The sequence below is a fragment of the Myotis nattereri genome, assembly GCF_964212035.1.
Source record: "Myotis nattereri genome assembly, chromosome: 3".
NCBI lineage: Eukaryota > Metazoa > Chordata > Mammalia > Chiroptera > Vespertilionidae > Myotis > Myotis nattereri.
The window spans coordinates 110,644,509-110,716,597 of record NC_138077.1 but is presented as its reverse complement, the minus strand read 5'-3'; the positions used below and the strand labels follow the sequence as shown (position 1 = coordinate 110,716,597).

The following is a 72,089-nucleotide window of genomic DNA, read 5'->3' as shown; positions in this document are numbered from 1 at the left end:
AGCCGTCTGGTCCTGGGCTTTTGTTTGCTGGAAGCTTTTTGATGACTGCCTTAATTTCTTCCATAGTTATTGGACTATTGAGATTTGTGGATTCTTCCTGACTGAGTTTTGGAAGGTTGTATTTATCTAGGAATATATCCATTTCCTCCAGATTGTCTAGTTTGTTGGAGTAGAGTTGTTCATAGTATTTTTTAACAATCCGTTGCATTTCTGTGGGGTCTGTTGTTTTTTCACCTTTATCATTTCTGATTTTGTTTATTTGGGTCCTCTCTCTTTGTTTCTTGGTGAGCCTGGAGAGATTTTCATCAATCTTGTTTATCCTTTCAAAGAACCAGATCTTGGTTTCATTGATTTTATGTATTTTTTTTTTTTTGGTCTCTATGTCATTTATTTTTGCTCTAATCTTTATTATCTCCTTCCTTCTGCTAACTCTGGGCTTTTCTTGTTGCTCTCTTTCTAATTCTTTGAAATGTAAAGTTTGATGATTTCCTACCATTTTTTCTTGTTTTTTTTTTTTTTTTTTTTTTTTTTTTGTTGTTGTTTTTTTTTTTGAGGTAGGCCTGTAGAGCTATAAACTTCCCTCTCAGGACTGCTTTCATTGTGTCCCATAGGTTTTGGATTGTTGTGTTTTCATTGTCATTAGTTTCCAGGATGTCTTTAACTTCTTCTTTGATCTCATTGGTAACCAATCAATATTTAGTATCATGCTATTCAGCTTCCAAGTGTTTGAGTGTTTTGGGTTGTTTTTATTGTAGTTTAATTCTAATATTATGCCATTGTGGTCTGAAAAGATGCTTGGTATGATTTCAATCTTCTTGAATTTGGGGAGACTTTGCTTGTGACCCAATATGTGGCCTCTTTGTGAAAATGTCCCATGAGCACTTGAGAAGAACATATATTCCGTGGTTTTGGGGTGAAATGTTCTGAAGATGTCAATTAAGTCCATCTGATCTAATGAGTCATTTAGGACTGCTGTTTATTTGCTGATTTTTTGAATAGAGGATTTGTCCAGTGATGTCAGTGATGTATTAAAGTCCCCTACTATGATTGTATTGTTGTCGATCTCTCCCTTGATATCTTCCAGAAGTTTTTTTTTATGTATTTGGGTACTCCTTCATTGGGTGCATATATGTTTATCAGGGTTATATCCTCTTGTTGTATCGATCCCTTTAGTATTATGAAGTGGCCTTCCTTATCTCTTGTTATGGCCTTCACTTTGAGGTCTATTTTGTCCGATATAAGTATTGCTACTCCAGCTTTTTTTCATTTCCATTTGCCTGAAGGATATTTTTCCATCCCTTCACTTTCAGTCTGTGTGAGTCCCTTACTCTGAGGTGGGTTTCTTATAGACAGCAAATATATGGGTCATGTGTGTTTTTTTAGTATATTTTTTATTGATTGTTGACAGAGAGGAAGGGAGAGGGATAGAGTTAGAAACAGCGAGGAGAGTGAAACATTGATCAGCTGCCTCCTGCACACCCCCTACTGGAGATATGCCTGCAACCAAGGTACATACCCATGACTGGAATCGAACCTGGGACCCTTCAGCCCTCAGGCTGATGCTCTATCCACCGAGCCAAACCAGTTAGGGCTGGGTCAAGTTTTTCTATCCATTCAGCCACTCGATGTCTTTTGATTGGAGCATTTAGTCCATTTACGTTTACAGTTATTATTGAAAGGCACTTGTTTGTAGCCATTTTTATTTTTTTGTGCCTGTTTTCTTTCTTAGCTTTTTATTTCTTCTTTTTACACCAGTCCCTTTAGCATTTCTTGCATTGCTGGCTTGGTGGTGATAAACTCCCTTAGCCTTTTTTTGTCTGTGGAGCTTCTTATTTCCCCTTTAATTTTGAATGATAGCCTTGCTGGATAGAGTATTCTTGGATTCAGTCCCTTGCTTTGCGTCACTTTGTAAATTTCTATCCATTCTTTTCTGGCCTGATGTGTTTCTTTCGCCCGGAGTCCTCTGCCTTTCCTGGCTGCAAACTGTCTCCCAGTTGAATCTCCTCTGCCAATTCAGGCTGGATGTTACTCGTTTCAGCTGCTCACCCTACCTGCTCCAGGATAAGGCACGGGACACATCTGTCTATATCACTGCCATTTTTCCTCCCCTGAGAGAAAATCTTTGATCAGTTGCCTCCTGCATGCCCCTTACTCAAGCCCACAACCAGGGCATGTGCCCTGACCAAGAGTCGAGCTGTGACCTTCTGGTTCATGGGTCGATACTCAACCACTAGGCCACAATAGCTTGGCTAAAGTTGAATCTTGATTGCTGTTGGCTCATTCATGCATGAGGTTGACCCTCAGTCCGGCTGGCTATGTGGATCAAACCTGACTAGATAGTATAAGCTGCTGTGCAGAAGTTGATCATGTGAAGCCAAATTTGCCTCTGCCTGGTCTGGTTCCTTCTGAGGCCTACCTTTAGGTGTGCCACTTATGGAGCTAATTGGATCCTGCTCTGATGTTTTCTGAAGCTAGTCACTTGGTGTGTTGGTTCTGGGCCCTCTGAGGACTCTGCTGCAGGTCAATGTTTGACACTGCCTGTGACTGGCCCTGAACAACTTGTTTGGAGTAAATAGAGATCCACAGTTTGTGGCTGCCTCTGCTGGACCCAGCAAAAGTTCCAGGGTATACCAAATTTAGCTTCCACCCACTGGGTGCCCACAGACCTTTGTGGTGGGACAGGGTTTCAGGGAGTCATCAGGCAGAGGTCAGCAGAGATTATTAGGCCAAAACAGATTTGGTCAAGTGAAATGAGTGCTTTGCACCTGCACTAGTTCGGATTATGAGGGAAAAGTTTCCCCCATCCTAGAGCCACAGAACTCAGTCTGTTCTGGATTCTGCCTGGATGTCCCAGAAAGTTTGAGCTCAATAGGTAGGACTACAGGGAGTTGAAATAGTGGAGCTAGTGGATTTCTCATGAGGGGGTTGCACTAATCAGACTCATGGGAAGGTGGGGGGAATGGTCCTCATTCAGAGCCATACAACTCAGTCTCTGACACCTCCTGACTCTACCCAGACCTCTACATCTGGGCCCAGGCATCTGACTCCTCAGCAGGGCACAAGCTTCATAGGGTGGGGCTACAGGAGTCCAGTGGGTAGAGTTATTGCATTCTCCCAGGCTAATGGAGATGGCATCTGTCCTGTGGGAAAGAGATTCAACACATGGACCCTTGTGGCTGTCCCTTCAGCTCTCACCCTGGACCCACACTATCCAGGCTCTCCTCACAGGACTCTAGTCTGCTCTGAGCCACCCTCTTCCCTCCACTGAAGCCTAGGGTGAGTGGCTGTCAAGTAGATTTTGTGTGCTGGCCCTTTAGGAGGGTGCCTAGCAGACTCCCATCTCTCCCTGGAGGACCGAGTCCCTGCTGATTTTCACAGCCAGATATTATGTGGGCTCCTCTTTATAGCTCTGATGCTCTGGGCTGGTGATCTTGGCATGGGGCTGAGACTTTCATGTTCCTCAGGAGGGACCTCTTCAACCAAGATATCCATCTGGATTCTTAGCTGCCACCCTGTGGGTATGGGGCCAGCCCTTTTCAGGTCTCCATCTTTCCTACCAGTCTCAATGTGGCTTCTCTAAATCCTTTATAAGACCTCTGTTCAGCTAGTCTTCAATCAAGGTAATTGTTCTATATTTAAGTTATAATTTTAGTTTGGTCCTGGGAGGAAATGAGTGTAACTTCTACTTACTTTGCTGCCATCTTGAATCTCTGTAGATAGTTATTTTGCAGTATAATCCTGTTTCAAGCAAATTCCTTTTTTGATAAACTGAGACAGCTGAGTTACTGGGGTTGAATTTCTAGTTTTCAATTATGCCTGATGAGTGTTCACTTCTATACTTCAATTTTTTTCGTATTAGAAAAAAAAATTTTTAAACCACAAATAGACTGTGAAGAAAGAGATAAATGTAATTAGTTGGATATGTGGATGGTAATGGGAGAATTATAGATGATTTTTAAGATATCTATAATCATTTTTATAAATTATATTTAAATATTTGAATTAATGCATATATATCTGTATTAAATATCATTTTCTTGCTTACTCTGGAACTACCCTAATAAAGTTGACCAAAGTAAATATTTGACTGATTTTGATCTATAAAAATCATAACTATGCCTTAAATAATCCCAATATATGTACAAATGGTTCAACATCCCACTTTTTCATATTTGTGTTTCTCTAATTATTCTAATTACCAGAGGCCTGATGCACGAAATTCATGCAAGGGGCTCGGCCCTCGCAGCTCCAGCTGACTTGGCTGGCCCTCCCAGCCCTGGCTTCTTCTGGAAGGTCATCCAGATGGTTGTTCTGCTATTCGGTCTAACTAGCATATTAGCTCTTTATTATATAGGATTCATCCCAGCCTGACAATAAGTATTTACTGAGCATCTTCTGTCTCACCCCTGAGTTAGGCTCTAAGGCTACACTGGCTCTGTCTTCATGGAACATAAAGTCTAGTAGACTCTCCACTTTTATTATGTCCTCCTCTCTTTCCTATGACTTACTAACTGTATATTCAAAATTTCTTTTTGAATCATGGGGACATGGCATCAATGCAGAAGAAAATTTTGGCTTAGCTTTCAATCTGACACCTCCCCTGTATGCTTCTCTTTCATGAGCCTTTTAAGATCACTCAATACGTGGTTTCAGCAGGAAGGCCGGACTGTGGGCCCACTCTCTCCTCCATTCAATTGCTTCATAATAAGTTCAGTAGAATGGAGTCCATGGAGACTGCAAATTCAGGCAACAGAGCTACTTCCATCAGGGCTTTTCCCTGGATAGACACACCAAATTGTCACAGATTTCTGAAATATTGCAAGCTATTTCCTCCCTTCCATTCCTTTCTGTTCCTCAGTGTCACATGAGTGGCCTAGCTCCTAGTTCTTTGGCTCTCAAGGTTCAGCCCAGAGCCACCACTCTCAGCCTGAGATGGAGACGACAGGATCAGACTCAACAGATCTCAAGACAACACACTACAAATTTGACTTAAAGACCTACCTTTAAATGATATGTCACACTTCAGGACTCTTAAAAAAGACTATTGTTTCAACAACTATAAACACACACACATTTGGAACTGAAAGATTCAAAATATTAGAAACTCTTAATCTCTAGTTTTGGTACTAGAGTAATGATCCTGGTTTTAGTACGTTTGGGGAAAATTCATACAAAGAGAAAATATGTGAATGGACATATGAATTATGAATGGATTTCTGCATTTGTGATATGCAAGTTAAAATAAATTACAAAAATGATAGGACCATCACATTGTTTTAAAAGTATTTTACTTTTACATATATTTACATATATACATAGATTTTATTTCTATTTTTACACACATATACATACAGGTACAATTGTTTCAATGAACCTGGAGAGTTAAAAAGTGATTATGACCATGGCTTAATATATCATTGTTAAGTGATTTGAAGCATCCTAATGTTTGTAGCAAATAAAACATATTTGCTTAATATTGCATAAATTTACATTTAAAAAAATTTGAGTTTTGTAAACAAAATTAAGCCAATATGGCAGTCATTAAAAGATAATGATGAAACTTCATAAGCGATAGTTGAGAGATTTTTAGTCCTGAGAGTATCTTAAAAAAATAGTGAGCTGTTGTTGTAGTGAGAAATAAACATCATCTTGAATATATTAATGAAGATAAAAGGGAGAAGAAAGGTCATTTCAGAAAAACATTTTGTGTGTGTGTGTGTGTGGTAAGAACTTTTTTTATAGAAGTTAGGTTTACAACAAAATTAAGAGGGAGAATACAAAGCTTTCCCAAATGTCCCATTTCTACATCACTCAAAGGAATGGTACATTTTTCCCAATGATGTACCTACATTGATACAACATCATAATCAACCAAAGTTCCTTGTTTACCTTAAGGATTACTATTGGTGTTGAACATTGTATCGGTATGGACAAATGTATCATGACATATAATCATTATTATAATATTATAAAGAGTATTTTAACGATCCTAAAAATCCTCTGTGCTCTGCCAAGTCATTCTTCTTGCAAGATCCACCTTTGGTATACACTGATCTTTTTTACTGCCCAGAACGGCAGATAGTTGGAATCATACAGTATACAGCCTTTTCAGATGGGCTTCTTTCAGTTACTAATATGCATTTAAAATTTATCCATGTAATGTCATGGAGAAATTTTTGATGGCATGATAACTCATTTCCTTTATAACACTAAAGAATATTCCATTGTCTGGATGTACAGAGTGTATTTATCCATCCACCTATTGAAGAAGATCATGTTTGCTTTTAAATAAGATAAAGCAACTATAAACACTGAGGAACAGGTTTTTATGTGGACTAATTTTCAACTCCTTTGGGTAAATATTTTATAGTAAGAATATGTTTAGCTTTGTAAGAAACTGCTGAATTCTTTTTCCATAGTGGCTTCACTACTTTGCATTAACTCCAGTAATATATGAGAGTTCCTGGTGCTCCTCATCCTCACCAGCATTTGGCATTGTCAGTGTTCTGAATTTTGGCCATCCTAATAAATATGTAGTGGTATCTCATTTTTTGGTTTTTTATTTTTATTTTTTATTTTCCTGGTGACATGGAATGTGGAGTATCTTTACATGTTTATTTCCCATCTGTATATCTTCTTTGGTGAGGTGTCAAGTTCTTTGTACCATTTTTAATGGGCATTTTGTTTTCTTGTAGAGTTTAAGAGTTCTTTGTATATTCTGGATTACAATTCTTTATCAGATATGTCTTTTTCAAGTACTTCCTCCAAGTCTGTGGCTTGTATTCTAATTCACTTGATAATGTCTTTTGTAGAGCAGAAGTTTTTAATTTTAATGAAGTCCAGCTTATCAATCATTTTCTTCATGGGTTGTGTTTTTGTGTGTGTTCTATCTAAAAAGGCATCACCATACCCACAATCATCTAGACCAGTGATTTTCAACCAGTGTGCTCTAGCAGGCACATTGGTGTGCTGCAAGAATTTTGAAAACATGAAATACATGACTATTTAGTCAGGGCACTGACCTCTTTCCCTTAGATTGTTAAATAAAAAATGACAACCAACACCACAATAGCTGTCCAGTGTGAATGAATCAATATTATATCTATTTTTTGTCAGATCAGTAAAAAGTATACTTTTTGGTGTGCAGTAGAATTTTAGTAATTAGTTTATGTGTGCCGTGAGATGAAAATGTTGAAAATTGCTGATCTAGACTTTCTTCTATGTCATCTCTAAGGGTTTTAGTTTCACATTTTACATTTAGGTCTGTAATTAATTTTGACTTGATTATTGTGATGGGTGTAAGGTTTGTATCTAGGTTCTTTTTTTTTTTTTTTTTGAATGTGGATGTCTAGTTGTTCCAGCACATTTGTTGAAGGATTATCTTTGCTCCATTGTATTGCCTTTGCCCTTTTGCCAAAGATCAGTTGACAATATTTATGGTGTCTAATTATGGGCTCTCTATTTTGTTCCATTGATTTATTCATCTATTCTTTCACCAATACCACACTGTTCTGATCATTGTAGGTGTATAAGTACATCTTATTGTTAGGTAAGCAGCAGTTCTTTAACACTGTTTTTCTCAGGCTTATGTCCTTGATAATTTTTCCTAATATGTATTGTTTTTCTCTTTAGAACATTAATATTTTTAAAAGAGGCCTTATATTTAATGCTGATAAATATTTATTTAACTTAGAATTTTCTTGATAGAAAAAAATCCAGAGCATAATGATTGGTATTTATTGAAACCTATACACTTATGTATGTTTTGAAATATGTATCAGGAGATTTGAGACTTTTATTACAATGAACTGACACATCAAATTTATTATCTGTTAATTAGTGTGACTTGAATAATCTTTATGTATATAAAATGCACTAGAAAAGGAAAAAAACAATCTGGATGAAATATGGTATATATTATATATTTTCCAATAAGTCTGACATTTATTAGGTTTCTCTAAGATTTTTATTGTTTATTTTTTAAAGGGAAAAGTAACTGTAGTGGATATTTGTGTATATCTTCTAAAATACTGAACTAGGCATTGGATTCTGGAGCACAAACAACACAAAGCAAATTATATCTTTTCAAAAACTAAATAAAGCATATGACAACCTGTTAACAGAATTAACAAATAGGGAGGAAAATAAACAAAGCAAATGACTTACTTTGGTCATCCATGAGTTAGAGTTCTGAAAAAGAAGATCTACTATTAATACATTATCTACAAATTTATAGGTCAAATGGAAAGTTGAAACAAGATACTCTGAAACTACAAAGTCACACACATCAACTACAAAGTCATATACATATCTGGACATTTAAATCCTTTTGGCTTAACCCATTCTCATTGCTAAGTTTTGAGTAGGATTTTAGAACTGTTGGTCAGCCCAGGATGGTGAAAAATTTCTAAAAACCTGGCAGGAGAGGGCCCAATGAGGCAAAAAGCAATGAAGAAACACTTTGAGTGTTAAGACCCACATGGTGGAGAAACTAAGATGGCGGCATAGATAAACACTGGGAAATTGCTGCTTCCCACAACAACTTCAAAGAAAACAAAATAAAGACAAAACGGACATCATCCAGAACTACAGGAAGGCTGGCTGAGTGGAAATTCTACAACTAGAAGGAAAGAAAAGCACACTGAGAGCCAGAGGAGCTGCGGAAGTAAAGTACAGAGGTACGGAGGCTCATGCGCGCGCGGAAAGGGGCTGGCACCTGAGGATGTGGCTGTCTTTTTGAATCAGGAGGGAGTCACAAGCTCCTGACTGCTCTGAACTCCGGTTCTGGGAAGTCTCTGGGGACCCAGGACTCATACGGGGAGAAACTGGACTGTCTGGCAGTGGGCAGAACTCGGAACTTGAGGTCGGCTTTCCCTCAGAGGTGCAGCAATTACCCGGACACTGAGACATGGGGCCCCTTAGGGCAGGGCTGAGCATCCACCATAGCGGCTTGCTCCGCCCTTTGATTCCCTGAGACCCCGCCCCACCCAGGCTGCAGCAGAGGCTATTGCATATGAATGCCCCGGTCCTTTGCAACCTGAAAATTACCTAACTGCAGCTGGGCCAGACAGACCCAGAACTTCCAAGAAAAGGCCAAAGGCCCCACAGCAGCTTGCATTGCTTCAGAGCTGGGCCTCATAAGGGTACCTCCAAACTCCAAAAAAGGAAGGGGAATCTGAAGTTCTCTTTGTAGCTACTGCTGTGTAACCTCAGGCAGAGGCTAAATTAGCACCTCCTTAGATCCAAGAGCCAGTGTACCCAGTGGTCAGAGGGGGACCATCCGGATTACAAATCCTCAGATCCATAAGGGACACACTCAGGGTGCAGACTCAGTGAGCACCAAAACCCCACTGAAGCAAGTCTAGCCCCAGAAGGGTGTTTTCAACACAGAAGTTCTCCCACTGCAGACACAGCTGATTCTCACTGCCAATTGGCCTGGAGGTCAATTCCCCCCAGTGATCCTACAACAATCAAGACATAACTACAATAAGACTGTGCAAAAAGCCCACAAGGGGGTACACCAAGAGTGTCCACCTCAGGTAACTGGGGAGGCTGAGCCACTGGGCCCTACAGGACACCTAGCACACAAAACCACTCTACCAGCACAGGGAAGCATAAAAAATGCAGAGACAGCCGAAACTGGTTTGGCTCAGTGGATAGAGTGTCGGCCTGCGGACTGAAAGGTCCCAGGTTCGATTCCGGTCAAGGGCATGTACCTGGGTTGCGGGCACATCCCCAGTGGGAGATGTGCAGGAGGCAGCTGATCGATGTTTCTCTCTCATCAATGTTTCTAACTCTCTATCTCTCTCCCTTCCTCTCTGTAAAAAATCAATAAAATATATATAAAAAAAGTGTGGAGACAAAGAAAGAGGTCACAAATGACAGAAATGGAGGAAAGCAAATGACTGAACATAGAGTTCAAGGCCACATTTATAAGGTTTTTCAAGAATTTTATGGAAACTGCCGATAAATTTAGTGAGATCCTCGATAAATCTAGTGAGATGCTCGAGGATATGAAAAAGGACCAACTAGAAATTAAGCATACACTGACTGAAATAAAAAATAATATACAGAGATCCAACAGCAGAAAAGAGGATCCCAAGAATCAAGTCAAAGATTTGAAATACAAAGAAACAAAAAATACCCAACCAAAAAGGAAAAAAGAAAAAAGATTCCAAAAATGTGAAGATAGTGTAAGGAGCCTCTGGGACAACTTCAAGCGTACCAACATCAGAATTATAGGGGTACCAGAAGAAGAGAGAGAGCAAGATATTGAAAACCTATTTGAAGAAATAATGACAGAAAACTTCCCCTACCTGGTCAAAGAAATAGACTTACAAGTCCAGGAAGCGCAGAGAACCCCAAACAAAAGGAACCCAAAGAGGACCACATCAAGACACATCATAATTAAAATGCCAAGAGCAAAAGACAAAGAGAGAATCTTAAAAGCAGCAAGAGAAAGACAGTCAGTTACCTACAAGGGAGTACCCATACGACTGTCAGCTGATTTCTCAACAGAAACCATGCAGGCCAGAAGGGAGTGGCAAGAAATATTCAAAGTGATGAATGCCAAGAACTTGCAACCAAGATTACTTTATCCAGCAAAGCTATCATTCAGAATAGAAGGTCAGATAAAGAACTTCACAGATAAGAAAACGCTAAAGGAGTTCATCACCACCAAACCAGCATTATATGAAATGCTGAAAGGTATTCTTTAAGAAGAGGAAGAAGAAAAAAGGAACTCTTACCATTTGCCACAGCATGTATGGAACTGGAGAGCGGATAAATACCACAGGATCTCACTCATTTGTGGAATATAATGAACAACATAAACTGATGAACAAGGACTGATCCAGAGACGGAGAAGCATTGATTGGACTGTCGGGCCTTAGAGGGAAGGTAGGGGAGGTTGGGGGTAAGGGGGAAAGACCAACCAAAGGACTTATATGCAAGCATATAGGCCTAACCAATGGACACGGACAACAGGGGAGGTGAGGGCATGAGCGGGGGATGGGGGGGTAGAGGGTAACGTGGGGATAAGGACACATATGTAATATCTTAATCAATAAAAAATATTAAAAAAAAGACCCACATGGTAACTAAGTTAAAAATTAGTGTCTTCACAACTTACACAACCTAAGGAGAGCATATGATTCTAGCCCCTAGCCTCCAGATCCAGGCGTAGTCCACCATGAGAGGGAGAAAGGTTAGCTATCAGATCACTACTGCAAACACCTCTGGAAATTCTAGGTCATGTGTTTGGTAAATTTGTGTAGACCTGATCCCCTGTTCTGCACATCCACCATGCTTTTAGGTAGGAAACCTACTCTCAGTTGTTATAGGAGTTATAGCACCATGGCCATCCAATGGAAACTTTATGTTGCCTATTTCTACAGAAAACAAACAAATAACCAAACAGAACATTGTACTCAGTATTTCTGCCTTCCAGTGCCTTGATCCTGTCCCAGCCTTTCAGTAGTGGGAAAGACTACTTTTCCTATCTCTCCACTTTAAAACCAACCTCTGTTTGCCTAATTACAATGAACACAGATGACAGTGTCTGTTCCTAGTGTGATTTATCTTGGACCAATTCACTAATGTTAAATAGTCCTACCCCTTTTCAGATCCTGTCCTGCCCTGACTGCCCTTTACTCACTCTTTCTATTGGCTCATCATAAGTGGTAAATAAAAGTCAATGATTCTCTTCATGTGCTTTAGTGAATTCTGTCGTTCCCAGGAAGAAACCAATTCCCTCATCTCCATTTCAAAATTATTAACATGCAAGGCCCTATACTTAAGCATGGAACAAAGTGGTGGAGATGGAAAATGAACAAAATTAAATATATTATGAACACTCTAAGTGCTATGAATAAGTACAATGCTGCTATAATAGAGTTATGGGGGCACTGGGTTAGGTAGTGGGGATGTGTGTGTCAAGGAAGAGAGATCCCAGAGCTGAAGGAAGTGTGTGTGAAGAGTGGGTACGCTGTGGCATTACAGACAGAGGTAACTGCATAGGTAGAAGTCCTGAGGCTGAGGGAGCTTGTCTCATTCAAGAAAAGGAAATTTCTGTGAGTTACGGACTAGGAGGGAGAGGTCATTAGACTTGAGGATGGAGTTCTCACTCACACATTCACTGTCTCCAGCTGCACTTTACACTCTGAAAGGCCAGAGCATAGCCAGTCCAAGGCAAAGCACTTAATTTGTGCTTGTTGATCCAACAGGGTGTATACTGTATTAGTTCATTCCTTTCAGTCAGAAAGAACAGCTGCCTTACAGATTTGAAGGCTGCTTAATCTCCTATGACCTAGCTATTTCAAATGCCACTTTTCTACATAAGTGCAAAAGTCCACTCATTTTACAAGCAGCCTTGTGTTAGTTCAGCCTTCAAACTCCTCCAATCGTCAGGTTAGTATTAAGAGGAACTTATGCTGTTACAAAAATTCAAGGGAGAAAAAGTGATCCCAAATCGTCTGACACTTGACACTAAGTAAGTGACACTTTGCACAGTACTAATCATGTTCCGGATCTTTCTAAACTAGGAGAAACAATAGTTTCCTGCCTGTTCCTGGAACTGGGAAGTTACCATGCCAGAATTCCAGGGATAAGTAAATGTATAAATAAAACCCCAGGGAACCAGATAGTAAGCATGGAGAAGCTGAACTTGGTCAAATATTCAAACAATAAGAACTGATTTTCACTGAGTACTTTCTGCAGTGCCAGATCCTGCCCTAACAAAATTCACTAATTCACGTCATACTCTAACTCTTGTAAATCTTAATAGTAGTACAACTTCCAGAATGAGGTAAGGAAGGACGGTCTTTGAAGAAACTGGCTGGAAGTCCCCATATTAAGTAGTACAGGCAGGATTCAGTCAGGCAGGGGGACTCCTGAGATAATGGTCTTGGCCTCTACAAACCGCCTCTCCCTTTCCAATGCTGATTTTCCAGGGTGTCTGGCATAGTTCCACCCACACTCCTATTTAGTGTTTACTGTTAAACGACAGCTAGCAGGCTCTATTACTGGTCCCTTCCAACTTCCCCAATGGGCTGGCAGATCCCCTGGGCCCAGGTTCGTGCCTTGATTCAAGGTGCTCTCGCAGCTGTGAAGAAGCCTGGCCAGCAGATTCAGGCGGAGATCCTAGAGCACCACGTGGGCAGCAGGGACCCTTGCTGAGCCCTGGCTCCACTTCTTGGCGGCTTTCTGCTTCCCGCGGCCGTTGAGACCCCACCCCACCCTGGGATGCTGACACTGTGCCCCTCCTCCGCCCGCCCCGCCCCCGCCGCTGGGCCCTGCCTGCGGCGTTCTTGGGCTGCCCTGTTGGGTCGCGGGGTGGAAGTTGGGCCTCCAGGGGCCTGGTGCCAGCTGTCCTCCTATGGTTCCGTGGCTGCTGGAGGGGGAGCTGCAGGGAGACCATCGCTCGCCCTCCTCTTGCTCTCTGGACCGACTCCATGGACATGCTCTGCGGCTCAGCTCAGCGAGGGCACTGGGACATCCACACCCGCTGGAACTGGGGTCATTACCCAGAGGTGGCTGCCTGGGGTGGTGGGCCTCGGCCCTAGAGGACCTTCCTTGGCTCTGGCTTATCCTCTGTCCCTTGGATGCGTGCTGCTTTCAAAGCGGAAGCTGGCGGTGCTCTGAGTATGAGTGAGGACTGGTCAAGCTTGTTTTTCTTTAAGGTCTTTTATCATTGCTCTTGCCTTGTTCCTCTTTCTGTCAAATGACGTTTTATCTTGTTTTAGACACAAAGCGACTAGGTGGTGCATAGAATATTTACCTTTCTATACATACTTGATACATTGAACTGTTCATTGATTGTTCTTTAATTTTTTTTTTTTTTTATTTACAAAAGTAACACAGGACCTTCCAGATAATAAGGCTTAATATGGAGAAAAAAGTAAAATTATCCTCTTCTTTCTCACTATTCTCGCCATTACACTGTAAACCATGATTAACAGAGATTTGAAGATTTAATTGAGAGAGAGGTAGGTGGGACGGGAGAAGAGAGTTAGCAGGAAGAAGAGGAATACAGAGAGAAACAGAAAATCAGATGAAAAAAGGAGGGAAGAAAACCAAGCCACGTTGGTTGTAATGCTCTCATCACTTTCATCCTTCTCACCCACTCATCTCTGTGACATTGTGAAAGTTACCTGACAGTATCTATGTAGGTAAGGTGAGGGTAATAATAGCATCCACATCATAGGATTTTTATGAGAATTAAGGAGATAAAATATATAAAGGTTATAGAATGGGTCCCTGCCACAGAATAAGCACTCAGTAAATGTTATTATACTGTCCAAAAGTTTAGAAGTAACAGAAGTAAAATCAATGATTCACTGAAGTAGTAATTAGTGAAAGTTTATTGTGCAGACACCAAAAAGATGATTTCCAAACTGGGAGCAATAAAACCAAAACATGGAGTGAAGCTCAGGGGTATGTTAATAAGTAGCTTATATAGTGAAAAAGCAGTGACTTTATTTTTTACAGTGATTAGTTATATTAGAATTTCTAAAGGTTATCATTATTGGGAAACAGTTCAAGGTGTGCTCATGATTTCTAGAGGCATAAACATGAAATGAACCAGGTTTGTCTTGCAAAATAAATTAAGTTTTATTTATATGACTAAACTGTTTTTGTCTGCTCAAAATTTTCAAGGCTAGTCTCCATTTAAATTTTTTTTTAACAGTACAAATATGTATATACACATCTATATAGTGCTTTTTTATTAATGTAAGTAGGATTATTTTATACAAACTGTTTTCTGATGTAAATCTCTAGGCCTTTAGTACAGAACTGTATCACTGATCTAATAATCTAGGTTTACTTTATTTTCAGTTTTTTGCTATTATAAATTTTGCTGTAGTCATCATCCTTGCACATATCTTTTTTGTACAAACTACAGAAAAATATTCTATTCTTCTGCAAATAAAGTATGAGAATGCTTGTTTTCCAATTCCATATTATCAGTTCTAAATGTTTGCTACTCTGCTTAGCAAGGATTATCTTATTTTTATTTGTAATTAACAATTATTAATAAGGTTGAGTACTTTTTAATATGTTTACCATCATTTACCATTTTATTCTGTGATTTATCTGTATTTAATACCCATTTTTCTGTGGGATGTTCATTTCTTTGCCCTGCTGATTTGTTGGTGCACTTTATCATGTTGTGTAGTTGAAGTCCTCTTCTCTTAAATAAGGTACAGTTCTTTTGCCCAGTGGGTCTCTGGATTGTAAATTATTTAAAGTTGTTTTCATGATACATACATTTTCATTTTTAATTACCTTTTACTGCATTTTTCACTTTTTAACTTTTGGGCTTTCCACATTATTTTTAAAAGCCTAATACCTCAAGAAATTCATTATGATTCATTCCTTGACACTTGTTTATTTCCTAATTGCCAAGGGGATGAAAAATTTTAATTATATTTTTATTATTTATAATTTTATTGTGCTCTAAGAACATGCTGTGAATGGTTTTAATAGTTTGAGATATTTTGAGACTTACATTATGGCCCTTTGGTGCACAATTTTTGTATATATTTTACAATTACTAGAAATATAGGTGTAGTTTTCAACTGTGGATACAGTGTTTTTTTCTATTGGCTGAATTTATTGCTTGCACAGTTATTTTATTTTGTTTGTTTGTTATATCATTTATTCAGAGGAATATTAAAACTTCAGCTGTAATTATTAATTATGAATTTATTTATTTATTTCTGCTTAGATTCCCCTCCCCCCAGATATTTTGAGGTTATATGATTAGGCAAAACTTAAAAGTTGTATCTTTTGGTGAATTGAACCTTTGTTTTTATGAAGTGTTTTTCTTCTAGTAATGCTTTTTGTACATTGTATTGTCTGAAATTAATGCTTAATTAATTTATATATACAAATATACATATATATGTCATATATACATATTTGTCATTTACACATATCTACACTAATAAAAGAGAAAAATGGTAATTGGCGTACGGCGATACCTTTTTCATTGGCTAATCAGGGCTATATGCAAATTAACTGCCAACTAAGATTGGCAGTTAACTGCCAACTAAGATTGGCAGTTAGCTGCCAACAAGATGGCGGCTAATTTGCATATGTAGGCACAATGCAGGGAGGCGAAAGGGAAAGCAGGAAGAAGCCCCCTGCCACTGACAGTGATCAGAAACCCAGGGGGGAGCTAAGAGCTGGGGGGGCAGGGCAAAGGCAGCCCTGGGGCTGCCTTTGCCCTGCCCCCCCAGCCATGATCGGAGAATCAGGCGCCTTTGCCGCCCTGGCCAGTGATAGCAGGAAGTAGGGGTGGAGCCAGCGATGGGAGCTGGGCACGGTCGAAGCGGGCAGTCCCAGGAGCTAGGGGTCCCTTGCCTGGGCCTAAAGCGAAGCCCACAATCGCGGTGCCCCCCGCTGCCATTGCAGGTCCCCGCTGCCTGGGCCGGAAGCCTAGGCCAGAGGCGTTAGGACTGGGCAGGGGCGGAGCCTGCAACCGCAGGGAGCTGGGGGTCCCCTGCCCAGGCCTGACACCTCTGCCGGAGGCCTCAGGCCTGGTCAAGGGGCCGATCTGGTGATTGGTGATCGGAGGGTGATGAGGGTCAACTCCTCTGGCTGAGGCATCAGGCCTGGGTGGGGGGCGGAGCCGGGGATTGGGGGGATATGATGGTCCCCTTGCCCAGGCCTGAAGCCTGGGTCAGAGGTGTCAGGCTTGGGCGGGGGGTGGAGCAAGCGATCAGAGGGAGATGGGGGTCCCCTGCCCAGGCATGATTCCTGGGCCAGAGGCCTCAGGCCTGGGTGGGGGCCAGAGCCAGTGATCGGGGGGAGATGAGAGTCCCCTGTCCAAGCCTGACACCTCTGGCGGAGGCGTCAGGCCTGGGCAAGGGGCCGATCAGGTGATCGGAGAGTGATGGGGGTCAACGCCTGAGGGCTCCGAGTATGTGAGAGGGGGCAGGCTGGGCTGAGGGACACTCTCCCCCCCACACACACACCCAGTGCACAAATTTCGTGCACCGGGCCCCTAGTATGTCATAAACACATATAGGGGTATCCCTGCCCTTTTTTTTTTTTTTTTTTTTTGAGGTATAGTGGTAAGATTGGCTTTTTTAAGTTTTCTTTCACCATTTCACTTTTATGAAAGACCTACATTAGTACCTATTTTCCCTAATGAAAAGAAATCCTAAGAAGATATTTGTTTTAAATATAGAAAAGGCAAAAAGTTAGCATTTAGCATTTGTTTTGCAGCCAACTGTTATAGAGGCATCATGCAACTAAAGCAGCAAGAGTGACACAAAATGTTTTTTTTTAATTCTTTATTGTTTAAAGTATTACATAAAGTATTACATAAGTCTCCTTTTCCCCCACATTGACCTCTCCCCAGCTGCTCTCACCCCAAGCACATGCCCTCACCCCGCTACTGTCTGTGTTCATTGGTTATGCTCATCTGCATGCATATAAGTCCTTTGGTTGATCTTTTACCAACCCTCCACCCCCCTTCTATCTTAGGTTGGACGGTCTGTTCCATGCTTCTATGACTATGGCTCTATTTTTGGTATCATTTTATGTTGTTCATTATATTCCACAAATGAGTTAGATTATGTGATATTTATCTTCTTCCAACTGGATTATTTCGCTTAGCATAATTATCTCCAGGTCCATCCATGCTGTTGCAAATGGTAAGAATTCCTTCTTTTTTACATCAGGTAGTATTCCATTATGTAATGTACCACAGTTTTTTAATCCACTAATCTGCTGATGGGCACTTAGGCTGTTTCCAAATCTTAGCTATTGTAAATTGTGCTGCTATGAACGTAGTGGTGCATATATCCTTTCTGATTGGTGTTTCAGTTTTCTTGGGATATATTTCTAGAAGTGGCATTACTGGGTCAATTGGGAGTTCCATGTTTAATTTTTGAGGAAACTCCATACTGTCTTCCACAATGGCTGCACCAGTCTGCATTCCCACTAGCAGTGCAAGAGGGTCCCCTTTTCTCCACATCCTGGCCAGCACTTGTTGTTTGTTGATTTGTTGATGATAGTCATTCTGACAGGTGTGAGATAGTACCTCATGGTTGTTTTGATTTGCATCTCTTGAATGATTAGTGACTTTGAGCATGTTTTCATTTGTCTCTTGGCCTTCTGTATGTCCTTTTTAAAAAAGTGTCTGTTTAGGTCCTTTGCCCATTTTTGATTGGATTGTTGATCTTCCTTTTGTTAAGTTGTATGAGTTCCCTATAAATGTTGGAGATTAAACCCTTATTGGATGTAACATTGGCAAATATGTTCTCCCATGTGGTGGGCTTTCTTGTTGTTTTGTTGATGGTTTCTTTTGCTGTGCAGAAGTTTTTTATTTTGATGTAGTCCCATTTGTTTATTTTCTCCTTTGTTTCCATTGTCCTAGGAGTTGTATCAGTAAAGATATTGCTATGACATATGTCTGTTATTTTGTTGCCTATGGAGTCTTCTAAGATTTTACCGTTTCTGCCCTAACCGGTTTGGCTCAGTAGATAGAGCATTGGCCTGCGGACTGAAGGGTTCCAGGTTCAATTCTGGTCAAGGGCATGTACCTTAGCAGCTGATCGATGTTTCTCTCATCGATGTTTCTAACTCTCTATCCCTCTCCCTTCCTCTCTGTAAAAAATCAATAAAACATATATTTTTTTTAAAAAATAAGATTTTATGGTTTCCCATCTTATGTCTAAGTCCTTTATTCATTTTGAGTTTGTTTTTGTGTATGGTATCACTTGGTGGATTAGTTTCATTTTTTTGCATGTATCTGTCCAATTTTCCCAACACCATTTATTGAAGAGACTGTCTTGACTCCACTGTATGCTCTTGCCTCCTTTGTCAAATATTAATTGAGCATAATGGCTTGGGTCTATCTTGGGTCCTCTGTTTGGTTCTATTGGTCTATATGTCGGTTCTTGTGCCAGTACCAGACAATTTTGAGAACAGTGGCTTTTTAATATAGCTTGATACCTGGTATTGTGATCCCTCCAACTTTGTTGTTCTTTCTCAGGATTGTTGCGGTTATTCAGGGTCTTTTTTTTAATTCCATATGAATTTTTGGAGGGTTTGTTCAAGGTCTGTGAAATATGCCATTGGTATTTCAATGGAAAGTGCATTGAATTTATAGATTGCTTTGGGTAGTATGGACATTTTAATGATGTTGACTCTACCAATCCATGAACACAGTATATTCTTTTACTTGTCTATATATTTATCTATCTCTTTTTTTAACATCTTGTAGTTTTCTGACTATAAATCTTTTATCTCCTTAGCTAAGATTAATCCTAGGTATCTTAATTGTTGCAATGTTACATGGGATTGTTTTTTTAGCTTCTCTTTCTGTGTGTTATTATTGGTACATAAAAAAAGCCATGGATTTCTGGGTGTTAATTTTATATCCTGCTGGATTGTCAAATTCATTTATTAAGTCTAGTAGTTTTTTGGCAGAGTCTTCAGGCTTTTCTATATAAAATATCATGTCATCTGTGAATAATAACAGTTTCAAGTCTTCTTTTCCAATTTGGTTGCTTTTTATTTCTTCTTCTTGTCTGATCACTATGACTAGCAATTCCAGTACTATGTCAAACAGGAGTGGTGAAAGTGCACATCCCTGTATTGTTCCTGTTCTTAGGGGAAATAGTTTTAGTTTTTGCCCATTAAGTATGATGTTGGCTGTAGGTTTGTCATATAAGACTTTTATTATGTTGAGTTATGATGCCTATATTCCCACTTTGCTGAGGGTTTTTATCAAGAAAGGCTGTTGGATTTTGTCAAATGCCTTTTCGCATCAATTGATATGATTATGTGATTTTTGTCTCTCAAATTGTTTATGTGATTAATAACATTTATTGATTTGCAGGTATTGTACCAGACTTGCATCCCTGGGATAAATCCCACTTGGTCATTTTGTATGATCTTTCTAATGTCATGCTGGATCTGATTTGCTAGAATTTTGTTGAGGATTTTAGCATCTATGCTCATCAGGGATATTGTCCTGTAAATCTCTTTCTTTGTAGTGTCTTTATCTGGTTTTGAAATTTGGGTAATGCTGGCTTCATAGAAAGAGCTTGGACGTATGCCTTCCTCTTGAATTTTTGGGATAGTCTGAGAAGGATAGGTTTTAGGTCATCTTTGAGTGTTCAATAAAACTTCCCTGTGAAGCTGTCTAGTCCAGGGCTTTTGTTTGCTGAAAATTTTTTGATTACTGTTTCAATTTCATCAGTAGTTATCAGCCTACTCAGTTTTTTTTTATTATTCTTCCTGATTGAATTTTGGAAGCTTGTCTTATTTTGGAATATGTCCATTTTATCTAGGTTGATCAGTTTGTTGGAGTAGAGTTGTTCATAGTATTTTTTTTATAATCCTTTGTATGTCTGTGGGGTCAGTTGTTACTTCACCTCTTTCATACCTGATTTTGTTTTTTTGGGTCCTCTTTCTTTGTTTCTTGGTGAGCCTGACTAGAGGTTTTTCAATCTTCTTTATCTTTTCAAAGAACCAGCTCTTGGCTTTATTGATTTTTTGTATTTTTTTTTTCATCTCTCTGTCATTTGCTTCCACTGTGATCTTTATTATTTCCTTCCTTCTGCTCACTCTGGGCTTTTCTTATTGCTCTCTTTTCTAATTCTTCAAGTTGCACAGTTGGATGGTTTATTACCAGTTTTTTTTTGTTGTTTTTTTTGTTTATACATTTATTGGTTGATTGTTGTATGGAACCCCAAACCTCAGTGTATGGGGACAATGCTATAAACTACTGAACTACTCTGCCAGGGCTGACTTCAGTTTTAAAGGTTAAGCAGGAAATTTATTTTAAAAGAATAGTCTTTTATTCCACTCCTCTTCATATACCCCAGATGTCTTCCTAATGGTAACCACCTTCAACTCTCCTTGACGCCTCCTCAGTATTTAATTTTTACATGCCTAAAACATATCTTTATATTTGCTGTGCTCTTTTTAAAAACATTTACTTTATTTTATTTTATTTTTAAAGAAAGGCAGACTGCCACATGCAGTGCCTCATTTGGATATATACGGAGTCTTGGAAGCTTGACTACCCAATGTTCTCCTAAAAACGGGCCTTGAGAGCTTGTTTGGAGGTTCTAGCAGGGAGCATAGCTACTCGTACACCCTTGACTGAAGACCAGTCCTTTCCTCTGGGTGGAGGGGGATAGGTCGTCCTCTTCAACTGAGTGCCCAGCTTTGCGGAGGACCACATGGATCAGTGAGGGAGGAAGGAGACACCTGCCTAGCCAGCCATATCAACTGAATCAACTCTGCCAATCAATGGGGTGAAAGATCACCCTCATAGTCTATGATCTTTTATTCTAATAGTAATAACCATAGGAACTGACACATGCTAAATACTTGGTGCTCAGTAAATGGTGGCCTTAATGTTAGAAATCATCAGTACAACCAGATAGGAAAATATTATTCTTATTCTCCTGATGAGGAAACAGAGACTGACACAAGAGAGGATGTTACTTTCAAGAGATTTCACACCGTGAGAGCTAGGATTCAAATGCAGAGCCAGCCCAGCCAATGTGGCCCAGTGTGGCTCAAAACCCAGGAACCCAGGAAGCCAGAAGTTGCCAGTTCAATTCCCAGTCAGGGAAAATGCCTGGATTGCGGGCTTGATCCCCACTAGGGGGTGTGCTGATCAATGATGATGATGATGATATTCCTGTCTCATCAATGTTTCTATCTCTCTGTCCTTCTCTCTCTAAAAATCAATAAAAATATTTTTATTTCTTTTATTTTTTATGTGTCCATTTTATTTTATTTTTAATAATTTTTATATCTTTTTTAAAAAAATATATTTTTATTGATTAAGATATTAAATATGTGTCCTTATCCCCACGTTACCCTCTACCCCCACCCCCCCGCTCATGCCCTCACACACCCCAACCCCCCGTTGTCCGTGTCCATTGGTTAGGCCTATATGCTTGCATTTAAGTCCTTTGGTTGATCTTTCCCCCTTACCCCCAACCTCCCCTACCTTCCCTCTAAGGCCCGACAGTCCAATCAATGCCTCTCCATCTCTGGATCAGTCCTTGTTCATCAGTTTATGTTGTTCATTATATTCCACAAATGAGTGAGATCCTGTGGTATTTATCCGCTCTCCAGTTCCATACATGCTGTGGCAAATGGTAAGAGTTCCTTTTTTCTTCTTCCTCTTCTTAAAGAATACCTTTCAGCATTTCATATAATGCTGGTTTGGTGGTGATGAACTCCTTTAGCGTTTTCTTATCTGTGAAGTTCTTTATCTGACCTTCTATTCTGAATGATAGCTTTGCTCGATAAAGTAATCTTGGTTGTAGGTTCTTGCTATTCATCACTTTGAATATTTCTTGCCACTCCCTTCTGGCCTGCATGGTTTCTGTTGAGAAATCAGCTGACAGTTGTATGGGTACTCCCTTGTAGGTAACTGACTGTCTTTCTCTTGCTGCTTTTAAGATTCTCTCTTTGTCTTTTGCTCTTGGCATTTTAATTATGATGTGTCTTGATGTGGTCCTCTTTGGGTTCCTTTTGTTTGGGGTTCTCTGCGCTTCCTGGACTTGTAAGTCTATTTCTTTGACCAGGTAGGGGAAGTTTTCTGTCATTATTTCTTCAAATAGGTTTTCAATATCTTGCCCTCTCTCTTCTTCTGGTACCCCTATAATTCTGATGTTGGTACGCTTGAAGTTGTCCCAGAGGCTCCTTACACTATCTTCACATTTTTGGAATCTTTTTTCTTTTTTCCTTTTTGGTTGGGTATTTTTTGTTTCTTTGTATTTCAAATCTTTGACTTGATTCTTGGGATCCTCTTTTCTGCTGTTGGATCTCTGTATATTATTCTTTATTTCAGTCAGTGTATGCTTAATTTCTAGTTGGTCCTTTTTCATATCCTCAAGGGTCTCACTAGATTTCTTGATGGTCTCACTAAATTTATCGGCGGTTTCCATAAAATTCATGAAAAACCTTATAAATGTGGCCTTGAACTCTGTATCCAGTCGTTTGCTTTCCTCAGTTTCTGTCATTTGTGACCTGTTTCTTTTTCTCTGCATTTTTTATGCTTCCCTGTGCTGGTAGAGTGGTTTTGTGTGCTAGGTGTCCTGTAGGGCCCAGTGGCTCAGCCTCCTGAGTTACCTGAGGTGGACACTCTTGGTGTACCCCCTTGTGGGCTTTTTGCACAGTCTTATTGTAGTTATGTCTTGATTGTTGTAGGATCACTGGGGGGAATTGACCTCCAGGCCAATTGGCAATGAGAATCAGCTGTGTCTGCAGTGGGAGAACTTCTGTGCTGAAGACACCCTTCTGGGGCAAGACTTGCTTCAGTGGGGCTTTGGTGCTCACTGAGTCTGCCCCCTCAGTGTGTCCCTTATGGCTCTGAGGAGTTGTAATCCGGATGGTCCCCCTCTGACCACTGGGTACACTGGCTCTTGGAGGTTACCCAGCAGGAGCTATGAAGGGAACTGCAGATTCCTCTTCCTTTTTTAGAGTTTGGAGGTGCCCTGATGAGGCCCAGCTGTGAAGCAATGCAAGCTACTGTGGGGCCTTGGGCCTTCTCTTGGAAGTTCTGGGTCTGTGGCCCAGCTGCAGTTTGTAAGGTAATTTTCAGGTTGCAGAGGGCCAGGGCATTCATATGCAAAAGCCGTTGCCACAACCTGGGTGAGGCGGGGTCTCAGGGAATCAAAGGGAGGAGCTAGGATATATGGCGGATTCTCAGCCCTGCCCTAAGGGGCCGCACATGTCTCAGTGTCCTGTTAATTTCATTGCTCCAAACACCTCTGAGAGAAAGCTGCCCTTGAGTTCTGAGTTCTGCCCACTGCCAGACAGTCCAGTTTCTACCCGTATGAGTCCTGGGTCCCCAGAGACTTCCCGGAACCCGAATTCAGAGCAGTCGGGAGCTTGTGACTCCCTTCCGATTCAAAAAGACAGCCGCGTCCTCAGGTACCAGCCCCTTTCCGCGCACTCTTGAGCCTCCGTACCTTTGCACGTTACTTCCGCAGCTCCTGACCCTCAATGTGCTCTTCTCTTTCCTTCTAGTTGTAGAATTTCCACTCCGCCAGCCTTCCTGTAAGTTCTGGATGATGTCCGTTTTGTCTTTTTATTGTGTTTTGAAGTTGTTGTAGGAGGCAGCAATTTCGGTATTTCCCTATGCCGCCATCTTAGTTTCTCCTCAATAATTTTTATTTCTTAAAGTATTACAAAGAGTATTACATATGTCTCCTTTTTCCCAGCCTTGACATTCCCCCAGGCCCTACCCCCACCCCTGGTATCTTGTGTCCATTAGTTAATCTTAAATTCATGAATATAAGTCCTTCGGTTGATCTCTTAATCCCCCCCCCCCAAACACGCCCCAGGCTTCCCACTGTAGTTTGACAGTCTGTTCAATGTTGCTCTGCCTCTGCATCTACCCCTGTTCATCAGTCTATACTGGTCCTCATTATCTGTCCCAACCTCACTGGAGCCGTCCCAACCTCACCAGGGCCGTCTCAGCCTCACTGGGGCCGATTCAACCTCACCGGGGCTGTTCTGACCTCACCGGGGCCGTTTCAACCTCACCAGGGCCTTCCCGACCTCACCAGGGCCGTTCCGACCTCACCAGGGCCGTCCCTACCACACCAGGGCCGTTTCAACCTAACCAGGGCCGTCCCTACCACACCAGGGCCATTTCAACCTAACCGAGGCCATCTTGACCTCACCGGGGCCGTCCCGACCTCACCGGTGCCGCTTCAACCTGACCGGGGCCGTCTCGACCTCACCAGGGCCATCCCGACCTCACTGGGGCTGTTTCAACCTAACTGGGGCCATCCCTACCTCACTGGGGCCATTTCAACCTCATCAGGGCTGTCCCAACCTCACCAGGGCAATTTCAACCTCACCGGGCCGTCCTGACCTCACCGGGGCAGTTTCAACCTCACCGGGGCCATCTCAACCTCACCAGGGCCGCTTCAACCTGACCGAGCTGTCTCGACCTCACCGGGGCCGTCCCGACCTCACCGGGGCCATTTCAACCTCACCATGGCCGTCCCTACCTCACCGTGGCCGTTTCAACCTAACCGCGGCCGTCCCTACCCCACCAGGGCTGTTTCAACCTAACCAGGCTGTCCCGCCCTCACCGGGGCCATCCCAACCTCACCGGGGCCCTTTCAACCTCTCCGGGGCCGTTTCAACTTCACCAGGGCCGTTTCAACCTCACTGGAGCTGTCTCTACCTCACCTGGGCTGTTTCTACCTAACTGGGGCTGTCCCTACCTCACCGGGGCTGTCCCAACCTCACGGGGGCAGTCTCGATCTTTCCGGGGTCATCCCGGCCTCACTGGGGCCGTCCTGGCCTCACTGGGGCCGTCCTGGCCTCACTGGGGTCGTTTCAATCTCACCGGGGTCGTCCAGACCTCACCGGGGCCCTCCCAGCCTCACCAGGGAAACACGAAGTTTTGCCCTCTGTCCCCTGCCAAGCGGCTCCCCACCACACAAAATCTCCAGAAGTTCCTGGTGGCTGAACATCCAGCACTCATGCTCAGACCACGCCCTCCACCTAGTGCACAGACTGCCCGTCTGCCGTCCCCCAGCGCCCCACACGAGACTGGAACTGGTGGGCCTGTTTGTGCGCCTGCTGGTACAGTGGTTCCACAACGCCGGCCCAGCCGGGCCCAGCCTCGCCTGCCCCGAGCCCGACTCTGCCCCCCCCCGCCCCCCCCCCCCCCCCCGATTGCATCCCTCCCAGATGCGAGGAGCTGAAATCTGCAGCCTGCTGGGTTGGGCTCTGTACTTAGTGTCTCTGCACATCCTACTCAGTCTCAATGCTCTTCTTTCTATGAGAGGAGTTGAAATCTGCAGTTTGTTGGGTTGGGCTCTGTACTTGGTGTCTCTGCACATCCTACTCAGTCTCAACGTTCTTTCTTTCCTTCCAGTTGTAGAGCTTCCACTGGGCCAGCTTTCCCATGGTTCCGTATGATAGCTGCTTGTCCTATAGTTAGTAGTTTCGATGTTGTTGTGTGAGGCAGCATGCACAGGTCTCTTCCTTACGCCCCCTCCTGGGTCTGCTTCTTGAGTGTGTCTCCCATGGCTGCGAGCAGTTGAAGTCTGCAATTTGTTGGGTTAGGCTGCAAAAGTGCAGGTGGGTCTTTTTGTGCACCTGGCACAGCTTGGATGGGGATGTAAATTGATTAGGGCTGGTTCTCAGGGAGTCGCCATGGCGGAGCAAATAGCACTGGCTGTGTCTCCGTGGCCCCTTGCCTCTCCGGGACACCGCGGCTTTGCGTCCCCCAGTGCCAGCAAGCAGCCGCGCGCGCCAGAGCCTCCCTCGCTTTCGACCTCTGCAAGGCCATGCCCTCTATCCCCATGGGGCCTGCGGCCTCAGAGACCCGCCCAAACCAGCTCAGTGGATTTGAGAGTTTGTAAAAGCACAGTCATTTCCTCTTGTGCCTCTGGCACAGCCCGGATGGGGATGTAAATTGAGTAGGGTGGGATCTCAGGGAGTCGCCAGTGCGAGGAAATAGCAATGGCAGCATCTCCGCCCCCCTTGACTCCCCGGGACACCAGGACTTCGTGTCCCTCAGTGCCGGAGAGCAGCCGCGCGTCAGAGCTTCCCTCACTTCCGACCGCTGCAAGGCCGTGGCTGCCTCTCCCCATGGGATCTGGGGCCTCAGAGACCTGCCCCAAGCAAGCCTAGAGGATTCGAGGGTTTGTAACCACTTCTGATTGAAAAAAAACCGCGAATCCAGTTGCAGCCCACCTGGCGTGTGACTGCGTACCTCTGTTTTTGGCGCCTCTGTAGCTCCCACTCAGTCTCACTGCGCTTCTTTCTTTTCTTCCAGTTATAGATCTCCCACATGGCTTCTGAGTGGTGGTTGTTTGCCTCATAGTTGGTAGTTTCAGTGATGCTGTGAGAGAGAAGCACGCACAGGTGCTCCCTACGCTGCCATCTTGCTGATTAGTTATTGCCAGTTTTTCTTGTTTTTTTTTTGAGGTAGGCCTCTAGAGCTTTGAACTTCCCTCTCAGGACTGCTTTCACTATATCCCATGGTTTTTGGATTGTTGTGTTTTCATTGTCATTTGTTTCCAGGATGCTTTTTATTTCTTCTTTGATCTCTTTGCTAACCCAATCTTTGTTGAATAGCATGCTATTTAGCCTCTAAGTGTTTGATTTTTTTCATTGTTTTTATTGTAGCTGATTTCTAATTTTATGCCATTGTGATTTAAGAAGTTGCTTGATATGATTTCTATCTTCTTGAATTTGAAGATATTTTGTCTGTGTCCTAATATATGGTCTATCTTTGAAAATATCCCATATGTACTTGAGAAGAATGTATATTCTGTAGCTTTGAGGTGAAATGTTCTGAAGATGTCAATTAGTTCCATCTGATATAGTGAGTCATTTAACATTGCTGTTTCTTTGCTGATTTTTTATTTAGAGGATTTATCCAGTGGTGTCAATCTATAATGCCAGAAGCCAGCCCATCCTTGCTGCTTGACACAGTTGCTTCAGGGAAGAAACATCTGCACAGCAAATGTTTCAAGGGACCTGGAGTATATGGCATGCTGTTCTTAATATGTTTGCTCCCCTTCTTAGCGCTATGTGTTTTAACCAAGGTCACCTCTCCGAGAAGGGTTGTTTGTGGGCAACTGATATAGGGTTAAGCCTCGGACTGACCTGTTGGCAAAGTCACAAAGAAGTCCCAGCTTAGAAGGCACAGTCCTCTTAGCATAATTAGGCTTGACCTTATAACACTCCCCAGATCTTATCTGGGAAGCTAATGGGCTGAGGGAAGTGCAGGAAGTGTAACTATGGTCAAAACAAGTGAAACTCACAAGAACTGTGTAACTATGGTAACCACTACCTTGTTTACCTCTGACTATAAAGGGTTGGTGAGGCCTGAGCACCAGTGGAAGTCCTTCCTCCTGAGTTGGACTTACCGGCCTGGCCCCCAATATTCCCAAATTATCTCGTGTCTTTTTTCTTTCATTTGTGTGCGGCTCCTCTTCCAGATCCTGAACCCTGAACCACGCAGGACATCGAGGGAACATTTACAACATCTGGTGCCCGAACAGGGACTTCTGGAAGTGAAGGTTTTGCTAGAGCAAAAAAACTAAGTTTCACTGGCAGGGTGGGGAACAAAGAATTCACTGTAAAGGTGGGGGGTTATTTCACCGCCCACAAAAGCCCACGATCAGCTGCAGAAGTCTGGATCTATAAGCTGGGTGGGAACATTTTTCTTAACCAGGCTAACGGGGCAGGATTCGGCTTTAAAAAAGTAGATTCGGCTTTAAAAAAAAAAAAAGTAAGAAACTTTATTATGGACTTTTGATTTGCATGCTTAAGGAGGTAAAATTTTAGAAGGTACATTAGATCTTGAAAGCTTGCCAAAAAGTTAGTCAGAACTTGAAAAAAGCTCAGCAGCAGGAAAAAACATACCTCAAAAAACTGTTTTTCCATGGGAACACAATATTGCGTTTGCTAGAGCCTTTTAGAGAGGCTGAGGAGGAGCCTCCTCGCCTGGTTCCCTCTGCTCCTCCTAGAGAGAAGCAGGAAGAAAAATTGGAGGAATGGCCTTCATGGCCCCCTCCACCTCCACCTCCATGTCCTAATCCTGAAATGTTTAGTTCGCCATTAATAGAATCACCTGTGCAAAAAGCCATCAGAGAAGGATTAAAGGACATGCCGGTGGAAGAAAGGCTTGCTTTTCCTATCATACAGATAGCTGACCCACAGATCCCGAATCAGATAATAAGACACCATGAAAAAATTGACTTTAAAATGATAAAGGCCTTACGTGAAAATGTACTTCAAAATGGTCCAACGGCTCCTTTTACAGGAGAAATTATGAATAATATTTCTGAAACATTCTTAATTCCTCATGATTGATATTCTCTAACTCGTGCAACTCTGGATGTGGGAGATTATTTACTATGGAAGGGAGAATTTTTGGAGAAATAACAGGAGCAAGCCCATACAAACCGCAGGCTGAATGCTCAAATAACATGAAATGTTAGCAGGATTGGGAAAATATGATGACGTGCAAAATCAGTTAAATTATGTGCAACTGGCATATGAGCAAATTAGAGTTTGTGGAAGGAAAGCTTGGTGGGCTTTACCAGAAAAAGGGGACTCTGAGGGAGTTTTTAGTAAATATATGCAGGGGCCTTTAGAATCATTTTCTGATTTTGTGGCTCATCTCACTCGAGCAGTGAGACGACAGATTCAACATGAGATAGCAGGAGACATTTTAATTCATCAATTAGCTTATGAAAATGCCAATGGTGGTTGTAAGAAATGCCTGATGACTCTGAGAAAAGGTAATACCATTACAGAAATGATTCGAGCATGTCAGAATGTGGGGTCAGGCACTTTTCAAGCGAATTTACTCGCTGCCGCTGTAACCGTAGAAAATAAAAGGTATTATAACTGGAAAAACAGGACATTTTAGAAAAGATTGTAGGCAACTAAGAAGGACACAAGGAGGCGCTGTAGGGAAAGGCGTGAACATCCTGCCTCCTGAACTGATCAACACAGATCCAACCTCGTGGTGTCCTAGGTGCCAGAAGGGCTACCATTGGGCCAGGCATTGTAAATCGAGATTCCATAAAAACGGGCAACCGTTAGATCAAAACACAGGGTATGGCCGCCAGCCCTGTCATTAAAAGGGGAGATCTGCCCTGCGAAGCCCACAGTGGACTCTCTGATCCGAGTCACCCCAGGGAGCGCAGGCCTAGATCTTAGCAGTACTATAGTAGTCACTTTGACCCCCGATATGGCTTGGCAAGTTGTTCCTACAGGAATCTGGGGACCTGTGCCACCGGGAACTTTAGGATTAATTTTAGGGAGAAGTGGAAACACTCTGAAAGGATTAACTGTTTTGCCTGGGGTCATAGATTCAGACTATGAGGCAGAGATTAAAGTTATATTAGAATGTAATCATATTATGCGAATTACTTCAGGACAAAGGATTGCTCAGATACTACTTTTACCTTATGTTCAGCAAGGTGAGGCTATAAACAGGAAAAGAGGGACGCAAGGGTTTGGAAGCTCAGACATCTATTGGATACAGGAAATTAGCAAAACCCATCCTATGATTAATTTAAGAATAGAAGGAAAAATGTTTAAGGGCCTAGTAGACACTGGGGCAGATGTCAGCGTTATCAGCAAAGAATTCTGGCATCCAAGTTGGTCCATGGTAGAAGCTATGGACTCAGTTAGGGGGGGTGGGAGTTCCTGATAACACACAACATAGTGCTGCAGTCTTAAGGTGGCAAGATGAGGAAGGACAGACAGGATGGTTTCAGCCCTACATTGTCTCTAGAATTGCAGTCAATTTATTGGGCCGGGATGTCTTAGAAGGTTTATAAGCTTGTAGTATTACCGGCAAAGGACAGCAGTTTATATCTCAGAAGGGATATCAGACTGGTCAAGGCGTAAAAAACCCAGGAAGACAAGGATTAGGATATCAACCTTTTTAGGAGTGGTCACTGCTCAATCTCCTCACCCCCATGCTGATCTTATACAATGGAAAGACCATAAACTTATATGGGTGGATCAGTGGCCATTAACCAAGGAGAAATTAGGTCATATTCATGAATTGATACAGGAGCAAATAGGAGCTGGTCACATAGAGCCTTCCAATAGTCCTTGGAATATGCCTATATTTATTATACCTAAGAAGGTGGCAGGAAAATGGCGATTGTTACATGATCTTAGAGCAGCTAATGCTACCATGCATACCATGGGAGCTTTGCAACCTGGACTCCCAGCGCCTTCGCAAATCCCTTTAGATTAGTCTCTTATAGTAGTAGATCTTAAGGATTGTTTTTTCACCATTCCCTTGGCACCTCAAGATAAACGAAGATTTGCCTTTTCAGTGCCATCTATTAATAATATAGAACTCATGAGAAGATATCAGTGGAAGGTTTTGCCTCAAGGAATGTCCAATAGCCCTACCTTGTGCCAAAAATATGTGGCTCAAGTTGTTTAGCCTTTAAGGGACAGATATTCCCGATGTTACATTATTCATTACATGGATGACTTGCTCTTAGCAAGTCCACAATAAGAGCAGGCTTTGGAAATGTTTTTCCAATTAGAAAAGGAGCTCCCTAAATGGAGTTTAAAAATTGCTCCAGAAAAGGTACAGAAAGAGACACCTTTTAAATATCTGGGAACCACAATTGAAAACCAATGCATTAGGCCGCAAAAGGTAGAACTAAGAAAAGATAGCCTTAAAACTTTAAATGACTTTCAGAAATTATTAGGGGACATTAACTGTTAAGACCTTACCTAAAAATCTCTATGGGAGATATGACAAATTTATTTAATATACTTAGGGCTGACTCTTACCTTTCCTCACCCAGAATACTAACAGATGACGCCAGAAAGGAGTTTCTAAGACTTGAGCAGGCGATATCCTTAGCCCAAGTAGCACAGGTACAGCCTGAATTGCCTTTATTGAGACAGATTAACCATACTGCAAATAGTCCCACTGGAGTCATCTTCCAAAATAAAGACTCTCCCGCTATTATTGAATGGGTCCACCTAGGACATCAGTCTTCTAAAACTGCTGTTACTTATGTAGAACTGATGGCTCAATTGATATCTCAGCTTAGAAAGCATTGCAGGCAGCTTAGAGAAGAACCAAAATGCATCTATCTTCCCCTCACTGGGAAGCAATTAGAAATGTTATTTCAGACTGATTTAAATTGGCAAATTGGGTTAAGTGGCTATTCAGGGAAACTTAGCTGTCACCTATTAAAAGATAAACTACTACAATTTTTATATTATACCCCCATTATTATACCAAAAAATACTAGGCAGGAACCTATCCCTGGAGTATGAACTGTTTTTACTGACGGGTCATCTAAAGGGAAAGCTGCCTTTCATACAATAAATTCAGAACGAGTCATAGTGACCAGTCATACTTCTGTGCAAAGAATTGAATTGGAAGCTATTAAGGCTGCATTGCAAGATTTCCAACAGCCGGTTAACATAATTTCTGATTCCTCTTATGCTTCGGGCCTATAAGTAGAATTGAAAATGCCCGGTTGAAATGGCTTAGTGACCAAAGTTTATTCTTACTATTTCAACAAGTCCAGCAGATTGTGCAGCAGAGACAGTACCCTTTTTATATCACTCATATCAGGGCTCACAGTGTATTACCTGGCCCATTAACTAAAGGAAATGCACATGCTGATCAATTGGTAGCTTTATTAAAACAGGCCTCAGAGTCTCATCAGCTTTTACATCAGCCTGCCAAAATTTTGTCCAAACAATTCTCAATCTCTCGACAGCAGGCAAAACAGATTATCAAGGAATGTCCCACTTGCATGTTACATCTACCTCAAGGGCCTAGCACAGGAGTCAACCCTAGAGGTTTGCTAAGGGACCATATCTGGCAAATGGATGTAACACATTATACTCCTTTTGGACGTCTTGGGGCATTGCATGTCTCTGTAGATACCTTTTCAAAAGTCCTATGGGCTACTGCTTCTACAGGAGAAATGGCAAAACAAGTTATTAATCATTGCCTAGCTGCTTTTGCCATCATGCGAATTCCAAAACTTATTAAAACTGATAATGGGCCTGCTTATATAAGCTGTCAATTCCAGGAATTTTATAAAAGGTGGAAAATTCAGCACATTACAGGAATACCATATAATTCCCAAGGACAGGCCATTATTGAACGACAGCATCAGCAGCTAAAATCCCAACTTGAAAAACAAAAAGGATGGATGATGGAGAAATCACCTACGGGTAGGCTGCACCAAGCCTTAATTACTTTAAATTTTTTCACTTGTGATGCTGATGGAAAGACACCTATGGAGCTACATTGGTGTCAGAATAAAACAAAAGAAAATGGTCTACTTAAATGGAATGATCTGGAATCTGGTTTATGGAAGGGACCTGACCCATTATTAACCTTTGGCAGAGGGTATGCTTGTATATTCCCAGAGAATTTTTCCAAACCTGTGTGGATTCCTGCTAGAAATATTAAACTGCAACGGGGTCCAAGAGAGAAACTAGCCAGACTAATGAGGACCTTGCGCCTGGAGCCACACCATGCAGCTGTAGGCGATCAACTACATCAGCCACAGAGAGCAGCGACTCCAAGCAGTTCACTGAAGATGAGCAGCAGGAGGAGGATGAGACAGACAACAAACAGCCTGGAGACCACCTGGGGCATGGTAAAGAAGACGGTACAGATGCCTGACACCTGAGAATGTCTTTCCTGCCATGCTAGCAGTAATCATATGTACGGTAATATTACCTAGGGAACTTTCCCCCAAAGCATGTGGGGAAGGGAAGAAGGGAGCACATGGTAATCCAATATGGATGCCCCCTCCCCAAGTATTCTAATTTAAAGTCTCTTTCTCACATTTGAAAAGTTTTACAAAATTTAAAAATGCATCTGGGATTTCTGTGCATGTGTGAAGAGAAAAGGTGGCTTAAAACTAATGCGTGCAACTGTCCTGTTTTTGGACATTTAGATAGAGTTTTGAGGTGGAATCTCTTTACAAATGTACAGAATAAAGCCCAAGACTAATTATTTCCAGTCAATGGCAGCCTAAGGCTTTGGAAGTTTGCTAAATTGAATTGGATATTCTGAAATAACAAAATACTAAAAATTTTTCAATAATCTAAATTTGCCTCATGAAAAATCTAGAGGACAGAATTGAATATAGTCTTTAAATCTTATATACCCATATGTATTTGATGGTCTATCAAGTTTAATTTCAAAACTATAACCAAGGAATGACTTTGGGACATTTTACAGGCCCTGATATGTTTTCAAAAATTTATTCTCTCTTTTTAAAGGATTTTTTAATTCAACCAAATTTAATAACTTTGACTTGAAATACATGACCTTGCGGCACTATCAGTCAACATCTGAGAAGTAACCCTGTGGGTTACTTGGTGTAAAGGTTTAATATAGAAAAGTAAATAATTTGGGTTTTTGCCTTCCTGAATATAGCTAGTGTAAATTTACTGAAAGACTAATTGAAGAAATTTAATTAATGTCATTTCCCGTTTAAAATTGAATTGCCATGGCCTAGAGCAAAGAATATCCTTATATGATATTACTCTCCAATGTCATTAATATTTTTTGATATTTTACAACAGCATGTTGTACATTTATCCCAAACAAACTTACAAACTAATTCTTTGAATGTTTGGCAGCAATTTAATAAGGACATGAAAGGATTTAATCCCTTCCACTGTGTGGAAGGCCCCCTGGGAAGGCACTTGAGCATTCTGTATTGACCTCTCTTGCCCTTTTTGCCAAGGGGTCCCTCTTCCAATTGCCCACAGCTGTTGCCTGAGCTCTCTGTTCATGCTGAGGTTGAAGCCTCATGGTGGCTGGTACCATGGATCTGTCTCTCGCCCAATGGCATGAGCTGGGCCCTCCCTGGAGAAGAAACCTGGATTCCCCAAGATATGTGATCAATGCCAGGATCCTGCCAGCAGGCAAGGGAATTCCAAGGCAGTTGCTGGACGTGGAGGCCACAGGGGCATAGGCTACCAAGGAGACAGAACTGAACCTCAAGTCACCCTGCTTGGCCCCGGAGGATGGATGGTTAGCCAGAGACGGGTAAGATTCCTCAAGGAAGGAACAACGTAAGACAGGCACAGTCGCAGAGGGGCCATCAGGAGAGAACTTGGGGGTCAACAGAGGTGGGATACAGATCCTCACCCCTCCAACTATACAGGGGCTTGAACACTCATTCCATCTGAGGGAGGTCTCCTGCCCCCATGGCTGCTTTCCTCTTCCCATGCCCAGCTCAGATCAGGACCCAGATAACAGAAAGAGACTTGAACCAGCTGAGATCGGTACCCAGAAAACAGAGACTTGGCTGACAGCCCATGAAATGTCCTAACATACAGTTAACCTAAAGCAGTCATATTTTTATACAAAAAATTAAAATTAAAAGTTATCTAGACTACATTACAAAATTTCCAAAAACCTCCTAATACTAAAAAACAAAAAAAGGGGGGATAGTGGAATAATAACCTGTTAAGTAAATGCCTTAATTGCTTTAAAATTTTTACTTGAAAATTAATTTTTTCATTTATAATGCTAATAGTAAGACACCCATGAAAAACATATGTGGTGTCAAAATAAGCCAAAGGAAAATCATTTGGACAAAAATTAAAAGAATCCCAAGTCTAAATTATAGATATGATTCCTTTATTAACCTTTGGTCGAGAATACATTTGTATATTTTCAGAAAACAACTCCAAGACCATGTGGATTCCTGCAACAGAGAGGAATTATCAGGACTGCTCCAGCCATAGAATAGTAGTGGCCCCGTGAGACAACAAGAAGAGAAGCAGTCCAGAAATAAAGATGGTGAAGACGCCTTATCATGCTAGCAGTCAGCAGCTGTGCGTCACTGCAGGTTGCCCAGGAACAAACCAGAGAGGGTTGGACCTGCATTTTCACCATTTGTCCACCATCCAGAACTGAAATATTACTGCTGACATGGACACATAAGAAACTGTCGGACCCTGAAACATGAACTTAGCCTAAAAAACAAAGAAGGGGGATCTGTTGGAGGCTAGATGTAAGCTGGCAAGGTCCTTGCACCTGAAGGGGCTAGCAAGGCTAAGACCCTTACCCACACAGTTTTTCCAGACTTGTTTGGATGGCGATTATCAGTAGAATGAGAGCAACCTTTGTAGAATAAGAACAGCCTTTCATAGCTTACCAAGAAGTCTGTAACTATTTACTGAGATATGCAGTACTGAGAACCTGACCTTCTGCTGTGTCTCTCCCTTAGAGATTAAGAGGAATAAAGAATACATTCCTCTTGACAGACCTCCTATTCAGTGTGTTGTGTATAAATAAGATTGTGTGGCTAATAAACTTGCTTCAGTTCCTCAAGAACTGGGGTCCTCCTGATCCTGCTTTCCTGTCTTTCTTTCTTTTCTCAATTCCCACCTCCCTGCCTCAGCCCGGCTCAACCTTGTCAGGCTGGCCCTGACATTAACCGTGCCTCTGACACGCTTCCCATTGGCTAATCAGCAGGATATGCAAATTAACTGCCAACAAAGATGGCGACCGGCAGCCACGCAGCTGAAGTGAACAGGAGGCTTGGTTGCCCCTGCGATGGAGGAAGCCAAGGTTTCCCGCCTGCTGCGGCCGGGCTCTGAGCTGCACTCTAAGAAACAATGTTGCAATTATAGAAGCTAAACAAACCCCAGATACCTGCTTTCAGCAGCGGAGGCCTCAGAGCTGGAGCTGCAACAGTGTCTCAATTATAGAAGCCAAACAAACCCCAGTTACCTGCTTTCAACAGCCGAGGCTTCAAGCTGGAGCTGGCTCTCAGCTCCAGTGACAGCCATAGAAGGTAAATAAATCCCAGAATTAAAAAAAAAGAAAAGAAGGAGAGGTTGGGAGCTTCAGTCGCCCACCAGCCTGAAAATGACCCTCAGCCCCTCACTCAGACTGGCCAGGCACCCCAGTGGGGGCCCCCACCATGAAGGGGCTGTGACCAGCTGCAAACAGCAATCAGCCCCTCACCCAGGCTGGCCAGGCACCCAAGCGGGACCCCCACCCTGATCCAGGACACCAGGGCAAACCAGCCGGCCCCCACCTGTGCACCAGGCCTCTATCCTATATAGTAAAAGGCTAATATGCAAACTGACCCTAACAGCAGAAAGACTGGGAATGACTGGTCACTATGACACACACTGACCACCAGGGGGCAGATGCTCAATGCAGGAGCTGCCTTCTGGTGGTCATTGAGCTCCCACATGGAGGAGCTCTGCTCAGCCACAAGCCAGGCTGATGGCTGCCAGTACAGCGGTGGTGGTGGGAGCCTCTTCTGCCTCCTCAGCAATGCTAAGGATGTCTGACTGCAGCTTAGGTCTGCTCCCCGCTGGTAAGTGGACATCCCCCGAGGGCTGCTGGGCTGCCAGAGGAATGTCTGATTGCCAGGTTGGGCCCAATCCCCAAGGATGCTGGCCTAAGCCAGCAAGTGGTCACCCCCGAGGGGTCCCAGACTGTGAGAGGGCACAGGCCGGGCTGAGGGACCTCTCCCCCACCGAGTGCACAAATTTTTGTGCACCGGGCCTCTAGTGCTATATAATAAAAGAGAAACATGGTAATTAACCATAACTTCGCTACCCTTCCCTGATCCAGGACACCCTTCAGGGCAAACCAGCCGGCCCCCACCTGTGCACCAGGCCTCTATCCTATATAGTAAAAGGGTAATATGCCTCCCAGCACCGGGATCAGCGGAGCCGCGAGGCCTCACTACCCCGGTGTCAAGCAGAGCCACGAGGCCTCCCAGCACTGGGATCAGCATAGCAGCGAGGCCTCCCAGCACTGGGATCAGCAGAGCAGTGAGTCCTCCTAGCACCAGGATCTGCTGAGCAGCGAAGCCTCCTGGCCCCTGGAGCAGCGTGACAGGGGACAGCGCCCAAACCCCCTGATCGGCCCTGCTCTGTGGGTGATAGGGGGCAGCACCCCAACCCCCTGATCCACCCTGCTCTGTGTGTGACAGGGGGCGGTGCCCCAACTCCCCTATTGGCCCTACTCTGTGCGTGACAGGGGGGAGCTCCCCAGCCCCCTGATGGGCCCTGCTTTGTGCATGACAGGGGGCAGCGCCCCAACCCCCCGATTGGCCCTGCTCTGTGTGTGATGGGGTGGCGCTGCAACCTCCCCATCGACCCTGCCTTGAATGTGACAGGGGGCGGTGCCCCAACCCCCCTATCGGCCCTACCCTGAGTGTGACTGGGGATGGCATCGCAACCTCCCGATCTGCCCTGCTCTGTGCATGACAGGGGGTGGCGCCCCAACTCCCCAGTCGGCCCTGCTCTGAGCCCGGCCAGGAGCTGCACCTAGGGATTGGGCCTTCCCTCTGCCACCTGGGACCGGGCCTAAGACAGCAGGTCATTATCCCCCGAGGGTTCCCAGACTGTGAGAGGGCACAAGTGGGGCGGAGGGACACCGCCCCCACCGCCAGTGCACAAATTTTTGTGCACAGGGCCTCTAGTATATATATAAAAGACTAAGCGACCATTATGACCAAATGACCAGAACGACTGGTCGATCAGTCGCTATGACACACACTGACCACCAGGGGGCAGGTGCTCAATACAGGAGCTTACCCCTGGTGGTCAGTGCACTCCCAAAGCCAACCTCCTTCGGCCCCTCCCCATGGTTGGCCAACCTCCTGTGGCCTCTCGCCCTCCCTGGCCCACCAGTCCCCCTCCCGTGGCCCCTCCCTTCTGCCTTCCAGCCCCCCCATTGGCCCAGATCAGGGGGCTTGCCAGCCAAAATCCAGCAGCCCCTCCCTTCTGACTGACCAACCTCCCGCGGCCCTTCCTCCTCCCCAGCTGGCCAACTTCCCACGGCCCCTCCCCCCTGGCCAACCGGCCCCCCAATAGGCCTTGATCGACGGCCCGGCTGAGGAACCCTGCCCATGCATGAATTCATGCACCGGGCCTCTAGTTTGAACATAATTGTAAAGGAAACTGAAGTTATGTTCAGTTTTAACTTTTTTGAATATACAATATTTGCAAAATGACATTAGTTGTTACATATGTAATTGCAACTAAATTTAATAAAATAATACATAATTTTATGTGAAATAATTTTAATTTTGCTATAAAATTGAAAATAAAGCACATTTATCAATGTTTAAAAGTAAAGCTCCTTATGTTATTTCTCTGCAATATACAATGAAATACAAAATGTATAAAATGAAAGCAAATGTATAAGCAAATTTATAAGTTATACAGAAAATAAACTATATGGTTTGAAACTGGAAATCATATACCCGAAGCTTCAGGCATCACAGTATAATTCACGTATTTTATAAGTAATTTCAATAAAGAAAACTAATTTTTTTACTTATACATAGTCCCAATCAATATTCTGACTTCACATTTTCAGAGATGTTTATTAATCCACTACCATACTCCTGCTCTCTGTTCTTTGGCTCCAGTGCTTTCAAAAAACATAAAGTCCTAAATAAAAACAAAATACAGAAATAAGTTTTCAGTAATAAAACTGAGGTCAATTCTTGGATGCATAAATGCTAAGGGATATGAAATATGATGAAACAGAATGACATATCTGCTAACCAAGAAAATTGATTATTATAAGTAGATCTGGGAAAAGTTGATAGCTTCAGCTTCCCATTTCAATAGCAATTAAATCCTATAATTCTAATCACTTATTAATACCTGTATGGATTTAATTAGTCATCTGATAATTTCTCTCAATTTCACTTTTTCTTAGGTCTCGTGTAATGACTCTTTTTGAACCTTTCTTCCTAAACTTTTTATATTCTTTCTCTAATAATATAACTTTTCTTAAGACTGGAATACCATGTACAACTTTTAGATTTATTTCAGGGGAATGAAAGCCATCTTAGAGTTAGAATACCACTTAGAATTGTTTGGCCCAGTTTTATGATTTCTCTTCCAAATTTGTCCACTGTGTCCCCAGCTGGTCTCACTCCATCAATGCCTAACTAGATTCTCTCTTCCATGACTTAAAGTCAAATCCTATGGATTTTATCTCACATCTATCATTTTCCTTTATCCCTTCAACAGAAATAAGTTAATCCTTATTTGCAATCACTTGCAATTACTCTACTACAATTATACCTCTCTTCAATCCATTTCTCACACAGTCACCAGGATTTATCTTTCTAAAATTTGGATTTATAACTATTTTATTTATATCTAGTTTAAACATAATGAGTTAACTAAAACTATTTCAATGTATTCCCAATGTCTATTAGAAGTTGCACAGTCTTTAATAGTCCTTTAGTAGAAGCCCAATCTATTCCATGGTCATTTACTAACAATCCCACTACCACCCCCAATCCCATGTCCTATCTATCCAAACATCCTGACTGCCTTATCTTCCCTATACCATTACATAAATATCAGATCTTAAAAAAACCAATAAGTTATTAATCATCAATAGCCAGTCAATGTTGAAATTTCTATGAATGCCTGTAAATTTTTTTTATAGGCTGGGAGATAAGTAAATAGAGTCAGATTTTTCTACCCATTCATTTATCCTAGCCTGTTTCAATGTTCCAAAGTTTAATTAACAGCACAAGGTGTAAATGTCTTTTTATACTGGTTTGTTCGATTCAGTATTCAGAGTCTACAAACTGCATTAAGTTGTCTTTTAAGTCTCTCTCATTTTATTATCTTTTTATTTTCCAGACATTTACTTGTTGAAGGAAATGGATCTTTTTGCTGTATATTCTCTCATATTTTATTTTTTTCTGAGTGCATCCCCAAATAAACATTTAAGATATTCATTTAGATGTTCCAAACCATGCTTGCAGATTAGAATCACCTTGAAGTGATGTAAACAACTTGAAGGCTTGGTCCCATCTCCAGAGATTTTGATTCACTATTTGGGTGCAGTCTTAATACAGGGAATTTAAAAAGCTACCCAGGTGTTTCTACTGTGCAGCTAAGATTGAGAACTGTTGCTCTCTTCCAGGTGTCCTTGATTTTGGCTGCATACTGAATCACCTTAAGAGCTAAACAACAAACTTTTGATTGTGAGCTTCTGATTTAATAGAATGGGGGCATGTTTTGGTACTTGGGGGGGGGTTTGAAATCTCCCTAAGTCAGCGGTTCTCAACCTGTGGGTCACGACCCCTTTGGCGGTCGACCGACCCTTTCACAGGGGTCTCCTAAGACCATCCTGCATATCAGATATTTACATTATGATTCATAACAGTAGCAACATTACAGTTATGAAGTAGCAATGAAAACAATTTTATGATTGGGTCACAACATGAGGAACTGTATTTAAAGGACTAGAAGGTTGAGAACCACTAAGTGATTTAATGGAAGACAAGTTTAGAATACTGCTCTGTCTTGTGTGTGTCAACTGGCAGTTCTATCTGGTGGTTGGATTGGATGCACTTTTATTGCAGTTCACACTCAAGTAGTAGAACAGTTAATTTAATAAAGAATCAGGACAAAATCTCCCCATTTTACTGGGTTCTACTCCACCTTAGCACATATCTGAGTGCACCTATTTTGATTTTTAAATAGAAGCCCCAAAGAGCAGAGCCTCTCCATAACACACAGTCCTTCTATTGCCATGAGAAACTATAGAATTTCCAGAGAAATTAGTCATTTGTGAATCCAGACTATCAGGAGAAAATGGAATTTCAGAGCTAGAATTAAATAGCACCCCCTTTGAATATAATCTATAAATTTAAGCAAGTCATTTAAAAAGGTACACTTTACTGAATCTTTCAGAATGATATTAAGTAAATACCCAAGATTAGCAAGAATATACTTACAATGAGGAAACATGCGCCAAGCATTACAGCTTTCATTTTCACATCAAGGTCTAAAGGGAACTGGATCCCAAAGTTATCAGTGTCTGTAAATGCCTCTCTCACAAAACCAGTCCATTGCTTGGAAATCTTGCCAACCACATTTTCTTCATCAAGAGATTTAATCTAAAAAAAAAAAAAAATGATGGTCTTAAAGAATTCTAGAAAACTAATAATAAAACTACTTTCAAATTTGGAATAAAATGAAACAAATGTGTTATTAAGCTTATGTGCAATACATAACTATGAAGAGTATATTGCTCATTGGATGTATATAAATTCCTGTTTTTATAGATACATGAAAAAAAATGTTTCTTTGCTACAGAAAACTTATATGACAGTAGTTTTACTGCCTGGTCAGCGTGGCTCAGTGGTTGAGCATTGACCTATGAACTTAGAGGTCATGGTTCGATTCCCAGTCAGGGCACATGCCTGGGTTGCAGGCTCTATCCCCAGTAGGGGGCATGCAGGAGGCAGCCAATCAATGATTCTCTCTCATCATTGATGTTTCTCTCTCTCTCTCCCTTCCTCTTTAAAATTAGTAAAAATATTTAAAAAAAGAAAGTAGTTTTACTGAAATATTTAACATTTTATATTGTACTAGTATATTAAGACACAGTACTAAATTATTTGAAGTGATCTAAAACAAAATTTAAGCAGGAAAAGATACAAACATTAAGTATTTCTTTGATGAAATTTCTAGAAGCCATCAAGAAGGTAGCAAACTAAACACCATGTGACATCTGCTTTAAGACAAGCACAGAGTTTACTAGTACATAGGCTGAGTGATTACATGTGATGGGAAGGACATTACCACTCAATGTTAGTAGACAAACAGGAAGTGCTAAGGTGCTGGGAAAGAGGACTGGCAATTTTTAGTGAAGGAAAGTATCTAATAAGTAACTTAAAGAGATGACACAGGTCCAGGGTTGAGGTAAGACTGGACAACAGGAGAGTGACGGAACAACAAAATAGGAAAGGTGTATGAAAAAAAAGCTCTGAAGTAATTTTTTTGGATTTTACAGTTCTGCCTGAAGAAACTCCAGGACCATTATAAAGAGTTAGACAGTTGCACCTCACCAAGTGGGCATATGGCAGCTGATGGTAGCCACACTCACCATGGTGTGTACACATAGGGTTGTGTCAACTCAGGAAGAGAAAAGTCCTTTTCAAATATACAAAAGGTAGCACATGTGCCAGCAAAATCCTTTGAAGCTCCAGCTCAAGTTGGAACTGCGAAATAAATGTGGGGAAACTAAAAACAGTTGACTCATTTTATTCCAGTGTGGGTGCTTAAGTTCTTAACAAACCTGAAATACGCTTTTAATATGAAAACTGTGACAGCATGGGTTGCTGTTCATCAATATTCATCCACCCCTCCCACTGTAGGCCCAGTATTCTTCTCTGAACATTGATACTTAGGGTTGGCCATGTGACTTGTTTGACCAATGGAATGTTAGTGTATATGACAGTGAGCAGAGACCTTAAACATGGCTAAGCGATTTGGCCTGGCTCTTGCTCTCCAGTGATCAGCCACCATAAAATCATGTAGTTCTTGCTAGAGCTCTAGAATGAGCATACTTGGAGCAGGCCCGAGGCCAACTTCAAGCCTAAATCAGTGCCATCTAGCTGAGCCTATGTGTATCCACTGAGACACAATTGACCTGCAGACTCACAAGCATGATAGCAAATGCCTGTTGTTTTAAGCTACTGATCTTTAGGGGTTTTATGTTATACAACACTGTTTTGGGAAAACAGACTAAGTAAATCTTGTGCACCCTTTAGTGTTTTATCTGCTAATAGCTGTAATCTAAGTATTTGTAGCTTGTAAAGTAATCTTATTTTGTTTTTTAAATTTATTTTTAATTTTGAAAATGAACAATACAGAGGATAACCTATGAGCCACAATAATGCTGCACTAGATTTAACAGATATTAATATTTTCTTTTTTATTCCTATAGTTCAGAATGTGAAAAATGATCTACAGCTGAAAAGTCAACAGGACTAAGTAATTTTTAGCTAAATTCTAGATAATTAAAAAACAGAAAATCTATATAATGAAATGATTTTAACTTCTGAAAAAATAAACTGATATTACTATTTAATTTAAATGTTAATTATTAAAAATAATTGATAAAGGTATTTTAGAGATTCTTAGCCATTTATCTATTTGAACATTATCTCAGCACATTCTCTGTCCTCTTTCTGTACTCCTCTTTGGCATGTATGCAAGAGTAGTTTATTCCAGCTTCCCATCCCTTCAAATTTTTTTATCACTTTAAATTTAAATTATACTCCTTTATTTTCCTAACATAGATTTTCATTCAGTAATTTATCTTCATCTGTATCTAAGTCCTTTCCAATGAGTTTTTATCAATCTTCATTCTACTACCTGTCTTGTTTTCAAAACTTCCTGTCCTTTAATATTAGTTTCATTCTTCTCCTTATGGTTCTTGTTTTGTCTAATGTTTATTTAAATACTTCTTATATGATCGACTGCAGATTGTTCCATTATATGAAGTTTGTTCTTGGTGAATTAGTTCCTAGAGCATTATGTACTCATGGTTTAAACTATCATCTGTGTGTTGAAAACCCCTCAACTTTTCCCTCTACATACCTAAAATCCAATACAACTCAATACAAATTATTAGCTTTTCATACATCAACTAATTCTCCTCCAAGATTCTTAATGTGGCCAATGGCATTATTATTCATTCAGCTTCTTATCTTCAGAGATCAGATCTCCCAATTTTCTTCATCTTCAACTGACATCAAATCCATGAATCAGTTCCACTTAGTACATTTATTAAATATCTCTTGAATTATTTCTTCCTTATGGCATAACTTCTGCTCTTGCTATTTATTACATATACCAAGTTGCCATGCCAATTCATATTCAAACAGAATTCATATTCCATAATGGTTCCTCATATTGATAATTTCTGCATTCCATTTCCCATCAGCTAGCTTTCAGAAATGTTTCAAGGTGCTATTTTCACAATTCACTCAAAGATGTTACTTAATAGCACTATTCTAGATGCACAGAAGTAGAGTTAATTTATTACCTATAACAGGTGCTCTAAATCATCCGTTGAGAAGGGTTGCTAATTCCTTAGCATTAATATCAGAGTTTCACAATCAAGTCTGACTTGCTTTACTAGTATTTTCACTTATTTTTAAACAAATAAAATATATGTTAGCCAAACTTCTGTTACTACTCCCTGAAAAAACAATTACCTTTTTACTCCTCTGGATCTTTGATAGTAATGATAACCCCTATGTAAATAACTGTCATTATACATAAATCTATAAAGTCTTTATACATACATAGCATAAATCTTATCCCACAATCTATATCACTTTTAAATGATTTGTCTTTATATAACCAGGGTCTAACACAGGAATTCAGTATCATGTAACCAGGCAGATAATATAACAGAAAGAAACTGGCTAGTGAAAAACCTAAGAAAGTCATGGGAGACTGGCAGAGTTCCCACATATTAGTCACAACGGGCAGCACCACTTAGGTTCAGCCTGTTTTCTGCCCCTTTTATAGAAATGTGGGCCCAATTTACCACATTTTCTTCTTTTCCAATAGAACAAGATAATCAAGATTCAGTTAAAAAACCTTCTGACTTTTAATATTTGCAACTAAATAACATGAATTATTAAGGTTAGGCCATCTGTTGGAAAACAGCTGTGATGAAATTGCTCCATGTAGTAAGTACAAAGATATATTGTGGTTTCTAACAATCATTTTTTTTTTCCAAAATACATTTTTATTGATTTCACAGAGGAAGGGAGAGGGAGAGAAAGATAGATGAGATGATGATGATGAGAGAGAATCATTGATCGGCTGCCTCCTGCACCCCCGACACTGGAGATTGAGCCCACAACTTGTGCATGTGCCCTGACTGGAAATCAAACCATGACCTCCTGGTTCATAGGTTGATACTCAACCACTGAGCAATGCCAACTGGGCTCTAACAATCAAATTTAATACAAAGATAAAGAAAGACCTCAGAGAAGTATAATTGGGTAGCTCATCTTACACTATCTTTCTGAAAACTCTCTTTGCATAATTGGACTTTCTGTAGGAATTCAAACATGTCAGATCTTCTGAAGAGGGCCAAGAGCATTGGCAGCCTGTGTTTCAGACTGAGCAAGGATCACAGACTTTTGCAATCAGATGTAGATAACAAGGTTAATCTTCTATTCAAAATGGATAATGTATAGGACTTTTATACAAAACCACGTTTAAATATTAGTTGCTTTGCTTATATTTATTTGAGTGCAGGGCTCTGCTTTTTTTATCTTTAATTTCTTTATTGTTTAAGGTATTACAAATGTGTCCTCATTCCCCCATTAACCCACAACTTCCCCCCCACACACTCACTCATGCTCTCATCACCCTGTTGTCCGTGTCCATTGGTTTGGCTTATATGCATGCATACAAGTCCTTTAGTTGATCTCTTCCCCTTACCCCCACCCTCCTCTACTTTCCTTCTGGGAATTGATAGTCTGATCCCTGTTTCTCTGTCTTTGGATCTGTCCCTGTTCATCAGTCTATGTTGTTCTCTATATTCCACAAATGAGTGAAAATATGTGGAATTTATCTTTCGCTGACTGGCTTATTTCACTTAGTGTAATGCTCTCCAGTTTCATCCATGCTGTTGCAAATGGCAAGAGTTCCTCTTTTTTACCGCAGCATAGTATTCCATTGTGTGGATGTACCAAAGTTTTTTAATCCACTCATCTGCTGATGGACACTTAGGCTGTTAACAATTCTCAGCTATGGTGAATTGAGCTGCTATGAACATAGGGGTGCATATATCCTTTCTGATTGGTGTTTCTGGCTTCTTGGGATATATTCCTAGAAGTGGGATCACTGGGTCGAATGGAAGTTCCATTTTTAGGTTTTTGAGGAAACTCCATACTGCTCTCCACAGTGGCTGCACCACTCTGCATTCCCACCAGCAGTGCAGAAGGGTTCCTTTTTCTCCGCATCCTCTCCAACACTTGTTGTTTGTTGATAATAGCCATTCTGGTGGGTGTGAGATGATACCGCATTGTCATTTTGATTTGCATCTCTAGTATAATTAGAACTTTGAGCATGTTTTCATATGTCTTTCGGCTTTCTATATGTCCTCTTTTGAAAAGTATCTATCTAGGTCCATTGCCCATTTTTTTATTGGATTGTTTATCTTTCTATTGTTAAGTTGCATGAGTTCCCTGTAAATGTTGGAGATTAAACCCTTATCGGAGATATCATTGGCAAATATGTTCTCCCATGCAGTGGGCCGTCTTGTTGTTTTGTTGATAGTTTCCTTTGCTGTGCAAAAGCTTTTTATTTTGATGTAGTGCCATTTGTTTATTTTCTCTTTAGTTTCCATTGCCCTCGGAGCTTTATCAGAGAAGAAATTCCTACGGCATATGTTTGCGATTTCACTGCCTGTGGATTCCTCTAGTATTTTTATGGTTTTCCGTCTTACGTTTAAGTCTTTTATCCATTTTGAGTTTATTTTTGTGTATGGTGTGAGTTGGTGGTCTAGGTTCATCTTTTTGCATATATCTGTCAAATTTTCCCAACACCATTTATTGAAGAGAATGTCTTTATTCCATTGTATGCTCTCGCCTCCTTTGTCGAATATTAATTGGGCATAGTGGTTTGGGTCGATTTCTGGGGTCTCTATTCTATTCCATTGATCCATATGTCTGTTCCTGTGCCAGTACCAAGCTGTTTTAAGAACAGTGGCTTTGTAATACAGCTTGATATCTGGTATTGAGATCCCACCTACTTTGTTCTTCTTTCTTAGGATTGCTGAAGCTATTCGAAGTCTTTTTTTATTCCAGATGAATTTTTGGAACATTCGTTCTAGATATGTGAAATATGCCATTGGTAATTTAATGGGGATTGCATTGAATCTACAGATTGCTTTGGGTAGTATGGACATTTTGATGATGTTGATTCTACCAATCCATGAGCACGATATGTTCTTCCATCTATTTATCTCTTCCTCTATCTCTTTTTTCATTGTCCTGTAGTTTTTCGCATCTAAGTCTTTTACATCCTTAGTTAAGTTTATTCCTAGGTATCTTAATTTTTTTGGTGTGACGGTAAATGGGAATGCTCTTTTAGTCTCACTTTCTGTAAGTTCACTGTCAGTGTAAAGAAATGCCATAGATTTCTTGGCATTAATTTTGTATCCTGCTACATTGCTGAATTCATTTATTAAGTCTAATAATTTTTAATGGCATCTTTAGGGTTCTCTATGTACAGTATCATGTCATCTACAAATAAGGACAGTTTTACTTCTTCTTTTCCAATTTTGATGCCTTTTATTTCTTCTTCTTGTCTGATTGCAACAGCTAGTACTTTCAGTACTATGTTGAACAGGAGTGGTGAGAGGGGGCATCCCTGTCTTGTTCCTGTTCTCAGGGGAAATGGTTTTAGCTTTTCCCATTGATTATGATGTTGGCTGTGGGTTTGTCATATATGGCTTTTACTATGTTGAGGTATGATCCTTCTATTCCTACCTTGCTGAGAGTTTTTATCAAGAAAGGGTGTTGGATTTTGTCAAATGCTTTTTCTGCATCAATTGATATGACTATGTGGTTTTTATCTCTCAAATTATTTATGTGATGTATCACGTTTATTGATTTGCAGATATTGTACCATCCTTGCATCCCTGGGATAAATCCTACTTGGTTGTGGTGTGTGATCTTTCTGATGTACTGCTAGATCCTATTTGCTAAGATTTTGTTGAGGATTTTGGCATCTATGTTCATGAGGGATATTGGCCTGTAGTTCTCTTTCATTGTGTTGTCTTTACCTGGTTTTGGTATTAGGGTAATGCTGACTTCATAGAATGAGCTGGGAAGTGTTCCTTCCTCTTGAATTTTTTGGACTAGTCTGAGGAGGACAGGTTTTAGCTCTTCGTTGAATGTTTGGTAAAACTCCCTTGTGAAGCCATCTGGCCCCGGTCTTTTGTTTGCTGGAAGCTTTTTGATGACTGCTTCAATTTCTTCCATAGTTATTGACCTATTCAGTTTTTTTACTCTTCTTGGTTGAGTTTTGGGAGCCTTTATTTTTCTAAGAATATGTCCATTTCCTCTAGGTTGTCCATTTTGTTGGAATAGAGTTGTTCATAGTATTTTTTAACAATCCGTTGTATTTCTGTGGAGTCTGTTGTTATTTATCCTCTTTTATTTCTGGTTTTGTTTATTTGGGTCCTTTCTCTCTGTTTCTTAGTGAGCCTGGCTAGAGGTTCATCAATCTTGTTTATCCTTTCAAAGAACCAGCTCTTGGTTTTGTTGATCTTTTGTATTGTTTTTTTGGTCTCTATGTCATTTATCTCCACTCTGATCTTTATTATTTCCTTCCTTCTCATCACACTGGGCTTTTCTTGTTTCTGTCTTTCTAACTCTTTGAATTATAGGGTTAGGTAATTTATTATCATTGTTTCTTGTTTTTTACAGTAGGCTTGTAGAGCTATGAACTTCCCTCTCAAGACTGCTTTCGCTGTGTCCCATAGGTTTTGGATTGCTGTGTTTTCATTGTTGTTTGTTCCCATGATGTTTTTTTTATTTCTTCTTTGATCTCTCTGGTAACCCAGTCATTGTTTAATAGCATGCTATTTAGTCTCCATGTGTTTGATTTTTTTGGATTGTTTTTATTGTAGTTGATTTCCAGTTTTATGCCATTTTGATCTGAGACGATGCTTGATATGATTTCTATCTTTTTGAATTTGAAGAAACTTTGTGACCCAATATATGGTCTAGCTTTGAAAATGACCCAAGTGCACTTGAGAAGAATGTATATTCTGTGGCTTTGGTGTGAAATGTTCTGAAGATGTGAGTTAATTTCATCTGATCTAGGGAGTCATTTAGGATTGATGTTTCTTTGCTAATTTTTTTGTTTAGAGGATTTGTCCAATGGTGATAGTGGGGTGTTAAAGTCCCCTATTATGATTGTATTGCTGTCAATCTCTCCCTTAATCCCCTCCAGAAGTTTTCTTATTTATTTGGGTGCTCCTATATTGGGTCGTATATTTTTACCAGTTATTTCTTCTTGTTGGATTGCTCCCTTTAGTATTAAGAAGTGGCCTTCCTTATCTCTTTTTATGTCCTTTACTTTGAGATCTAACTTGTCAGATATAAGTATTGCTACCCCAGCTTTTTTTTTTCATTTCCATTCGCCTGAAAAACCTTTTTCCATTCTTTCACCATCAGTCTGTGTGCATGTTTTTTTTCTGAACTGGGCTTCCTGTAGACAGCAGATATATGGGTCATGTTTTCTTATCCACTCAGTTACCATAAGTCTTTTGATTGGGGCATTTAATCCACTTACATTTAAAGTTATTATTGATAGATACTTGTTTGTCACCATTTTTATTCTTTACCCCTCTGTTCCTCCTTTGTTTCTTCTTATTTATTTATTTATTTTACAGCAGACCCTTTAGCATTTCTTGCATTGCTGGTTTGGTGGTGATAAACTCCGGTAGTCCTTTTTATCTGTGAAGCTCTTGATTTCACCTTCAATTTTGATTGACAGCCTTGCTGGGTACAGTATTCTTGGATTCAGACCCTTCCTTTGCATGACTTTCTATATTTCATTCCATTCCCTTCTTGCCTGATGTGTTTATGTTGAGAAATCCGTCGCTAGTCTGATGGGGGATCCTTTGTAAGTAACTTTCTGTCTCTCTCTAGCTGCTTTTAAGATTCTTGCTTTGTCATTGGTGTTTGCCAATTTAATTATGATGTGCCTTGGCGTTGGTCTTTTGGGGTTCATTTTGATTTGGACTCTGTGAGCTTCTTGAATTTGTGTCAGTTTTTTCTTCCCTATATCAGGGAAGTTTTCTGTCATTATTTTTTCAAATAGGTTTTCTATTCCTTGCTCAGTTTCCTCTCCTTCTGGCACCCCTATTATGTGGATGTTGTTTTGTTTGGTGTTGTCCCAAAGTTCTCTTAGGCTCTCCTCCTGCCTTTTAATATTTTTTTCTAGAAGCTGCTCTGCTTGGGTATCTTTTCCTACCTTGTCTTCTAGCTCACTGATGTGGTCCTCTGCTTCTTCTAGTCTACTGTTGATGCTTTCTATTGAGTTCTTTATAGCAGTGATGTCATTTTTTCATTTCTTCTTGGTTCTTCTTCATTTCCTCTTGGTTCTTACTCATATTGTTGAATTTGTCTTCCATTCCTTTCATCCACCTAATGACCATTTCTCTGAATTCTTTCTCTGACAGGTTGCTTGCCTCCATTGCCTCCATTTTGTTTACTTCCTTTTTTGGTGATGCCTGTTTTTCTTTCATATGTGGGCTGTTTCTTTGTTTCCCCATGATCTCTCTTCTCCAGGTGTTTGGTTACGTAGTTCTCTCTCCGCTGCATTGATTTAAAGGCACAAAATACAACACAACAAGGCACAATGCACAAGGCACTGAAATGTATTCACAATACTAATAACCCCAAATAAAGGTGACCACCAGATCAAGGAGAATTAGGGGGTAAAGAGCAAGAAGAGAAAAAGAAAAAAGAGAAAAAGAAAAAAAAAAGGAGTGCAAAAATGAAATTGGGAGAAGGAAAAAAAAAAGTAAGAGAAAAGAAAGAGAATGAAATGGAAGAGGGGAAGAAACTATTTGTATGGGGAGAAAACTCCAATAGAACAGCCACTAACCCCAACAAATTCCAGCAACAGATCCCTGGAGATGAATGCAAACTGCAAACAACAACTAATATCAAGTGAGGTGAGGGAAAACAGAAGCAAAATAATAACCAGAAAAAAAAACAACAGAAAAATAAAAATAAAAAGCAAAACAATCTCATAAACAAGCATAAAAAACCCCCAATATATTCAACTATCAAGTAAACAACAACAAAACAACAGAGAGAAAAATAACTTTGTATAGTGAAGAAAGAGAAGAGACAGGTGTATATAGATTTAAAGCAGGAGATTGGTAATTAGATATAGAAGTAGGGTGAAATTTTAACAGGGGGTAAAAATAAGGAATAGGGAAAATCTAAAGCAGGGATAGGGTAAGAGAAACAGGACAACAAAAGGGGAAAAGTGAGGAAGAGAGTTTTGGGGTAAAGGTAAAGTTGAGGTAGAGTAAAAGGATGCTAAAGGAAAGATGAAAATAGAATGTAGAACACTAATCCCAAAATATTCACCTTAACATGACATGACCCAAAGGGAACAAAGCATGAATGTAGTCATGGCACCGATAACCGCATATAAGCAACCACCCTAGAAAAGATAATTAGGGGAGAGAAAAGAGAGCACAAATGATATCTAAGAGAGAGAAAAAAAGATAGGAGAGAAAAGAAAAAGGAGAATATATATTTATGGAGAAAACACCACGGAGCCAATAGATAAACCAAACAAATACAAACACCAAACACTCAGTAAAGAGGGTGAGGCAAGGCTCTGCTTTTTTTTTTTTTCATTTAGCATAATCAACACTGAAGCTCAATGAGATTAATGACTTCCTTTCTGACCAAAGTTAAATATATGAGCAGTGTCTCCCTCTTGAGATATTAGGATACACGTATTTATTTAATATATTTGTAACATCCTCACAACTTATTATTATATTATTAAAGAAAAACCTATTAACATGATTACATCTCTTACCTCAAAATCAACATCTGCACAACAGCCGCACACAAGACATGGACCAATAATTTTGAGTACATCCTCTCTCCTCTCATTTTGAATGGTTAACTTTGGCAGGCATGGGTGCCAATTTTGAATAACATAACCCACTGGTACACCAGGAGGAGCATAAATTTCTATCTACAAAAACAAAAAAACATGTAAATTGTAATAATAATAATAATGTCTAATAATGGCTCTTATTTATTGAATACATTCTAAGTGTCAGACACTGTTCTAAGCACCACTTGATTTACAACAAGTTGGTGCTATTATTCCTATTCATGGAGGAAGTAAATGAAGAACAGAGAGTTAACTAACTTTATCAGATTCCCTAGCTGCAAAGTACATGAGATGAGTCACACACTCAGACAGGCTGCATGCATAGACTCCACTCTTCAGCACTGCTCTCCAAACCTGTACATTTAAAAATTTCCATACTTATCAAACACTAGAGGCCTGCTGCACAAAATTCTTGCATGGGGGGAAGGGGGGTCCTTCAGCCCAGCCTGAACCCTCTTGCAATCTGAGACTGCTGGCTCCTGTTCGCCCAATTGGGCCTAAACTGGCAGTTGAACACCCCTCTCACAATCCAAGACTCCTGGCTCCTGCTCGCCTGCCTGCATGATCGCCCCTAAACACTCGGCTGCCTGTCTGATTGCTCCTAACTGCTTGCCTGCCTACCTGATCGCCCCTAACCTCTCATCTGCTTGCCTGCTCGCCCCTAACCACTTGCCTGCCTGCCTGATTTCCCTGGTCTCTGGTTGTTCCATTTTGGTCACTGGGCTTATATTATATAGGATGTTGAAATTATTAAGGAACTTTTTTCTCAAACTCCTATAAAAACAGTGGCTTAGACGTATGAATAGAATCTTGATTGCTGGTGCAATTTTCAAATCTGAGTAGCAATGGCTCTATAATGGAAAGGAACTGGGGCCTAGAATCTTGGCTCTGCTATTAGCGGGGTGACCTAGGGCGAGCATATCAAATTCGCGGCCCATGAGCTACATATGGTCCACAACAAATATTTTTGTAGCCTGGCCAATATAATGGTATGTAAGAAATATTTTAATAAAAATTGCATAACTTAATTTTTTCAATATCCTATTATACATAATTATTAATAACTAGAGGCCTGGTGCATGAAAATTTATGTACTGGAAGGGGATTCCCTCAGCCCAGCCTGTCTCCTCTCACAGTCTGGGAGGCCTCAGGGGAAGGGAGGCAACCTGGGGATCAGGGGAAGGCGACGCCCCCATCACACCTCTGCTGCTGCCACTGCCAGCAGTGCAAGCCTCGGCCGGCCCTGGTTACCTGAGCCTCGGGAAGCCCTGGGAGGCTGGGCAGCCGACATCCAAGGCTTGCCTGCACCTTGGGCATCAGCTGGGCAGCCGACATCCGAGGCTTGCCTGTGCCTCGGGCAGGCCCTGGGCAGCTAGGGGTTGAAGAAACTGGGATACTCTGGAGGTAGTCATGTGGAGAGGCTGGACCCGCTTGGGGGCGGGCCCAGCCGTGCTGTGTGCCTGCCACACCAGCGGAGCTGAGGGGACTGGGCACTGCCATCTTGTGGCTGTGGGTGCCGCCATCTTTGAGGGCATGATGGTCAATTAGCATATTCACTCTTTATTAGATAGGATGAACTACAACATTTGCTAATGACTGATTACTATAATTGTATTGCATTCATTTCCCTTATGCGTCGTACACAGAGGCACACAATTTCTCTCCACTAATACTAGCAGCGAATATTTTAGCAGCTGATTGCCACGTCATTAGTCTTGTACTGATTTGTTTGGTGTGCACATGGGAAATATTTTGCTTTTGGAGAACAAGAAAAATAGGTTTATTTTTGTTATGCTTATTAATTTGTGCAGTATTCAGTGTCTGGTAAGTTAATGCTCAAGAAAAAATATTAATTTTTATTAAAATGTTCTATTATTTTATGTTAACAAGTACTCACTTATTTCAGCTCTTTGTATTCAGCATGTCTCTATTGAAATAAACCTATATTTCTATGAAAATTGAGGCTTTTGTTATTTTGCAGCCCACATAAACTTAAACCTTGTTTATTCGGCCCATGTTAGCCTTTGAGTTTGACATGCTTGTATTAGGGAGTTCCTTAGCATGCTCATGTGTAAGTGACATTGTTATAAACTATTTTCTAAAGTCAATAGTATAATGTTTGTCATTATGCCTTTTACATTCAGAGAATATTCCACCAAACTCTGTTTTTCCTGAGATATTCCTATGGATAGATACCATTATACCTAACCTAAATGACGAAACACAACATAATTCAGTAGGAATAGCTTCAGTTATCTTTTGAAAATAAATGCAGTCTTAGACTTCAAATATCTATGTGCCTGTGTCTCGGTCAGTCTGTGACCTGGTCTCACAGCTACTTGTCTGGAATGACAGCTGTGACAAGTAGCTGTGGGGATAGAGGCAAAGACCAACTTTCCTGTATGCTCTCTGTTCACTGGTGCCTCCCCTGAGATCCACGTTCTGTACCAGTGAGCTGACAAGTAATTGAAGGCACCCACACCTAGCATATATCTATTTCAGGTGCTCAAATATATTAATTTTTTTTAATGGGGAACTTAAGAACACAGGAGTTGGCATTTCTCAAAGGAGATATCTCCTAGGTTTCTTCCATAATAGGTTGGCCAAAATTGTGAGATGGACATATCTGTTCTTTTCTTCATTCTTCTGTACACTTGATCCTGGAATTGTATCCTAGGATATTCTCTGTGGTGCCCTCCTCTGGCTTTAGCCAGACCTCTCATGGTCATTTAAAGTAAGGGACTTTACCAACATGCCTTATCTAACCAAAGTCTAACTCTGAGCAGAAGCTCATTCCCATGAGATGAACTTCTCAGGGCCAGGGGGCTAACTGCTCACTATTTTTCACGTGCCACCCTTCTTCTCCCAATTACTCTCAAGCATAAAACAATAGTTCATGGACCAAATTTTAGAAAATCTTATTTGATTATACAGTTTCAATGAAAGGGTGATAATTCTTGTTGAACTACTTTACATATTACCCAGGTAAATGCTCACTGACCTCCTGAAGGCAGCAGGGGCAACAACAGCTGGTACATCTTAGTGGTCTCTCCAGAGTTATGACCTCTCGGCCCATAAGATCAAGAATCCTCATGGTAAAAGGCCTATTAGCCCCACAGCAATTTCGGGTACAGCAATCAGTATCTTCCACGGCAAAGTAAATCCTCTGTCCAAGGCTGTTCTTAATTTCATATTTGTTATTTGTTTCAAAACCTGTTAAGACTAAAAACATAAAAGGGAGTCATTATGACCATTATGATAAAAGACTATTGAATCTATCCTAAGATACTATAATATCTAGTTATACAATTTTTAGATGATATTTCATGTCACATTGGGAGAAAGCAAAGGAAAGGTGTTTGGAGATGATTCCAACAAAGGAAAAACAACAAAGGAAGAGAATTAGGAGAGAGTATGAAAGTATACAAAATTAAGAGTCCTGTGTGAGACATGGAAAAGAAAACCCATATTCTCCTAATTCCATAGAACTATGTTTAAAAGGGAGACTTAAGAGCTCATACTATTTGCTCACCTTAGAATGTCTTTCCAGCTCCTGAGCAACCCATACAAATAGTTAATAATTACTAAATTTGGAACTTTATGTTTTATGATTAATATATACTAGTATACACTTTAAAATATATATATGTTATAAATCTAAAAACTATGAATGGAGTACTGTACTATATAGGGTCTTTTGGGAGGATCTATAATCTCAAAAATAAATTCCCTAAAATAAAACATGAAAAAAAATTCAGAATACAATTTATCCAACAACAAAGAGCTCCTTTCCAGGAGTTTAAACTTAGTTTAAACAAACTAATAATAATGAGAACATTATAAATACCTACCAATGTATGCTGTATGTAATCTGAATACAATAGATAATAATTTTATTGTAATTGAATCTATCACCGACTAGTGAAATTAATACTATAATTTCTACTAGCGGTAAGAAACTTTGCAGAGAGGTGAAGAGTTTTCATTAAAGTCTATATCTAGGAAAAAAAACACTATGGTTCATGAATCTTCCTGTCAAGAGTTTTGAAACATCTGGTGACCTCCTATGCTCATATTATATGTGAGGAGTACTGTACCCAGAGAGACATCTGTTGGAGTCAGACCCATTCACATGAGCAGGAATGCTGTTTTAGGAAATCAGATCTCTAGGATCAGCATCCTTCAACATCCTAAGTGATAATCCTCGGCCCATGGCAAAAACGTTTTACAGGGTTCATCTGAACTCCCAAGAGAAACTGTTGGCAGGATTGTAATTTTCTACAACATACCCATCCATATTCAAAAAATGTATTCACTTTGGAAATGCACTATGATAAGTGCACTACCACACATGGCTCTGTGCTAATCTCAAGGTTATCACATATTAGGAGAGGAAAAGCCAGAGTGAGAGAGGTTAGATAAAGTGATAAATCACTGAAGTGCTTCTAGAGAGAAGAGGGAGCAAAAGTAAATTTTGGTTGGTTTCCTTCTAAATTAGGGTCTATATCATGAGGATGGATGCCCAGAGTAATAGTATTTTACCACTTGATTCCTAAGTTCAAGAAACGAATTATCAGGATGAGAGACATTTGTAAATAACCAGTTTTAATCATTCCACATCTGTTAAAGTGTTATAATTGTGGTTGTTGATATGCCTTTATTTGCACAAATGTCTTCTCTTTCTAGAAATATAATCAACACAATCAATACATACCTTCTAGAAGCTCAACTTGCTGATGAATCAGTATCTGATCTATCTATTATAATAAAAACAAAAAGTTAAACTATAAATTATATATCACATTTTTAAGCCAACCAAATTAACATCAGTTTTTATATTTTAAAGAATACATATAATCAATTAACAATACTTACCAATATTATCAATATTTAATGATAATTTATATTACTTCTAGATATACCTGAAATTAATATACACTTTATATTTTTTATTTCTTTTATTTTTTAAAGAATAGTTTATAGATTTTTAGAGAGAGAGGAAGGGGAAAAAGAAACATCCATTAGCTGCATCCTGCACTCCTCCCTGGGGATTGTGCCCACAACCCGGGCATGTGCCCTGACTGGGAATTGAACCAGCAACCTCTCAGTGCATGGGACAATGCCCAACCAACTAAGCCACACAGGTCAGAGCTAAAGTTAATATATTTTTAATTAAAAATATCTATTGAATGGCCTGGCCAGTGTTGCTCAGTGGTTGAGTGATAGTGATAATTATAACACCTAAATATCATAGAGCTTTTATAAGGATCAAATGAGTTAATACTTGTATTATACTTAGGAACAAAGCCTGGAAAATGGTGCTTAATAAGTGTTTGCTGTTGGTTAGTATCAGATTATATTTAAGATCATAGAAAATTCAATTTCTTAAGCCATATGTAGTTTGCTTTAAAAGTAAGCCTGATCTGCCCAGCCAGTGTGGCTCAGTGGTTGAGTGTCGACCGATGAACCAGGAAGTTACTGTTCGATTTCCGGTGAGGGCACATGCTTGGGTTGTGGGCTCCATCCCCAGTGTGGGTCATGCAGGATGCAGCTGATATATGAATATCTCTCATCTTTCATGTTTCTATCTCTCTCTCCCTCTCTCCTCCTCTCTGAAATCAATAAAAATATATTTAAAAAAAATAAAAATAAAAGTAAACCTCACCTAGAAGAATTAGAGTAATTTGTTTGCAAAAAATGTTGTTTTACCATTTCAGACATTTGCTAATTAGTCATTTGTTAATAAGTAAACTGGAAGCACAGTTTTATTTGAATGACTATTCGAGGTATTTGAAATTACCTGACTTAAATATTCCAACCCTGGTGGACAGTCTGATGGAGATGGTGGTGCTGGCATCCATGGTACCCCTGCAGGTCCAACTGGCTGATTATATACTGGCTGGTGTTGGACAGGAAAGCCCACTGGACCAGCACTTGAACAGCCAGGTGGTGGGATTGAATAGTCAGCCTGGGGGACAGGATAGCCTGCTAGCATCCCAGGATAGGCAGCTTGCAAGCCAGGGTAGCCAGTATGTCCTGGAGGTCCTGCAATATGAACAAGTGAAATAATTTGTAACTATACTGAAAAATGGAAACAACAAGTCTTTGGGTTTACCCCAGTATCTACAAACTGAAATTTCAGTTTAGGAAACCTGTTTCTATGAAGCTTAACGTTCATGTTTTTATCTTTCATCAAATTTTCAATGAAATATCTGTGGTTTCATATACATTTATATTTTGAGAGTTTTGGGCAGAATAGAATTGGCCCTGGCCTCATTTTTACTATTCAACACTCAGATGAAAATATGCTTAATACCTAAGAAAGTGAAAGAATCAGCAATGATCTAGAGTCATTTGCACAAATATTCTGGAATGCCTTCATGGAAAAGAGAGAGAACATTGAGTAGAAGGTCCAACATAAAGGCTTTAGGAGCCAGCATTTCTAGGATCAAAGCACTCTGTAAAACTGGAAATTCTGGAATTCTAAAAAATCATATCTTCTATATATAGAGAGAGAGAGAACTGGGGACAGTTTTGTCTCTTCAAGGTATATTTGGCAAGTTCTAAAGATGTTTTTGGCTGTTACAACTAGAAGGGAGGGTGACACTGACATCTGGTGGACAGAGGCCAGAAATGCTGCTAAATATCCTAAAATGCCCGAAATAGCACCCTGATGAAAAAAAAATTATCCATCCCAAAATATGACAATGCCGCTTTTGAGAAACCCTGGTATAGAGGTACAGCCATGTTATTCCTTCCAGTACTGTCCATGTAATTTTCTGGTTTAACAATTTCCCTGGAGTTTAATCCACTGTATAGTCCATTCCTAAGACCCTCTACATGTAAGGCATGGTCCAGCATGTATACAAAAGGAAAGCTTTCACTTGCTATCGGATGAAGATGAGAATATCCCCAGGTAGCTGCATTTCTATAGCCTGCAGCTTCCTTTAAAGCAGTCATGTCTTTTCTGTGACTCTCTCTGAACACAATTAACCTCAGCTCCACATGATTCAAAAACACTCAGGATCCAATCTCCTAACTGATTGATTTCATGATCACAATTTTCTGAAGAGATGGAGAATCAATAAAAAAATACTTTAATGCTATTGATGATAACATATAGTCAACCAAAACAAATCAAGAACTACTCTGCCAATTTCATTACTGCACCTTCAACAAAGTGCAATCCTACATAATAGAGCTAATATGCAAATAGTCGTCACACCCTCACACCCTCGAGCCTGAGGCCAGGCAGGAAGACCTGAGGCCACACCCCGCCCCCGCCCTGGCATGGGGTTGGGGGACCTGAGGCTGGGCCCCCTGCCCTGCGGGCCTTGATGGGGTGGAGCAGGCCAGGTCTGGGTCTTGTGCGATTTCGAGGCGCATGCGGGTGGGTGGGGATTTGACTCTGGGTCCCACGGCGTGCCCCAGACTCAGACAGGAGGGAGATTTTCGTATACCTTTTACTAATTTTCTTTCATCTCTGACACTTCTACTATAGAGAAAGGGCAAATAGCAATATTAAAATATTTCGTCTAATTAATTCCCTTTAATGGGCACGAATTTTGTGCATGGGGACACTAGTACTATAATAAATACACAGACAGATGGACAGACATGCACACACTCCCTTTGGGGAATATCAATGACTGATTTATTTTCACGTTATTCTTTGAACAAATGCTTTTACCTTGGAATGCTGCCGGAGGATATTGAGGATGATACCCAGCTGGGAAATTTGTTCCTGGGTGAGGAGCATTCATTTGTGCATCTGTAATTCAAGGAGAGTTAAGCTTTAACAAAATACACATTAAAAAGAAAAATATAATGTCTGTGGATAGGTAACTTCATTTGCATGATCTGTGCTATATTGAAATAGAGGGAATTCTTCACTTAACACACATTGTGCCTGTTATCAGAATTATTTTGACACAGAATCGTGTGTCAAACAAATTCCCTTTAAAAAAAATTTTAACTGATTTTTAGAGAGAAGGAATGGGAGGCGAGAAACATTGATTCAAGAATGAAACATCCCGCATATCTCTCCCTCCCCACAACCAGGATTGAGTTTGCAACCCAGGCATGTGCCCTGATCAAAAATCAAACTGGCAACCTTTTGGTGCGCAGGACAATGCCCAACCAACTGAGACACACCAACCAGGGTAAACATATTCCCTTTTGGATAAAATGAAACAGGTAAATTCACAGGGCTTGAATTTCTAGTTTTAAACTGTGCTGGATAGTGTTCACTTCCATACTCTGATTTTGTTGGTATTAGAAAAGAGATGATTTGAAAACCACATATAGAGTGTGAAGAGATAAATAAAACTAGGGGGATGTGAGAATGGTAATGGAAGAATTATAGATGATTTTAAAGATAACTATAATCATGGCTCTAGGAATTTTTTAATATTTAAAATAATGCATATATATGTATTTAAATATATTTTTATTGATTTCAGAGAGGAAAGGAGAGGGAGAGAGAGAGATAGAAGCATCTATAGATATAAAAGCCTAAGCAACCAGCCAACCGGCTGACCAGCCGGTAGCTATGATGCACACTGACCACGAGGAGGCAGATGCTCAATGTAGGAGTGGAAACCAAAAGCATGAAAACATGGAACAGACTGATGGATCTCAAAGGGAAGGGTGGAGGGGGAGGGCGGGGAGAGATTAACCAAAGATCTTATATGCATACTAAATTTGTGCACTAGTGGGTTCCCTTGGCCTGGCCTGTGCCCTCTCACAATCTGGGACCCCTTGGGGGATGTCGGAGAGCCAGTTTTGGTCTGATCCCCACAGGCCAGGCCAAGGGACCCCAGCACCAGGCCTCTAGTCAAGGATAAAAGAGAATCACTGATTGACTGCCTCCTGCACACCCCACACTGGGGATCGAGCCCACAATCTGGGCATAGGCCCCAACCGGTAATGGAATTCTGACCTCCTGGTTCATAGGTCAATGCTCAACCACTGAGCCATGCCGGCCGGCAGCCGGGCTATATCTGTATTTAAATATCCTTTTCATGCTTACTCTGGGACTTCCCTAATAAGGTTGATCAAAGTGAATTCTAATATTTGACTGATTTTGACTTATAAAAATCAAAACTGACTTAAGTACAATAAACTAACAGGTTAAATGTTATTATTTGCTAATCAAATGATATACAATGTGTCGTAACTAATCCTAATATATGTACAAATAGTTCAACATCCTAGTTCTTTATATTTAGGCTTCTCCAATTATTCATTTAGTGGCCAACCCAGCTGAACAATAAGTATCTCCTGTCTCAACCCTGAGTTAGTCTCTGGAGCTACACTGGCTATGTCTTCATGGAACATATAGTCTAGTGGACTCTCCATTTTTATTATGTCCTCCTCTCTTTCATATGACTTAATAACTGTAAATTCAAAATTTCTTTTGAATCATGGGGACATGGCATCAATACAGAAGAAAATGTTGGCCTAATATTCAACCTGACACCTCCCCTGTATGCTTCTCTTTCATGAGATTTTAAAGATCACTCAATTCGTGGTTTTAGCAGGAAGACTGGATTGTGGGCCCACTCTCTCCTCCATTCAATTGCTTCATAATAAGTTCAGCAGAATGGAGTCCATGGAGACTGCAAATTCAGGCAACAGAGCTACTTCCATCAGGACTTTCCCCTGGATAGACACACCAAATTGTCACAGATTTCTGAAATATTGCAAGCTATTTCCTCCCTTCCATTCCTTTCTGTTTCTCAGCATCACATGAGTGGCCTTGCTTAGTTCTCTAGCTCTCAAGGCTCTGCCCAGAGTCCCCACTCTCAGCGTGAGTTAGAGACAACAGGATCAGACTCGATGGATCTGGAAGAAACAAACTGCAAATCTGACTTTAAGACCTACCCGTAAATGATATGTCACACTTTGGCACTTCTGAGCAAATACCATTGTTCACCACAATAGTGAAGATAAACATATATCCATGACATCACAGAATCAAGAAATTAGGACCTCATTATCTCTGAGATTTTTGTACCAGAGCAATGATCCTGGTAACAGGATTAGGGGAAATTTATACAAAGATAAATACATGAATGGGCAAGTGGTCAAGTTTTTCAAAGAGCATATGAATTACAAATGAATTTGTGAAATGCAGCCTAAAATAACATAAAGTCATAGGAGTATCACATTGTTGTAAAGGTATTTCATTTTAATTTATATATGTATATTTATGTACATATGTACATTTCACTTCTATCGATGCACACATGTACATACAATTTATATATGTGAAACTGAAGAGTTAAAAGGTGATTATGACTGTGGCCGAAAGAATCTTTCAAAAGTGATTTGAAGCATCCTAAAATTTACATTAAACAAGTGAAATGTACACATGTATTTAATCTTATTTACAAAACTCAAAGCTTTATATAACTTACATTTAAAAAGCTTTGAGTTTTGTAACTAAGATTAAGTTAACATAGCAAACACTAAGAGAAAAACATGAAACTTCCTGAAGAAGAGCCAAAGTTCTGGTCCTAATAAATATATACATGTAACAAGGCTGACACTGTGGTGAGAGATAAACATCTTTGGCTACCTACATAAAGTTAAAGAGAGAATATAAATCCTTTCAGAACACAGGACTTTTTAAAAAATATCCCCCTTCCCCCCCACCGACATATTGCTTTAGGTTTTTAAATATATTTTATTGATTTTTTACAGAGAGGAAGAGAGAGGGATAGAGAGTCAGAAACATCAATGAGAGAGAAACATCCGTCAGCTGCCTCCTGCATGCTCTCTACCGGGGATGTGCCCGCAACCAAAGTACATGCCCTTGACCGGAATCAAACCTGGAACCCTTCAGTCTGCAGGCCGACGCTCTATCCACTGAGCCAAACCGGTCAGGGCTGCTTTAGGTTTTTAATCAGACAATGTCTTATTACATGCTTGGTCAATACCTAACTTATTTAAATTTTTCTTGAAAGAAAAAAAAGTCAGAATATAATGATTGGTATTTATTTAAAACTATTCACATGTGTATGTTATGAAACACATATTAGGGATTTATGTGAGGATTTTATTACAATGAACTGACATATTAAATGTATTATGTTAATTAATATGACTTGAATTATCTTTATGTAAATGAAATACACATACAAGGGAAAACTGGTCTGGATGAAATATAGTATAAATTATACAACATATTTTCCAGTAGGCCTAAAATTTCTTAAGTTTAAGGCGTTTGTATTTTTAAATAAAAAATTATTGGTAGTGAATATCTGTGGATACTGTATATCAAAACACTGAACTAGACCTTGGGATTCTGAAGAACAAACAACACAAAGCAAATTATATTATTTCAGAAACTCAATAAAACTTCTGATAATATATTAACAGCAGATTTAGCATTATAGGAGAAAAGCAAATACATAATTTACTTACTTTGTTTGTCCATGATTATAAAAGTTCTGAAAAAGAAGACCTGATATTAATACATCGGCTGTAATTTTATAGGTCAAATATGACTTTTAAAACAAGATACTCTGAAAGAACATATGCACATAAGATATTCCTCTTTTCATCTAGTTTACCAGAATCTGGTCATTTCAACCCTTTGGTCTTGATCCATTCCCTATTGCTATGTTTCTGAGTAGAACTTCGAAAGTTGTGGGTCAGCCAGGTGGTGGATAGCTCAGGGCTGGGCTCCAAGCATGATCCAGCATGAGAGAGAGAAACATTAGCTATCAGTTCCACTACTGCAAATGTCTCTGGAAATTCCAGGTCCTGTGGATGTGTTCTGCCCAGTGTGGATGGTAAATCTGAAAAGGCATGAACCTTTGTTCTATGCTTTAATACCTGTTTTTAGCCAGATAACCCACCCTCAGGGGTTGTCATAGTTATAGTTCCATGGCAATCTAACTGAAATTTTGTATTTGTTTATTTCTATTGAAGAATAAATGATAATAATAATAATAATCTACATTATAAAAGGCCAGGGGCTGTCACAACCTAAATGACCAGACAGACGACTGGTCACCAGGAAGTGCATGGAGCACCTCTTCGTCCCTCCCCCATGGCCCACAGGATCCTATCACAGCAAGGCTGGCAGCCGGCAGGCAGAGCAGTGGAGGGTGGGTGGGGCGAGGTGGGCGCAGCAGCTGTGGATGAGGCCCAGGGAGAGAGGCAAAGCCTGATCCGCAGCTCCCACGGAGGCTGCAGATCAGGCCCGGAGATAGGCCAAAGACAGGCCTGGAGACGCTGACTGGCATAGAAACCGGCCAATCAGAACCAAATCAGGGGGAACTGCAAGGAGCCAATGGCTGCCTATGAGGCAGAGCTTTTGACACTGACTGGCATAGAAACTGACCAATCAGAATCTAATCTGGGTGAACTGCGAAGGCAGAACCTAAGGTGGGAGCTGAGGAGGGGTTCTAAGGGCAACAGCTGTTTGGTGTAAGGTGTAAGAAAGCAGTTCGATTTTTTAATAACCAGTTTGGCAGTATAGTGCATATGGCTATCAGTCCAGATATAGGGATTATGTATTTTTGTCTGCCAAGAGCATCTCCTCCTGATGAAAAAGGCTTTCCCCCTCCATTTAAGCAATCCTATCCTATATAATCTATCTTTATAAATAAAAGGGTAATATGCTAATTAGACTGGGTCGACCAGCCATCTTTTGGACAAAGCCATGGTAGTGGGGGCCAAGGCAGAGATAGTTAGGGGCTATCAGGCCAGCAGGAGAGGGCAGTTGGAGGCGAGATCAGGCTGGCAGGGGGTTAGGGGCAATCAGGCTGGCAGGGAGGACAGTTGGGGGTGAACAGGCCTCCAGGGGAGGGAAGTTGCGGGTAACCAGGCCGGCAGGGGATGGCGGTTGAGGGCGAGACAGGCCAGCTGGGGAGGGCAGTTGGGGACGACCAGGCTGGCAGGGGAGCAGTTAGGGGTGATCAGGCAGGCAGGCAGAGGCAGTCAGGGGTGATCAGGCAGGCAGGCAGGTGAGTGGTTAGGAGCCAGCGGTCCCAGATTGCGAGAGGGATGACCGGCAGTTGGACATCCCCCAAGGGTTCCCCAATTGGAGAGGGTGCAGTCTGGGCTGAGGGAACCGCCCACCGCCCCCCCCTCCCCCTGCATGAATTTTGAATTTTGTGCACCGGGCCTGTAGTAATAATAATAATAAACATTGTACGCAGTACTTCTGCCTTCCAGTGCCTTGATCCCATCCTATATTTTCCCACTCCTATCCTGTCACTACATTTCTTATCTCTATACTTTATATCCCAACCCCCTATGTGCCTGTTAATTACAATTAACACATGAAGCAAAACTCTGTTACCTGACTCTTATCTTGGACTCACACACTAACATAAACCAGACCCGACCTTCTGAAGTCCTCTCGTCTTGCAACCACTTTATTAATGCCTCCTCCTGTGGTGTCTTAAATGGTAAATTTTTAAAAATCAACACTCTCCTCTATATTCTTTACTAAAATCTGGTGTTTCTAGGAAGAACTCATGTCCCTCCTCTCATTTTAATTTTTTTTTTTATTAATCCTCTTCCAAGGATATTTTTTCCATTAAATTTTTCAGAAAGAGAGGAAGGGAGGGAGGGGGAAGAGAGAGAGAGAGAGAGAGAGAGAGAGAGAGAGAGAGAGAGAGAGAAAGAGAGAGAGAGAGAGAGAGAGAAGCATCAATGTGAGAGAGACACACTGATTGGATGCCTCCCCAAAGGGGCCAGAGATCAAACCTGCAACCCAGGTATATGCCCTTGACCAGGAATCGAACCTGTGACCCTTTGGTGCACAAGCAGATGCTCTAACCACTTAGCTATACCAGCCAGGGTTCATTTTAATTTTAAGCATAAAATTCTATAAACTAGTAAAACTCTTATGAACATTCCAATTATAATCACCTCTTAATTATGTGTGCTCAAGAAATTCAGCAATGGTTGAATAATTCAGAATGGGTTTACTTGGCTCTTGAATAAAGCAAAACATTTGTTTGAGTTACTAATTCGACTTCCTGGATTTTCGTAGAATAATAGTAACCTAAGCTTTCATTAGTTAGTCAGAAACCAACTGTTGTGGACCTCATCAGGCTAAAAGACTAAAATTTATGTTTTTCTTCAGTTAATCTATAAGATGATCAATAATTAAATAAACATATATGCAACCAAAGTTGGCTAAAAGTTTTCATAGGCCACATTCATGTTTTAGGTTAGGAACAGTAAGTCATATGTAACACATGCCATGGTTACTTTTGTTAATCTCACATTTCCATGATCAAATATTATACATTAAAAGTAATACCCATTAACTTAAAATATGCTAAGAGTACCTTCATAGATATATAAAATTAAAAGATTAAGGTTGTGGAGTAGAATTAAAGTATATCCTTTTATCAACATGCTGGACAGGACATCTCTAAAGTTTTTATTTATCCTCAATTGTTCATAGGATAGCCCTCTTTAATATGATTAGTCAAAAAATATCCTATACCTTTAACCAATTTTACAACAATTTTAAGGGACCATTGTTTCCATCATTCTCTACTTGCCTACAATGTCAGAAATGTACTAATTTCAAGGAGAAATCCTGAATAATACCTGGAGGAGGAACACAGACAAGTCCCCCCTGTGTGTGTCTGTGGGGGGAGAGAGGACTTCAAAATTATTAAAATAAAGAATTTTACTTAAAAAATAAAATATTTTAAATATTTTAAAATAAAATAATTTAAAAATATATGTTTTTACATTCAGCTGTTTGAGCCTGGGGAGTCCAGGACCAGTCAGAAAGAACAAGTATGCCAGAAAGAGGAAATCATTAACAAATGCTGTGAATCGCATGAGGAAAAGGTAAAAGCTCCTGAGCAATGGAGTGCTATGACCTAACAAGTCCTTGCCAAATGAGTGCCAACTTGAATATCTTTCTTTCATAGGGTCAGAGATCATTCCCTCCCTGTACAAAAATCCAAAGAAGAGAAACTAAACTGACCCCAAAACAGAGCACACTTGTTCTTATTTGCTTTTTTCCTTCCTATTTGATTACAATATTTTGAGTCTTAAACTACAAGTTTGTAAGGATGAGTATCTGTTGGGAAAAATACCATGGAACACAATCTGGGCCCTCATTTTCCCATAGCTTTTAGAATTTTCACTATTACATAATGCCTCAAGCATAAAAATGGTTATGTCATAAGCTGTGGTGCAAAATGTTAAGTGACAGTTGTACCTGTGTGTATGCCAGGTGGAATAAAGCACTTGTGGATTAAAGATATGCACCAAGTTCATCCTTGTACACTATTTGCTGTTTTAAGGATCTTTCGATTTTCTCAAACCTAATGATTCTATCACAACACATAGCATCACTCAGCTTTGGAAATGACAGAGCTGAGTCTTGGGTGAATTAGTTATTTAATTAACATGATACCTTAATTAAATAATGCCTCCACTATTTCTATAAGAAACAAATTCCAAAAAAATCTTCTAAGACAGAGAAAGTCATATTTATCCTATATAGTCTCTAATGAAGTCATACTATATACTGTACTATTGAAATATTAATTACCTCAGGACAAATAAAAACTTCAAATTATAAACTTCTATGACCAGGAGAAGGAGAAATAGTTCAGCTGATATCCAGTAAATTGTTCCACAGTCAATAATACAGTGAAACCCTTTTGACCATGTCTTGGGGTTCTAAAATTTCTATAAAATCTGGAACCCAAGGGGGAAGCATCCCTCATTTTGGAAAATCCTAAAATTACTATGCCTACAAATTAGGCAAAATTAGATTTGAACTATTTATCCAAATTTGCTTCTTAATTGCCGGCCCTAGACAAACTAGTTAAAATTTTTTCTCAGATTCCCAAGATGGGGGATATATGTTCTAAATTATTTTAGCAAGTTATTGCTCTACAGTCCATCACATAAATGTTCCTAAATTCCTGCAAATAAGTGAAAATGAGTTATTAGGCTTGGAGGAGGGGAGAAACTGGGCACAGGAACACTTGCTGAGGTAGTTTACAAATAAAATACTTTGGGGAGAGATCAACCAAAGGACTTATATACATGCATATAAGCATAAGCGATGGATGTGAACAACAGGGGGTGAGGGTGAGGGCAGGATTGGGGGGATGAGACGACATTGGGGGGGATAAGGACACATTTGTAATATCTTAATAAAGAGAAAATAAATTTTAAAAAAGAAGGAAATTGTAAAAAAAAATATAAAAAATACTTTCTATGTTGCTCAGCTTGTGTTCATAGGTAAATTTTGTGCATTTAAAAAGCTTTAGTTAACACTGAGGACAAAAATACTTCATCTGTTGAACTGTAGTTTTGGTAAAAGATAAGTAGACTAAAACCAGATGAATTTATACAGATGTTGAGTCCACCAGTCCACCAAATACATGTACAAGGTATGGGATGGAAGTGAGGTGGCTAAGGCTGATTTACAAAAGCAAAGTATCTGGTAATGGGGAGTCTTCCTATAAAAGTCTACTCCTGCATTTCATGTTCAAGGAAACAAAACAAACATGCTCAGAACCACTTTGAGATAGCATTTTATAGTAAACTTTGAAGACAAAAGTAGATATTGCATCAACTGGGACCAATTGAGAAAGTGGTGGTCAAGTGTTCTACAAAACTAACAAGTAAACCAAAAAGTCAAAAGAAACAAAAACAACTTTATGTCAGTCACCCTGGCATGGATGCTTTATTCCTTCTGCAAAGCCTTTGCTGACAATTCCCAGAGGTCCCTCACAAATTAGTTTCCTTTCCTCCTTATAAATGAGGAAACTACACCCCAAAACGAATGGTTACTTAATGCTCACTCACTAGCTGAATTAAAATGATTTATGGTTCATGTGCTTTACGCTCATGTCCTTGATTCATTGGAAAAAAAAAAAAATCTCCTGGGCAGGGGAAGGATGGGGGAAAAAAAATAAAATAAAAAAATAAATAAAAATAAAAATAAAAAAATCTCCCAAATTGTCCAGTTTCAGTAAAACTTGTTAAAAGACTATTTGTATGGTATCTCTCTTAATAATTTCAAATTTACTCATGGCCATTTTGTTTTTAGTTCTAGCCAGGCTAGAAATTTCATAAGCACTTACTACATTCAAAATTTTAAAAATGAAAAGCACAGTTGTTAGTACTAATTAACAGCTGTACTTTGACTTTTTCAATTTAGTACTACTTAAGAAATTGCTATACAGTGTGTGTACATACACACATATAATGCACATGTACATTTATAAATATTGTGTGAATATTAACAGTATAAAACTTGTGCCTTTTAAATGATGAGAGGCATACAGCATGTAAAACAGTGTAACAATCACTAGAACAAAATGACAGACAATACTTTATTATGAACACTCTAAGTGCTATGAATAAGTACAATGCTGCTATAATAGAGTTATGGGGGCACTGGGTTAGGTAGTGGGGATGTGTGTGTCAAGGAAGAGAGATCCGAGAGCTGAAGGAAGTGTGTGTGAAGAGTGGGTACGCTGTGGCATTACAGACAGAGGTAACTGCATAGGTAGAAGTCCTGAGGCTGAGGGAGCTTGTCTCATTCAAGAAAAGGAAATTTCTGTGAGTTACGGACTAGGAGGGAGAGGTCATTAGACTTGAGGATGGAGTTCTCACTCACACATTCACTGTCTCCAGCTGCACTTTACACTCTGAAAGGCCAGAGCATAGCCAGTCCAAGGCAAAGCACTTAATTTGTGCTTGTTGATCCAACAGGGTGTATACTGTATTAGTTCATTCCTTTCAGTCAGAAAGAACAGCTGCCTTACAGATTTGAAGGCTGCTTAATCTCCTATGACCTAGCTATTTCAAATGCCACTTTTCTACATAAGTGCAAAAGTCCACTCATTTTACAAGCAGCCTTGTGTTAGTTCAGCCTTCAAACTCCTCCAATCGTCAGGTTAGTATTAAGAGGAACTTATGCTGTTACAAAAATTCAAGGGAGAAAAAGTGATCCCAAATCGTCTGACACTTGACACTAAGTAAGTGACACTTTGCACAGTACTAATCATGTTCCGGATCTTTCTAAACTAGGAGAAACAATAGTTTCCTGCCTGTTCCTGGAACTGGGAAGTTACCATGCCAGAATTCCAGGGATAAGTAAATGTATAAATAAAACCCCAGGGAACCAGATAGTAAGCATGGAGAAGCAGAACTTGGTCAAATATTCAAACAATAAGAACTGATTTTCACTGAGTACTTTCTGCAGTGCCAGATCCTGCCCTAACAAAATTCACTAATTCACGTCATACTCTAACTCTTGTAAATCTTAATAGTAGTACAACTTCCAGAATGAGGTAAGGAAGGACGGTCTTTGAAGAAACTGGCTGGAAGTCCCCATATTAAGTAGTACAGGCAGGATTCAGTCAGGCAGGGGGACTCCTGAGATAATGGTCTTGGCCTCTACAAACCGCCTCTCCCTTTCCAATGCTGATTTTCCAGGGTGTCTGGCATAGTTCCACCCACACTCCTATTTAGTGTTTACTGTTAAACGACAGCTAGCAGGCTCTATTACTGGTCCCTTCCAACTTCCCCAATGGGCTGGCAGATCCCCTGGGCCCAGGTTCGTGCCTTGATTCAAGGTGCTCTCGCAGCTGTGAAGACACCCACTAGAAGCCGAGCCTGGCTGGCGGTTTCAGACGGGGATCCTTTTCAGGGCAAGTTCCCGGCCTGGAGCACCCGGTGGCCAGCACTGCCCTTCCTGAGCCCTGGCTCCACTTCCGGGCGGCTTCCCTTGGCCCCCAGGACCTCTGTCCCACCAGGTACCCGCCAATCTCAGTGCCAGCGCAACCCGCTGCCCTCGCGCCCCTGTGTCACAAGCCGCCCCTGAAGTCCCGCGCCAGGAGGCAGAGAACCCCCCCCCACTCCCCAGCTCACCTGTGGCTGCCGCTGCTCCGTGACCGCCCTGCGCTGACCAGAGAAGAGAACCCCGGCGCAGGCAGTGGCTCTGCTGCTTTTGGCCCCTGGGTGGCTCCTGCGTGTCCGGTTACACAACCTTCCCGGAAGTCACCAGGGAGGGGCCTCTTAGCGACCTTGGCGCTGAATGGAGGCTCTGGTTTCGTTTCCTGGGTCCCTACGTATACAAAAGGGTTCCCTAGTGTCCCCCCCCCGCGCGCACGTCCGGTGGCTCCTGGAGGGGGAGCTGCAGGGAGATCACTGCCCGCCCTCCTCTTGCTCTCTGGACTGAATGAAGCAACATTGGCTCTGCGGCTCAGAGCAGCTGGGCGCTGGGGCGCCTACACTGGAACCGAGGGTCATTACCTGGAGTTGGCTGTCAGGGGTGGGGTTGAAGGCACTTCTTTGACTCTAGTCTTGACCTCCATACCTTACATTCCTGTCACTTTCAGGGGTGGGAGCAGTGAATGGTTCAGAGCACACAAGTTTTTCTTTATGGGGCCTTTTCACTTTCGCTCTCTGGCTCTTTGTCTCTCTCCATCTTTGAGTCTTAACTCTTTTTAAGAGTTAAACCGACCAGATTTGTTTAGAATGTTTAGTTTTTCAGGTCCTTCGAACTGGCAACCAAGCACAATAAATGTCTGAACTGAACTGAAGAATTCATTGATTTCTTTTTTCTTTTAAAATTTTCATTTACAAATGTAACACCTGATCTTCACACAATAAAAGTGAAATAAGCCAGTCAGAGAAAAACAAGTATCACATGATCTCACTCATATGTGGAATCTAATGAACAAAATAAACTGATGAACAAAATAGATCCAGAGATATAGAAGCATTTTCAGAGGGAAGGTGGGGATGTGGGGAGGAGTGATTAACTGAGGGAGTTATATGTATATATGCTTGGCCAAGGACACCTGGTGAAAGCCTGGGAGGGGCAGTGCGGGGTGAGGGGGTCAATGTGAAAACAAACAAAGGGGACATCTGTAATACTTTCAAAAATAAAGATTTTAAAAATAATAATAATAAATTAAAATTTCATTTACAAAAGTAACACATGATCTTCCACACAATAAAGCCAAATGTGGAGAAAAGAAGCAAAACATACTTTCTGCACCCTGCTCTTCTCCCTATGACACTTAATAGACATTTGGAAATTTACTGAGAGAATAGGG

The 72,089-nt window shown here is 40.7% G+C and overlaps 1 protein-coding gene across 2 annotated transcripts; it reads right to left on the bottom strand.

Moving 5' to 3' along the window:
- Nucleotides 1–38,511: 38,511 nt before the first annotated feature.
- On the bottom strand, nt 38,512–71,021 carry LOC308515637 (phospholipid scramblase 1-like). Of its 2 annotated transcripts, XM_081086137.1 has the most exons (9): nt 70,897–71,005; nt 63,436–63,461; nt 59,696–59,776; nt 57,806–58,050; nt 56,720–56,762; nt 55,007–55,227; nt 51,922–52,083; nt 41,259–41,420; nt 38,512–38,937 (listed from the first exon to the last, which is right to left on the bottom strand). In XM_081086137.1, the coding sequence occupies exons 2-9, from the start codon at nt 63,446–63,448 to the stop codon at nt 38,881–38,883; spliced, it is 984 nt and encodes a 327-aa protein (XP_080942263.1). In that variant the 5' UTR covers nt 63,449–63,461; nt 70,897–71,005; the 3' UTR covers nt 38,512–38,880. The 2 variants fall into 2 exon arrangements, with proteins under 2 accessions (XP_080942263.1, XP_080942264.1); XM_081086138.1 differs by lacking the exon at nt 51,922–52,083 and having other exon boundaries at nt 70,897–71,021.
- Between the last annotated feature and the right edge of the window lie 1,068 nt (nt 71,022–72,089).

Excerpts from the sequence above, each read along its gene's own strand:
- LOC308515637 (XM_081086137.1), bottom strand. Across the intron at positions 58,051-59,695 it reads TCCTCCGGCAGCATTCCAAG|GACCTCCAGGACATACTGGC; the intron begins GTAAAAGCATTT and ends TTCATATTGCAG. Across the intron at positions 56,763-57,805 it reads GGTTGGAATATTTAAGTCAG|ATAGATCAGATACTGATTCA; the intron begins GTAATTTCAAAT and ends TTATTATAATAG.